At 47.0% G+C, this 72,089-nt stretch overlaps 2 protein-coding genes across 2 annotated transcripts; one reads left to right on the top strand and one right to left on the bottom strand.

Moving 5' to 3' along the window:
• Window positions 1-11,622: 11,622 nt before the first annotated feature.
• LOC123106695 (stress-induced protein SAM22) lies at window positions 11,623-12,652 on the top strand. The gene has a single exon (XM_044528785.1). It carries the CDS (start codon window positions 11,880-11,882, stop codon window positions 12,378-12,380), a length of 501 nt encoding a protein of 166 aa, XP_044384720.1. The 5' UTR covers window positions 11,623-11,879; the 3' UTR covers window positions 12,381-12,652.
• A 38,711-nt stretch (window positions 12,653-51,363) lies between these two features.
• LOC123102592 (cellulose synthase-like protein D4) lies at window positions 51,364-55,747 on the bottom strand. Its single transcript, XM_044523994.1, has 3 exons — window positions 54,467-55,747; window positions 53,541-54,369; window positions 51,364-53,425 (listed from the first exon to the last, which is right to left on the bottom strand). The coding sequence occupies exons 1-3, from the start codon at window positions 55,462-55,464 to the stop codon at window positions 51,629-51,631; spliced, it is 3,624 nt and encodes a 1,207-aa protein (XP_044379929.1). The 5' UTR covers window positions 55,465-55,747; the 3' UTR covers window positions 51,364-51,628.
• Window positions 55,748-72,089: the final 16,342 nt, after the last annotated feature.

The following is a 72,089-nucleotide window of genomic DNA, read 5'->3' as shown; positions in this document are numbered from 1 at the left end:
GATGGTCAACGGCCGGCAGACGGGCAGCAAAAAGGTTCTGGTGCTGCACACCAACAAGAACTTCGACCAGCAGAGGACCAACTGGGTGATGCACCAGTACCACCTCGGGGACCTGGAGCAAGAGAAGGAGCGGGAGCTGGTCCTCTGCAAGATTTTCTACCAGACGAACACTAGGGCCAGGACTAAAAAGATTATAAGTTAGTTTGGTATTGGTACTTGTACTACCTTGTCGTCCGCAAGTTGGTATTGTTGTTAACGATCTTTTGGTATGAACTTGGCATTTGCTTCCAACCATCATGCCGAGGGTCGACGTGGATATAAAGCTGAATCATTTGTTTCGAAACGAATTTTCAGGCACCTGATTTTTATTTGATGGGTAGCATAAGCACCTGCCGTTCGAATTCCCAGTTCTCCAAATTTTTCGAAACAAGTGCATGCTCTTATTATCACGATGAAAAAACAATATCCCTGCTGCATCCCAGTTATCAGTCTGTACTTGCAGAATTCTCTCGTTTATTGAGCACGTATATTGTTTTTTCAGGTCGAGCAAGTTTCAACTGGGCTGTAGACTGCCCAGGCTTGGTTTTGTTTTTAACAGGCCCAGCCCATGACGACAACGGGGCACAAAGATCCAGCAGGTATCTACTGGCCTCTGGCCCGCCAGCGTTAGTTATATTTTGTCTTACAACATCCGCAGGCACTTTTTTTACTGAATCAAACACACAGCCCAGTTCTATTTTCCTCTTGAAACGCATGTCCTACATCCGTTTTCTAATCTCTACCTATAGTTTTACTAGTTCATATACACGTATCATTATATTGAAAATACATAAAATTCACTTTTCATATTTACATCCTTATTTTTGTTGTTGTTTTCCCTCCCAGCGCTGATTTTTTTACCACTGGTTTTCCCTTAAACCAACTCAATTGTCCCATGTCTTATTTGCTTACAAAAACAAAATGATTTTTTTGGCAAATCAATAAGTTCTTAAAAAATGTTTATCATTTCGGGATTACAAAAGTTCGGACTCCACCGAAATATGCAAAATAAGGTTGAACTTTTTGACCGTGGTCCTGGGCAGAAAATGGGCTGTAATAAATTACTTAAGAATTAGCAAATGGGCTGCAAATTATTAAAAAAATAGCAAATGGGCTCTATGTTGTCTGCCACAGATTTGGAGGCTGACTTGTGGGCCTACTAAGTTCATGTGTACACAAGGTTTATCAAAAAAGAAACTTAGTCAACAATCGACTCTACTAGCGTCAGACCGTTAGATGTCAATCTAACGGCAATCGTGCTTCTTCAGTCTCTGATCTTCCTGCCCCAGCCACCCAAACTAGCGCCGTTGGAACCGCCTGCTCCCGCCTCCCGTGGCTGTCTGTGCTGCCTGGCAGGCCTCACGGCTCATCATATACTCGCATCTCTGGCATGTTTATCCCTCTACTCACCCACACCTCCTATTATTTTCCGGCGATAGCAGCCGAACCAGTCAACCCTCGTACTCTCCTCCGCATGGGCAGCCACTGTCATGTCTTCCCCGGCTCCGTGTCGTTCCCTTCGTAGGCCTCGCCGTCGTCCACTGCCCTGGTGCTCTCGGCGCGGCGTGTCAACGTGGTCAACGAACGACATCCATCAGAAATGGACTGTACATGGAGGCTGACAGCTGGGTCCACGGCCGCACACAAGGAAATGCCTCCTTATTACGCGCAAAATAATGATTCCTCCACCTGACATCTGGGACCAGCCGGAAGGGCCTCTGTATTTCGCGAAAAAATGTCCCCTCCGCTGACAGGTTGGACCCACCAACTATATCTTCGCACGCAAGGAAGTACCTCCTTATTGCCCACAAAAAATGAATACCCCCCTGCCAGCTGGGACCCACCACAGTGGGAGGCTGACTTGTGGTCCTACTAAGTTAACGGGGACGGAGGGCTTCGTCAAGTTAGTCAATATGAACGATTCTAGCTCCAGTGACCTTAGAATGTCCATCCAACGGCCTTAGTGCTTCTTCAACCTCTGGTCTTCTTGCTCCAGCCGCCCAAAGCAGCGCCGGTCGTGCCGCCTGCTCCTGCCTCCTGTGGCCGTCTATGCTGCCGCGGAGGCCTCACCGCCCCATACTACTCCCACCGCTGGCCAGACCATCCCTCCACTCACCCACACCCCCTGTTATTCTGCGGCGACGGCAGCCGCACACCGCAGCCGAACCAGTGAACCCTCATACTCCTCTCCGCGTGGGCATCCACTTCCGCGTCTTCCCCGGCTCCGCGTAGTCCCCTTTCTGGTCCTCATCGTCGTCCACCGTCTTGGTGCTCTCGGCGTGGCGTGTTCAATGCGGTCAACGACCGACTTCCATCGGAAGAGTACTGTACATGGAGAGGCTGACAGCTGGGTCCATGGTCACAACCCAGTTTTTTTGTGATTTGCCAAGTAAGTCGCTTTGTCAGGCCTGTTGGGCTGCAAATCTTTCAAGACGAGGAGAGCTTCATTCGGCTGGCCGAGAAAATGGCCTATCAGTAATGAGAAATGGGTGTACATTTTTAAAACACATCAAACCGGCAATTAGTTTCAAATTTCTTTTTTTTCATTTCGAGATTTTAAATTGCATTGATTTTTATGCGTGGACAATTTGTTGGATTTTCAATTGATATACATTCATTTTTAAAATCAATTTGAATGTGACTCGAAATTTCAGGATTAAAAACAGTTCGGACCGCACCGAAATATGCAAAATTTCGTATAATTTTTTAACTGTGGCCTCAATATGGGCTGTAATGCTAACAAAAAGAATATGGGCTCCAAAAAAACCTTCAGAATTAGCAAATGGGTTGTAAATTATTAGAAATAATGGCAGACGGGTTGTATGATGTTTTCCACAGATTTGAGGCTTTCCTAAAAAAAGGTTGACGCACAAGTAGTGACTGTTAGATGTCCATCCAATGGCCGTCGTGCTTCTTCAATCTCTGCTTTTCCTGCTCCAGCCGCTCAAACAAGCGTCGGCGGGACTGCCTGCTCCCTCCTCCCCGCGGCCGGCTGTGCTACTGCGCAGGCCTCACCGCCCCACTGTACTCCCATCGCTGGCCTAGCCATCCCTCTACTCACCCACACATGTTGTTATTCTCCGGCGATGGCAGACGAACCAGTAAATCCTCGTACATCGTACTCCCCTCCGCGTGGGAAACAACTGCTGAGTCTTCCCTACCTCTGTGTCGTTCCCTTCCTAGGCCTCGCCGTCGTCCACCGCCTTGGTGCTCTCGGGCGGCCTGGTCAACGTGGTCAACAACCGACATGCATCTGAAGTGGACTATACGTGGAGAGGCTGACAGCTGGGTCCACGGCCGCATGCAAGGAAATACCTCCTTATTACGCGCAAAATAATGATTCCTCCACCTGACATCTGGGACCCACCGAAAGGGCCTCTGTATTTCGCGAAAAAAATGTTACCGCCGCTGACAGCTTGGACCCACCAGCTATATCTTCGCACGCAAGGAAGTGCCTCCTTATTACGCACAAAAAAAATGAATAATCCTCCTGCTAGCTGGGACCCAGTAGTGGCAGGCTGACTTGTGGGCCTACTAAGTTGACGGGGACGGAGGGCTTTGTCAACTTAGTCAATATGCACATTCTAGCTCCACTAACTGTACGATGTCCATCCAACGGCCATAGTGCTTCTTCAACCTCTAGTCTTTTTGCTCCAACCGCCCAAACCAGCGTCGGTCATGCCTCGTGCTCCTGCCTCCCATGGCTGGCTGCGATGCAGCGGAGGCCTCATCGCCCCCTACTACTCCCACCGCTGGCCAGGCCATCCCTCTACTCACCCACACCCCTTGTTATTCTGCGGCGACGGCAGCCTCACACCGCAGCAAACCAGTGAACCCTCATACTCCTCTACGCGTGGGCATCCACTGCCGCGTCTTTCCTGGCTCCGCGTCATCCCCTTCCTAGGCCTCATTGTCGTCCACCGCCCTGGTGCTCTCGGCGCGGCATGGTCAACGTGGTCAAGGAACGGCTTCCATCGGACGTGGACTGTACGTGCAGAGGCTGACAGCTGGGTCCACGGCCGCAGCAAGGAAGTGCCTCCTTATTACGCGCAAAATAAATATTCCTCTACGTGACAGCGGGGACCCACCGGACGAGCCATCGTATTTCGCGAAAAAAAACGTTTCCCCCTGACTGCTGGGAGCCACCAGCTACATCTTCGCACGCAAGGAAGTGCGTCCGAAAAAAAACGATTCGCCCCCCTGACTGCTGGGACCCACCAGCTACATCTTTGCACGCAAGGAAGTGCATGACAGTCGGGACCCACCTGGTCGAAGTGTACGTAGCATTGTCATTCTGGTCGCAAACGTGTACGTACATATTGGTCGATGTAGAGGCGTGCACGTGTCGTAGCAGAGGCGCGCATGTAGCATGTACATGTATGTACAACGGCCAGGGTGCATGAAATTAAATACGTCCACATACGTACATACGGACGGGGTCTCGAACGCCTACTCGCGCGTACGTACGGCCAGGGCTCGTGTACATGGCTGGGTCGGAACGGAGAAACGGCGTCGTTGTCGTGTTCATGGGGAGCCAACCGGCTGGGTCGGAATGGCATGCGTCGTCGTGTTCATCGGGAGGGCTTGGACGGAACAGCCGATGGAAACAAGGCCTGGCGTACCGCAGAACGGAGGAAACGGCCTTGTGTTTGACCGGCCACGTTCGAAATGGGATCCTGTCCATCGAGAGGGGTCTGGCGTACCGCAAAACGGAGGAAATGGACCTCCTATGGTCGAAACGGGGGTCATGTTGATCGGGAGGGGTGTGGCGTACCGCAAAACGGAGGAAACGGACTTTTGTTGGAGCGCTACGGTCAAAACAGGGGTCCTGTACATCGGGAGGGGTGTGGCGTACCGCAAAATGGGACTCCACGGGATACTGTTCATCTCCACCGTCGACCCCCTCCAGCCTCCACGGGCTACTGTTCATCCACCGTCGACCTCCTCCAGCCTCCACCTGCGACTGTTCATCCATGGGCTCCAGTTCATCCAGCCTCCACCGCGCGCTACTCCACCGGCTACTGTTCAACCAGTCCTCTCCATGGGCTCCTGTTCAACCACCCCTCCACGGGCTACTGTTCATCCAGCCCTCCACCGTCTACTGTTCATCCTGCCCTCCATGGCGTGGTCCTATTCATCCTGCCCTCCACGGGGTCCTGTTCATCCAGCCCCAACTGGCTCGATCGATCGGGGTCCTGTTCATCCAGAGGCAACACCACGGGGTCCTGTTCATCCACCCCCATCAGGAACTGTTCATCCAACCCCCCCCCCATCACGCTCACTGTTCATCCAGAGGTAGCATCTATCGGCTTCGGTTGGCAGCAGTACCGAAGGAATTGCTCGATCGGGTTCAGTTAATAGCCATCGATCAATCGCTTGGGTTCAGTAATGCGTAGCCTGCAGTGCAATCGCTCGGGTTCAGTTAGAGCCCAACGCCTCACTCGGGTTCAGTTAGAGCCCAACGCCTCGCACCCACGCGCATGCGTGTATGAGAGAAACGCGCATCGCTCGGCCTCGACCACCCACCGTAACCGGGAACACCCCGATATTTTCCTCGCCCTCGCTTCTACCACGGTTTTTTCCGTCATGGACGGCCCAAAGAATGTCATGCAGCTGCGTCTCCGGCCGTCCCAGGACGAAAAGCCCATTTTTTGTCATGATTTTTTGTCATAGAATTAGTACCCCACCACATCTATGATGATACCGGGTTTTGTCACAATTATCGTCATAGAAGTGTCATAAGTATGACAGGAAAAAAAATCGTTCGGCCCAAAATGTCATGGATGTGTCTTTATTTTGTAGTGTCAACAAACATCATCAGAGACACCTGTAGAGCATCTTTATAATCACCCAATTATGTTGTGACGTTTGATAGCACACAAGGTGTTCCTCCCGTATTAGGGAGTTGCATAATCTCATAGTCAGAGGAACATGTATAAGTCATGAAGAAAGCAATAGAAATAAAACTAAATGATCATTATGCTAAGCTAACGGATGGGTCTTGTCCATCACATCATTCTCTAATGATGTGATCCCATTTATCAAATGACAACACATGTCTATGGTCTGGAAACTTTAACCATCTTTGATTAACGAGCTAGTCTTAGTAGAGGCATACTAGGGACAATCTGTTTGTCTATGTATTCACACATGTACTAAGTTTCCGGTTAATACAATTCTAGCATGAATAATAAACATTTATCATGATATAAGGAAATATAAATAACAACTTTATTATTGCCTCTAGGGAATATTTCCTTCAATGCCCCCCTTGCCACGAATTTGTAGTCTCCCTCCAAGAAGAAAGTAATAGCATAGAAATTCTTCCTGATCGGCTGAAACTCTACCCCTGTCCTGAGTTGTCAGATTTTTTTTCAAAGTGTTTTGACAGGGTTTTCGCACTAGGTCGTCGCTGTGATCTGTACAAGCTCATCAGTTTCCAGGTCTCCCGCACGCTCTCTTCCTCATCTTCCTCCTCAAAATCTACGGAGACAAAGGCCACATCATCCATATCCACCTCGCCATCGATTTGGGTCTATGCGTCCTCCGGGAGCCCAGCCTCAGATGTCGGTCCATCCCAGTCACCATCCTCTGAGACTTCGTCGTGCGGCTCAACCTTCTCTAATAGCTGCCTGACTGCAATGAGCCTACCTTCACCAAAGGGCTTCGGGTGGGCAGGAGTCTCATCGACTCCCCCATGATCACCCCCACCCTCAATGGCAGGCGCAACTCACTCCATCGGAGTTCGAGATCGAGGTCGTGGCAGGGTGGGATCGGGTCCTGGATCGATTGGGAGTGCTGGCGGCGGACTTGATGCAGATCGATCGGATCCCTTTATTTGAAGACAACCCCTTGGGGTTCAAGTTTCCTTGAGCCGCACATTGTACGTTCCCCGGATTGGGCAGAGACGCATAGACGCATATGACAATGGAGTCGTAGTCCAGGGGGAAACCTCCCGGCAGTCCGGATTGCTTCCGTCGTGGTAGAGTTCTGGCGGCGCCCTGCAGTCGCCCATCGCCATAGAAACCCTAACCCTAGACAGCTTGTGCTATATTGATGGCCATTGACTTTGAAGTTCACTGCCTCTCCAACAGAAACCTTGAAAACAAACGAGATCTTTGTAAAACATTCAGTCATTATGAGATCCTAGCAATCCAAAATATTAATGCCAACTCCAAAGATAATTGGTGCCACAAATTTTATAATTATCGTTGCATCTTTACCTTTTCCTTTGAATTGTCCATGCAATGTTGTAGGACAATTATTCTAGTTCCAATGCATGCAATTGATGCTTCCAAGCATACCGGGAAATCCCTTTCATGCACCCATATCAAGAAGTCTTGAAGTGTTCTCTTCATTTGGAGCTTTGAGATATTCTTCTCCAAATATCTGAATGATAGACTTCACAAATTTCTTCAAACTCTGTATGCAAGTGCTCTCGGCCATTCCAATGCAATCATCAATAGAATCAGCTGGCTAACCATATGCAAACATGCATACTGCCGCCACAACCTTCTTCAAAGCACAATGACCTTGTTAGCCAGCTATATTTCTTCTTTGCACAAAGTACGACAATGATCTTCCATGGTACACGTAATATGCAAGAACAAATCCCTCAACATTCGGAATGTTCCTCTAAGGTTCACATGACCGACTTGCTTGTTCCAAGGGACTAAAATGTGCCGAGGGGCTAAATTGACCGCCTCGGCTTCTTTTTTCCATCGTATCCACATATAAAGCAACCATAATTTCAGGTTTGTCATCCTCATCCAACATTGAGTCGTTGAAAAACAAATCAACGAGAGAGTTCATCTATAATGCAAGCACACACAATCTGAATGGGGATTATTTGAAACATTTAAAAGAATGGATGAGCAAATTCCTCCAATACCTTGGGGACGAAAGACGTGATGGTTGGTCTAGGAAGGTCCGGCGAGGCAGCACAGAGAAGGTTCGGCAACGAAGGTGTGCCGGTGTGAAGATGCAGGGGGGAACAAATAGGGGGGAGTGTGGCGGTCGACGGTGCTAGGCGGAAAGTGAAAATGCATACGCCTTGGAATTTCAGTGGTTGCCACCCGCCATGTTTAGGGGAAGGGTTACAGGAAGGGCCATCATCCCTTGGATGGACGGGAAGTTGGGATGATCATACGGGATCCCCTATAAAAATTGGCGTTTACAGGACCTGTTGGAGCTTTTTTTCCCTCCCCCTCAACCAGTTTTTTTACGGGAATGTGGATTTACTGGAGATGATCTTAGTAATAGTTAAAAAAGTGAGAAGATGGCTCCTCAACGATCCTCCCTCTACGCCCCCTCCAGATCCCATTCATGGGCTGCTCACCCAGAAGGCCCGCTACCACCAACCAGCCAGCCCCACCCATTGGATGCCCATTTCGGAACTGGACATCTAGATTGTTGGGAAATGTAGTAGAAAACAAAAAAAATCACCCTACGATCAACCAGGAACACTATGAAGATGCAATAACAATTTTGATCAGATCGTTACCAACTTCGATTTGCAGCGGAAGAACACGAGTTGTGTAGATCGTACCTCGAGTCCCTCGAACCTTCGATGAACGATCCCTCAAACGAAAGACCGAAAGCACGACCTCTCTACAAATTGCAAGCGTACAATCTTCACGATCCGGTAGCGCTTCTCCGTATAGAGCTAATTATCGCCAGAGAATTAGAGGGAGGAGATTAGAACCACACTGGGCTTCTAATTATGAGGATAAGAGGATCTAAGTCTAGCTCTAATTAGATCAACTAGGATCAACTAGAACTAAAACTAGAACTAGAGAACTAGATGAGGCTCCAAAACTTGTGTGTTCAAAAGGTGCCAATACCTCTAGTATATATAGGTTGGAGGGGGGAAGGGGCTCCACACAAGGGGAGGACTCCTCCCTCCTTGTGCCGGCCCTAGGGGAACAAGGAGTCCTCCCCTTTGTCTAATTCGGCCTCCAAGAAGGCAAAAGGGGGCGCCTCCCCTATTAGGCCCTTGTGGCCCAATTCCCCTTCCACCACTTGACCTTTTAAGGACTGTTGGTATTTAATTAAATATAAAAGCCTCCTAATTATTACTAAAGCCTTTATTATTAATTTAACATCTCTGGAAATATTTCTCACCTATATATTATTTATCGGTAATACCTGGTATTGCCCGATAAACTCTGAAACCCTTCCGGTGACCCCGAAATGCTTTTGGTTCCTCTCGAAACTATTTCAAATATTAGCGAAGCTATTTCACAAATATTTTCTCATTACTTCCATCCTAATAACACAGCAGATCATGATTACCTTAAGCTTGTCACCTTGTAGGTTCGGTAAAAGATAGACATGAACAAAACCCTTTCGTTCAATGACAGATAGAGGAACCGTGGACATCCATATCGATCCCAATGGGTACACAAATATCATTCGAGTGAACCTGTGATTATCATGTGCTATTCCCTTTGCTTCACGATACTTTACAAAACCCAAGATGAGATATATTGGTATCCTCTTGAGTCAAACACATGCTCACTATACCGGTCTCCTTGTTACCGGTTTTGTTCCTCTTTCTCATTGACATGTTCTGGCATCCCCGTGACATACTCACATGTATCTGGCTAGACGATGACGGACGTCGTCACACCTAGAGGGCCCTAATAATATCTCTCCATTATCGGAGGAGCAAATTCCACTCTTGAGATATCTAGTCCCTTGTCAAACTTTTCGATGAACCTGTAAGTTTTCCTTATGATCAATGTGTTACAGATGACATTTGAGCAACCCCAATGTTCATCGTACGGTAAGAAGTCATTATGATACTCTCATGGTCTAAGGAACTATATCACACATTAACACTCTGTGTTATAACAATTGACTTCAAACGTTATTGTCTCAAAGTATAACAAACAAGTTTGGGTCGATTCAGTATGATCACTCTTCTAACGTCATACTCTCAACAAGTTTGGTTATTCTATGCTATAATTGCTATGATCATAGAATACACTATTCAGCCACGCCATGGGGACCTGCCGACGAGCACACCGTGGAGTGGCCGAGGGAGGAAGAAACCACGATGCCCGACCATGCAGATGAGAGGAGGCCTCGCAACCCGACCCTCACGCCTGGAGAGGAGATCCCCGCCGCTGCCAGCACCATAAGGGCTTTGCCTAGGGGCTCTTGGCGGCGGCGACGAGGAAAGTGGCGGCGGGGGGAGGGGACCCTAACCGTCAGTAGCGGCGTGCTCCCGGGTCGCCCACAGGGAGGGCGACGTGGGAGGGGTTTTTTTTCTATATATTAGAGGTATTGGCACCTTTTTGACACACAATTTTTGGAGCCTCCTCTAGTCCTCTCGTTCTAGTTCTAGCCAATCCTAGTTAATCTAATTAGAGTTAGACCTAGATCCTCTAATCCTTATAATTAGAAGCCCGGTGTGGTTCTCCTCCCTCTAATCTCCGGCGATGATTAGTTCTGGATGGCAAAGCGCTGCCGGATCGTGAAGACCGTACGCTTGCAATCCATAGAGAGGACGTGCTCTCGGTCTTCCCTTCGAGGGATCGTCCATCAACGGTTCGAGGGACTCCAAGTATGATCTACACCGATTCGTCTTCTTCCGCCACAACTCGGAGTTGGTAACGATCCGATCCAAACCATTATTGCATCTTTATAGTGTTCTTGGTTGATGTAGAGCGGATTTTTTTTGTTTTCTACTACGTTTCCCAACATATAGCACGCGCCAAACTCACCATCGGGATCCTGTACTGAGAGAGGCTTACAACCAGCCGGGGGTCTCAACTACCCATCGGAGAGGTAACGTCCGATGGCTCACAACCGGCTGGGGGAAACTATATACCTATCATGCACGACCGCGCCTACATACGCAACATTGGGCTCGTGTGTATTGGCAGGCTACAGGCGTGCAGCCGGTGGAAGCATAACCGTGCCTTTTCATTTTTTTGAGATGTGCTTCTGGTGAATGCACATGTTGTACTTATGACGAAAGCAATCTGTGCTTCTAGGAGAAGCAAATATGTGCTTGTGCTTTCCGTGGAAACACGGGTTGTGCATCTCATAAGAAACACATGATGTGCTTCTCACGGAACCAAATATGTGACTTAACGGGAAGCAATGTGCTTTTCCTGGAAGCACACACAATGATTTTCCTTTTTTCAGGAAGCACAACTTTGCTTCCCACAGAAGCATATGACGTGCCCCTTTGTGAAAAAACACTGTTTACCTTTAGATTTTAGATGGTTTTCTTTATTACTCCCCCTGTTAAAACCATCTAAAACCAAGCAGAAATTGGAAGTGAGAAAAAACCATCTAAAATCTAAAAACACATACAGAAAAAAAAACTGAAATCCAGAAGAAGTTTCTAGCACACGACACGTGGCGCACCATTTGAGGCGCTCCACAGGAAGTGATCCTTACGGAAGACCCGCAAAAGGTAATCTTTTGTTAGTTGCTCCTAGCGTGCGCCGGTTGGTCTGGTAAGCTATGCAATGTTCGGCCTAATACTGGCCCAGCCCAGCCCCAGTTTACATCAACAACAAGAATAGTATGCTGGAGAATAGTCAGCAGCACAGGAACACATGGGAAGAAGATTGAACAGCTGTGGAAAGATAGCAGCCTGAGTGCTCCAAGAGTCCAACCATGTGATCTCCGGTCCAAGTTCATCAATTGCTATTTTATGAATCCCTTTGCTTGCTGTGAATTTTTCCTTTGCACCTACTCTATATAAATGAGCCCCTTGCTTGCTCTCACTCATCACCAGTCTTCACTCTTCAATAGTTTGAAACAACTTGCCAGCAGCGCCAGTGTGCAGCGATCCAGTGACCGACACGGACAAGAACAAGATGGTCGCCGGCTGTTTCATCACCGACGAGTGCGCCCTGGCGGTGTCGACGGAGCGGATGTGGAAGGCGGTCTTCTCCGGCGAGGACACGGCCGTCCTGCCCAAGGCCTGCGCGGGCTTCATCGACGCCGTGGACGTCGAGGGCGACGGCGGACCCGGCAGCGTCTCCACCATGACGCTCAGCCCGGCGGCAGCGGAGCTCGCCGGCTCGGGCGTGATGAGGAGCCGCCTGGTGGCGCGCGACAACGCGGCCCGGGTGATCAAGACGGAGCTGCTGGAGGGCAGCAAGGTGAGCGCCCAGCTCAAGTCGCAGGTGGCCGAGGTGAAGCTCGAGGCGGCCGGGGAGGGTGCTTGCGTGGCGAAGCTCAGGGTGGAGTACGAGAGGCTCGACGGCGGCGGCGCGCTGTCGGCGGAGGACCAGGCGACGCTCGCCGCGGGGTACCTCGACGTGCTCAAGATGGTCGAGGCTTACCTCGTCGCGCACCCCGCCGAGTACGCCTAATTAAACCAGCACGAGAAACATCAGAAATAAATCAATCTGCCTTTACAAGACAGAAAAATAAATCTACTATTGTGGCAAGTACATGCCTCTATTATGGTGAGTATATACCGGTGTTATTTGCTTCATGATCGACTTCGTGAGAATAATCGAGGGAGGATCTTTAGTACGTACAAAAAATTGTTTGAGGTGTATATGAGTGTTTAATCCCTGTTTTAAGCTCGTATTTTGTGTGTAAGTTGCTTCAAGCATTAATAAAGATAAATATTTTAGCAGTTTGGTTTATTTCTTGACAAAGGGTGTTCTTTATTACTCCCCTTGTTCATTTATATAAGACATTGGGACGGGTCTAGCTGGCGGCCGGGTACTAGCTAGCGTTCACTAGCGGCCGGCCAAATAAATTAAGTGCCTGTACCTTGGTCCCATGGACTAGACAACCGCGTATTAAAAAGGCAAAATTACTGTAATCCAAAAGTGTTAAAAAGGACATTGTTAATTAATTATCCTGTGTGGTCTCTTCTCACGTGATAGATGCTTGCATGCCACTGCATTAATTTTCCTCATGTTCATCCCTTGTGCATCAATTTTTGGTTTTCAAAATTATAAAAGACATATCTTCTAAACCGCGCGTCGAAATTCAGATACTTTTCACTGTTGAAACCCTCGCGACGTGTTCTTCAAAAGTAGATCCCGCATGGGGATGTTTCGACGAAGTAGTCTTCCTGCCAACTAAATATCAATGTATGTGTAACTAGACTATATTGTCGCGCCAACTGAGCATATGTGTGTGCCAAATAGTCCTGCTAACTAAATATCAATGTGTGTACAACTAGACTACATTGCCATGCCAACTGAGCATATGTGTGTGTCAATAGTCCTGCCAACTAAACACAATATGTGTGCAACTAAACTACATTGTCGCGCCAACTGAGCATGTGTGTGTGTAATTAGTCCTATCAACTAAATATCAATGTGTGCGCCACTAGACTACATTATCGCGCCAACTCTGAGCATATGTGTGTGCCAATAGTCCTGCCAACTAAATATCAAAGTGAAGGAAATATGCCCTAGAGGCAATAATAAAGTTATTATTTATTTCCTTATATCATGATAAATGTTTATTATTCATGCTAGAATTGTATTAACGGGAAACATAATACATGTGTGAATACATAGACAAACATAGTGTCACTAGTATGCCTCTACTTGACTAGCTCGATAATCAAAGATGGTTATGTTTCCTAACCATGAACAAAGTGTTGTTATTTGATTAACGAGGTCACATCATTAGTTGAATGATATGATTGACATGACCCATTCCATTAGCTTAGCACCCGATCGTTTAGTATGTTGCTATTGCTTTCTTCATGACTTATACATGTTCCTATGACTATGAGATTATGCAACTCCCGTTTGCCGGAGGAACACTTTGTGTGCTACCAAACGTCACAACGTAACTGGGTGATTATAAAGGAGTTCTACAGGTGTCTCCAATGGTAGATGTTGGGTTGGCGTATTTCGAGAATAGGATTTGTCACTCCGATTGTCGGAGAGGTATCTCTGGGCCCTCTCGGTAATGCACATCACATAAGCCTTGCAAGCATTGCAACTAATGAGTTAGTTGCGGGATGATGTATTACGGAACGAGTAAAGAGACTTGCCGATAACGAGATTGAACTAGGTATTGGATACCGACGATCGAATCTCGGGCAAGTAACATACCGATGACAAAAGGAACAACGTATGTTGTTATGCGGTCTGACCGATAAAGATCTTCGTTGAATATGTAGGAGCCAATATGGGCATCCAGGTCCCGCTATTGGTTATTGACCGGAGATGTGTCTCGGTCATGTCTACATTATTCTCGAACCGTAGGGTCCGCACGCTTAACGTTACGATGATAGTTATTATGAGTTTATGCATTTTGATGTACCGAAGTTAGTTCGGAGTCTCGGATGTGATCACGGACATGACGAGGAGTCTCGAAATGGTCGAGACATAAATATTGATATATTGGAAGCCTATATTTGGACATCGGAAGTGTTCCGGGTGAAATCGGGATTTTACCGGAGTACCGGGAGGTTACCGGAACCCCCCGGGAGCCATATGGGCCTTAATGGGCTTTAGTGGAAAGGAGAAAGGGGCAGCCCAAGGTGGCCGCGCGCCTCCCCCCCCTCCCCTAGTCCTATTAGGACTAGGAGAGGTGGCCGGCCCCCCTCTCTCTCTTTCCCCCTCGGGGAATCCTAGTCCAACTAGGATTGGGGGGGAGTCCTACTCCTACCGGAGTCCTACTCCCGGTAGGAGTAGGACTCCTCCTGCGCCCTCCTCCTGGCCGGCGGCCCCCTCCCCCTTGGCTCCTTTATATACGGAGGCAGGGGCACCTCTAGACACAGAAGTTGATCCACGTGATCGTTCCTTAGCCGTGTGCGGTGCCCCCTGCCACCATATTCCACCTCGGTCATATCGTTGTAGTGCTTAGGCGAAGCCCTGCATCGGTAGAACATCAAGATCGTCACCACGCCATCGTGCTGACGGAACTCCTCCCCGACGCTTTGCTGGATCGGAGCCCGGGGATCGTCATCGAGCTGTACGTGTGCTAAGAACTCGGAGGTGCCGGAGTAACGGTGCTTGGATCGGTCGGATCGGGAAGACGTACGACTACTTCCTCTACGTTGCGTCAACGCTTCCGCAATCGGTCTGCGTGGGTACGTAGACAACACTCTCCCATCTTGTTGCTATGCATCACCATGATCTTGCGTGTGCGTAGGAAATTTTTTGAAATTACTACGAAACCCAACAGTGGCATCCGAGCCTAGGTTTTATGGTTTGATGTTATATGCACGAGTAGAACACAAGTGAGTTGTGGGCGATATAAGTCATACTGCCTACCAGCATGTCATACTTCGGTTCAGCGGTATTGTTGGACGAGACGACCCGGACCAACATTACGCGTACGCTTACGCGAGACCGGTTCCCCCGACGTGCTTTGCACATAGGTGGCTTGCGGGCGACTGTCTCTCCAACTTTAGTTGAACCGAGTATGGCTACGCCCGGTCCTTGCGAAGGTTAAAACGGAGTCTATTTGACAAACTATCGTTGTGGTTTTGATGCGTAGGTGAGATTTGTTCTTGCTTAAGCCCGTAGCAGCCACGTAAAACTTGCAACAACAAAGTAGAGGACGTCTAACTTGTTTTTGCAGGGCATGTTGTGATGTGATATGGTCAAGGCATGATGATGAATTTTATTGTATGAGATGATCATGTTTTGTAACCGAGTTATCGGCAACTGGCAGGAGCCATATGGTTGTCGCTTTATTGTATGCAATGCAATCGCGATGTAATGCTTTACTTTATCACTAAGCGGTAGCGATAGTCGTGGAAGCATAAGATTGGCGAGACGACAACGATGCTACGATGGAGATCAAGGTGTCGCGCCGGTGACGATGGTGATCATGACGGTGCTTCGGAGATGGAGATCACAAGCACAAGATGATGATGGCCATATCATATCACTTATATTGATTGCATGTGATGTTTATCCTTTTATGCATCTTATCTTGCTTTGATTGACGGTAGCATTATAAGATGATCTCTCACTAAATTATCAAGAAGTGTTCTCCCTGAGTATGCACCGTTGCCAAAGTTCGTCGTGCCCAGACACCACGTGATGATCGGGTGTGATAAGCTCTACGTCCATCTACAACGGGTGCAAGCCAGTTTTGCACACGCAGAATACTCGGGTTATACTTGACGAGCCTAGCATATGCAGATATGGCCTCGGAACACGGAGACCGAAAGGTCGAGCGTGAATCATATAGTAGATATGATCAACATAGTGATGTTCACCAATGAAACTACTCCATCTCACGTGATGATCGGACATGGTTTAGTTGATTTGGTTCACGTGATCACTTAGAGGATTAGAGGGATGTCTATCTAAGTGGGAGTTCTTAAGTAATATGATTAATTGAACTTAAATTTATCATGAACTTAGTCCTGGTAGTATTTTGCAAATTATGTTGTAGATCAATAGCTCGCGTTGTAGCTTCCCTGTGTTTATTTTGATATGTTCCTAGAGAAAATTGTGTTGAAAGATGTTAGTAGCAATGATGCGGATTGGATCCGTGATCTGAGGTTTATCCTCATTGCCGCATAGAAGAATTATGTCCTTGATGCACCGCTAGGTGACAGACTTATTGCAGGAGCAGATGCAGACATTATGAACGTTTGGCTAGCTCAATATGATGACTACTTGATAGTTTAGTGCACCATGCTTAACGGCTTAGAATCAAGACTTCAAAGACGTTTTGAACGTCATGGAGCATATGAGATGTTCCAGGAGTTGAAGTTAATATTTCAAGCAAATACCCGAGTTGAGAGATATGAAGTCTCCAACAAGTTCTATAGCTAAAAGATGGAGGAGAATCGCTCAACTAGTGAGCATGTGCTCAGATTGTCTGAGTACTAGAATCGCTTGAATCAAGTGGGAGTTAATCTTCCAGATAAGATAGTGATTGACAGAATTCTCTAGTCACCATCACCAAGTTAGTAGAACTTGATGATGAACTATGATATGCAAGGGATAACGGAAACGATTCCCAAGCTCTTCTTAATGCGGAAATTGACGAAGGTAGAAATCGAGAAAAACATCAAGTGTTGATGGTAGACAAGACCACTAGTTTCAAGAAAAGGGCAGAGGGAAGAAGGGGAACTTCAAGAAGAACAGCAAGCAAGTTGCTGCTCAAGTGAAGAAGCCCAAGTCTGGTCCTAAGCCTGAGACTAAGTGTTTCTACTGCAAAGGGACTGGTCACTGGAAGCGGAACTACCCCAAGTGATTGGGAGATAAGAAGGATGGCAAAGTGAACATAAGTATATTTGATATACATGCTATTGATGTGTACTTTACTAGTGTTTATAGCAACCCCTCAGTATTTGATACTAGTTCAGTTGCTAAGATTAGTAACTCGAAACGGGAGTTGCAGAATAAACAGAGACTAGTTAAGGGTGAAGTGACGATGTGTGTTGGAAGTGGTTCCAAGATTGATATGATCATCATCGCACACTCCCTATACTTTCGGGGTTAGTGTTGAACCTAAATAAGTGTTATTTGGTTTTTGCGTTGAGCATGAATATGATTTGATCATGTTTATTGTAATACGGTTATTCATTAAAGTCAGAGAATAATTGTTGTTCTATTTACATGAATAAAACCTTCGATGGTCATACACCCAATGAAACAAGTTCATTGGATCTCGATCGTAGTGATACACATATTCATAATATTGAAACCAAAAGATGCAAAGTTAATAATGATAGTGCAACTTATTTGTGGCACTGCTGTTTAGGTCATATTGGTGTAAAGCGCATGAAGAAACTCCATGCTGATGGGCTTTTGGAATCACTTGATTATGAATCACTTGGTGCTTGCGAACCATGCCTTATGGGCAAGATGACTAAAGACTCCGTTCTCCGGAACAATGGAATGAGCAACTGACTTATTGGAAATAATACATACTGATGTATGCGATCCGATGAGTGTTGAAGCTCGCGGCGGGTATCGTTATTTTCTGACCTTCACATATGATTTGAGCAGATATGGGTATATCTGCTTGATGAAACATAAGTCTGAAACATTTGAAAAGTTCAAAGAATTTCAGAGTGAAGTGGAAAATCATCGTGACAAGAAAATAAAAGTTTCTACGATATGATCACAGAGGTAAAATATTTGAGTTACGAGTTTGGCCTTCAATTAAAACAATGTGAAATAGTTTCACTACTCACGCCACCTGGAACACCATAGTGTAATGGTGTGTCCGAACGTCATAAATGTACTTTATTAGATATAGTGCGATCTATGATGTCTCTTACCGATCTACCACTATCGTTTTGGGGTTATGCATTAAAGACAGCTGCATTCACGTTTAAAAGGGCACCATCTAAGTCCGTTGAGACGACACAATCTGAACTATGGTTTGGCAAGAAACCAAAGTTGTCGTTTCTTAAAGTTTGGGACTGCGATGCTTATGTGAAAAAGTTTCAACATGATAAGCTCGAACCCAAATCGGAGAAGTAAATCTTCATAGGATATCCAAAGGAAACTATTGGATACACCTTCTATCACAGATCCGAAGGCAAGACTTTTGTTGCTAAATTCGGAGTTTTTCTAGAGAAGGAGTTTCTCTCGAAAGAAGTGAGTGGGAGGAAAGTAGAACTTGATGAGGTAACTGTACCTGCTCCCTTATTGGAAAGTAGTTCATCACAGAAATCTGTTCCTGTGACTACTACACCAATTAGTGAGGAAGCTAATGATGATGATCATGTAACTTCAGATCAAGTTACTACCAAATCTCGTAGGTAAACCAGAGTGAGATCCACACCAGAGTGGCACGGTAATCCTATTCTGGAAGTCATGTTACTAGACCATGATGAACTTGTGAACTATGAGGAAGCAATGATGAGCCCAGATTCCGCGAAATGGTTTGAGGCCATGAAATCTGAGATATGATCCATGTATGAGAACAAAGTATGGACTTTGATGGATTTGCCCGATGATCGGTAAGCCATAGAAAATAAATGGATCTTCAAGAGGAAGACGGATGCTGATAGTAGTGTTACTATCTACAAAGCTAGAATTGTCGCAAAAGGTTTTCGACAAGTTCAAGGTGTTGACTACGATGAGATTTTCTCACTCGTATCTATACTTAAGTCTGTCCGAATCATGTTAGCAATTGCCGCATTTTATGAAACCTGGCAAATGGATAAACAAAACTGCATTCCTTAATAGATTTATTAAAGAAGAGTTGTATATGATACAACCAGAAGGTTTTGTCAATCCTAAAGATGCTAACAAAATATGCAAGCTCCAGCGATCCATCTATGGACTGGTGCAAGCATCTCGGAGTTGGAATATACGCTTTGATAAGTTGATCAAAGCATATAAGTTTTATACAGACTTGCGGTGAAGCATGTATTTACAAGAAAGTGAGTGGGAGCACTACATCATTTCTGATAAGTATATGTGTATGACATATTGTAGATCGGAAATAATGTAGAATTATTCTGCAAAGCATAAAGGAGTGTTTGAAAGGAGTTTTTCAAAGAAAGACCTCGGTGAAGCTGCTTACATATTGAGCATCAAGATCTATAGAGATAGATCAAGACGCTTGATAAGTTTTTTTCAATAAGTACAAACCTTTACATATGGAGCAGTCAAAGAAAGAGTTCTTGCCTGTGTTACAAGGTGTGAAGTTGAGTAAGACTCAAAGCCCGACCACGGCAGAAGATAGAAAGAGAATGAATGTCCTTCCCTATGCCTTGGTCATAGGTTCTATAAAGTATGCCATGCTATGTACCAGATCTATTGTATTCCCTACCACTGAGTTTGGCAAGGGAGTACAATAGTGATCTAGGAATAGATCAATGGACAGCGGTCAAAATTATCCTTACTGGAATAAGGACATGTTTCTCGATTACGGAGGTGACAAAAGGTTCGTCGTAAAGGGTTACATCGATGCAAGTTTTGACACTGATCCAGATGATTCTAAGTCTCAATCTAGATACATATTGAAAGTGGGAGCAATTAGCTAGAGTAGCTCCATGCAGAGCATTGTTGACATAGAAATTTGCAAAATACATGCGGATCTGAATGTGACAGACCCGTTGACTAAACTTCTCTCACAAGCAAAACATGATCACTTTTTGGGTCTTAATCACATAGCGATGTGAACTAGATTATTGAATCTAGTAAACCCTTTGGGTGTTAGTCACATGGAGATGTGAACCAATCACATAAAAATGTGAACTATTGATGTTAAATCACATGGCGATGTGATCTAGATTATTGACTCTAGTGCAAGTGGGAGACTGAAGGAAATATGCCCTAGAGGCAATAATAAAGTTATTATTTATTTCCTTATATCATGATAAATGTTTATTATTCATGCTAGAATTGTATTAACCGGAAACATAATACATGTGTGAATATATAGACAAACATAGTGTCACTAGTATGCCTCTACTTGACTAGCTCGATAATCAAAGATGGTTATGTTTCCTAACCATGAACAAAGTGTTGTTATTTGATTAACGAGGTCACATCATTAGTTGAATGATCTGATTGACATGACCCATTCCATTAGCTTAGCACCTGATCGTTTAGTATGTTGCTATTGCTTTCTTCATGACATATACATGTTCCTATGACTATGAGATTATGCAACTCCCGTTTGCCGGAGGAACACTTTGTGTGCTACCAAATGTCACAACGTAACTGGGTGATTATAAAGGAGCTCTACAGGTGTCTCCAATGGTAGATGTTGGGTTGGCGTATTTCGAGAATAGGATTTGTCACTCCGATTGTCGGAGAGGTATCTCTGGGCCCTCTCGGTAATGCACATCACATAAGCCTTGCAAGCATTGCAACTAATGAGTTAGTTGCGGGATGATGTATTACGAAATGAGTAAAGAGACTTGCCGGTAACGAGATTGAACTAGGTATTGGATACCGACGATCAAATCTCGGGCAAGTAACATACCGATGACAAAGGGAACAACGTATGTTGTTATGCGGTCTGACCGATAAAGATCTTCGTTGAATATGTAGGAGCCAATATGGGCATCCAGGTCCCGCTATTGGTTATTGACCGGAGATGTGTCTCAGTCATGTCTACATTATTCTCGAACCATAGGGTCCGCACGCTTAACGTTACGATGACAGTTATTATGAGTTTATGCATTTTGATGTACTGAAGTTAGTTCGGAGTCCCGGATGTGATCACGGACATGACGAGGAGTCTCGAAATGGTCGAGACATAAAGATTGATATATTGGAAGCCTATATTTGGACATCGGAAGTGTTCCGGGTGAAATCGGGGTTTTACCGGAGTACCGGGAGGTTACCGGAACCCCCGGGAGCCATATGGGCCTTAATGGGCTTTAGTGGAAAGGAGAAAGGGGCAGCCCAAGGTGGCCGCGCGCCTCCCCCCCCCCCTCCCCTAGTCCTATTAGGACTAGGAGAGGTGGCCGGCCCCCCTCTCTCTCTTTCCCCCTCGGGGAATCCTAGTCCAACTAGGATTGGGGGGGGAGTCCTACTCCCGGTAGGAGTAGGACTCCTCCTGCGCCCTCCTCCTGGCCGGCGGCCCCCTCCCCCTTGGCTCCTTTATATACGGAGGCAGGGGGCACCTCTAGACACAGAAGTTGATCCACGTGATCATTCCTTAGCCGTGTGCGGTGCCCCCTGCCACCATATTCCACCTCGGTCATATCGTTGTAGTGCTTAGGCGAAGCCCTGCGTCGGTAGAACATCAAGATCGTCACCACGCCGTCGTGCTGACGGAACTCCTCCCCGACGCTTTGCTGGATCAGAGCCCGGGGATCATCATCGAGCTGTACGTGTGCTAAGAACTCGGAGGTGCCGGAGTAATGGTGCTTGGATCGGTCGGATCGGGAAGACGTACGACTACTTCCTCTACGTTGCGTCAACGCTTCCGCAGTCGGTCTGCGTGGGTACGTAGACAACACTCTCCCATCTCGTTGCTATGCATCACCATGATCTTGCGTGTGCGTAGGAAATTTTTTGAAATTACTACGAAACCCAACACAAAGTTGTCATGATTGCTAGACTGCAATCTCATAGGAAGTTGAATCATGCAGGTCCGAAAATTCATTTTGCAAAAACTTGCACGAAGTAGTACTAAAGTTGCACACTACGGTATTAAAGTTGCACCATATAGCACCAAAGTTGGCATCAAAAAAATTTCGTCGAAACATACTCATGTGGGATTTAGTTTCAAAGATCTCGTCGCAAGAGTTCGAGCAGTGAAAACGGATTTGAATTCCGACGCGCGGTTTGAAAGATGTGACTTTTTAAAATTTAAAACTCCGAAATGAATATGCATGGATCTGTTCTGTTCGGAATGGAGTAATCAGTGTGAACGCATTTAATGCTAACAGCCACATGCACTAGAAGACAAAAAAATTAACAGCCACATGCATGCGAGACGCGGCCGCTCCATTCAACCAAATAGTGCGTATGCACTTTTTATATTTTAGGAAAACATTGAAGACATTTTAGACAATATGCAAAGCAGTCCATTTTCAGTTAACTAAAACGACTTATAAAAGTGAACGGAGGGAGTAACTCTTTTTTTTGAAAGATCTGGGATGCACCGGCTTCATTGATTTAGAAGAGAGCAGGCGGAAAACATTGTGATCAAGTAATCGGTGTAGCGAGTTAGAGAAAAACATAAAGAGAAAGTGGAAAAACCCTCTCCTAGGCAGCTATCTCATGATTGAATCCCCGAACAGGGCCTCTAGACAAACGGCTCCTGCCAGCCTCCATTATTCTCGGCCACTATGAATGGTGTGAATAACATCATTGCTTGATGGCAACTTGGCACGGAAGAAAGACGGTGCGAGTGAGCCAGGTAATTACAAACCGATCAGCCTAATTCACTCTGTGGCGAAATCATCTCCAAGGTCCACACAGAACAAACTTTGGGCGATCTATCACGACTAGATGTTGACAAGATTCCTTCGTTGGATTTAATCCTTGTCCCCAAATAGTGCAAATATTATTGTCTGCGTAGCACTGCTAATTGTTGTGTGTGCAGTTCTACGCATGAGTTACACCTGGAGCAACGAGAGAGAGGACCCAACTCTTTGTAACATCGACAAATTCTTCTGCAATGCTCAGTGAGAGGATAGCCACCCAGATTTCATTCTTGCAGCCGCCTCCACCTCCTTCTCTGATCACTGTCCTCTGCTACTTACCAAGGCAACAGTTCCTTTCAGACCGACTCTTTTCAGATTCGAAAACTCCTGGCCTAAATTTCCTCACTTCTTTGAAACTATTCAGCACGTGTGGCAATGGCCAGTGAATCATGATTGCCCGTTCATTAGAATCAAGAGGAGATTGGCTCGGGTGGCGGATGATCTAAAGATATGGAGTAGATCCACATTTGGCAAGATAAAGCTTCAGTTCCACGTCGCCAACAAAGTGATCCTCAAGCTCGACTCAGCGCAAGAATTCAGGCAAATCTCTGATGCTGAATTTCACCTCAGAAAATAGCTCAAGCTTAAGGTGCTGGGTGTCTCTGCAATTGAAAGAACCAAGAAGAAACAGGCTTCATGGATTGGCTGGCTGTGTGCTGGTGACGCCAACACAAAATTGTTTCATGCAAAGGTGAGAGCTGATACGTCCATTTTGCATCATGCTTTTATATCGATATTTATTTCATTATGGGCTATTATTACACAATATGTCACAATACTTATGCCTATTCTCTCTTATTTACAAGGTTTACATGAAGAGGAAGAATGCCGGCAGCTGGGATTCTGGGCTAGAAAAGAAGCAAATATTAGAGACCTATTCTGCACAGCTCCAAAAGTCCTAAAACTTCACGGAAGACGTTTCCAGAATATATAAAAAATACTCAACGGAAGAGATTCACCAGGGGGGCCACACCCTGCCCACGAGGGTGGGGGGCGCGCCCTACCCCCCTGGGCGCGCCCCCCTACCTCGTGGGCCCCCTGGAGGCCCTCCGGTGGCCATCTTATGCTATATGAAGTCTTTCGATGGGAAAAAAATCATAAGCCATCTTCTCGGATGAAACTCCGCCGCCACGAGGCGGAACCTTGGCGGAACCAATCTAGGGCTCTGACGGAGCTGTTCTGTAGGGGAAACTTCCCTCCCGGAGGGGGAAATCATCGCCATCGTCATCACCAACGCTCCTCTCATCGGGAGAGGGCAATCTCCATCAATATCTTCATCAGCACCATCTCCTCTCAAAACCTAGTTCATCTCTTGTATCCAATTCTTGTCTCCAAGTCCGGGATTGGTGCTAGTAGGTTGCTAGTAGTGTTAATTACTCCTTGTAGTTGATGCTAGTTGGTTTAATTGGTGGAAGATCATATGTTCAGATCCTATATGTATATTAATACCCCTCTAATTATGAACATGTTTATGCTTTGTGAGTAGTTACTTTTGTTCCTGAGGACATGGGAGAAGTCTTGCTATTAGTAGTCATGTGAATTTGGTATTCGTTTGATATTTTGATGAGATGTGTGTTGTCTCTCCTCTAGTGGTGTTATGTGAACGTCGACTACATGAAACTTCACCATTGTTTGGGCATAGAGGAAGGCATTGGGGAGTAATAAGTAGATGATGGGTTGCTAGAGTGACAGAAGCTTAAACCCTAGTTTATGCGTTGCTTCGTAAGGGGCTGATTTGGATCCATATGTTTCATGCTATGGTTAGGTTTACCTTAATACTTTTGTTGTAGTTGCGGATGCTTGCAATAGAGGTTAATCATAAGTGGGATGCTTGTCCAAGTAAGGGAAGTACCCAAGCACCGGTCCACCCACATACCAAATTATCAAAGTACCGAACGCGAAACATATGAGCGTGATGAAAACTAGCTTGACGATATTCCCATGTGTCCTCGGGAGCGCTTTTCTCTATATAAGAGTTTGTCCATGCTTGTCCTTTGCTACAAAAAGGATTGGGCCACCTTGCTGCACTTTATTTACTTTTGTTACTTGTTGCTCGTTACAAATTATCCTATCACAAAACTATCTGTTACCACTTATTTCAGTACTTGCAGAGAATACCTTGCTGGAAACCGCTTATCATTTCCTTCTACTCCTTGTTGGGTTCGACACTCTTACTTATCAAAAGGACTACGATAGATCCCCTATACTTGTGGGTCATCAAGACTCTTTTCTGGCGCCGTTGCCAGGGAGTGAAGCACCTTTGATAGGTGGAATTTGGTAAGGAAAAATTATATAGTATGCTGAAATTTACTGTCACTTGTTACTATGGAAAGTAATCCTCTGAGGGGCTTGTTCGGGGTATCTTCACCCCAACCAGTAGAGCAAAGAGTTGCTCCTCAACCTACTGAACCTACTGAAAATGAAAATGTCTGCTTTGAAATTCCTCCGGGTATGATAGAAAAACTGCTAGCTAATCCCTTTTTACGAGATGGAACAAAACATCATGATGAGCATCTAATATATGTAGATGAAGTTTGTGGATTATTTAAGCTTGCAGGTGTACCCAGAGATGTTGTTAAGAAGAAGATATTCCCTTTATATTTGAAGGGAGATGCATCGACATGGTATAGGCTATGTGATGATATGGGGTCTTGGAATTACAAACGATTGAAATTGGAATTTCATCAGAAGTTTTATCCTATGCATCTTGTTCATCATGATCGCAATTATATATATAATTTTTGGCCTCGTGAAGGAGAAAGCATCGCTCAAGCTTGGGGGAGTCTTAAATCAATGTTATATTCATGCCCCAATCATGAGCTCTCAACAGAAATGATTATTCCAAAAATTTATGCTTGGCTTTCTGATAGCAATCGCACCATTCTTGATAATTCTTGTGCTGGCTCTTTTATGATGAAGACTATTGAATTCAAATGGGATTTATTGGAAAGAATTAAACACAACTCTAAAGATTGGGACCTCGACAAAGGTAGGGAGTCAGGTATGACACCTAGTTTTGATTGTGTTAAATCTTTTATGGATACCGATGTTTTCCATAAATTTAGCACTAAATATGGACTTGACTCAGAGATGGTAGCTTCTTTCTGTGAATCTTTTGCTACTTATGTTGATCTCCCCAAGGAGAAGTGGTTTAAATATTGTCCTCCCATAGAAGTAAAAGTAGCTGCACCTATTAAAGTTGAAGAAAATATTGTCACTTATAATGATCTTATTGTTCCTACTGCATATGTTCAGAAACCACCTTTTCCTTTTAGGATAAAGGATCATGCTAAAGCTTCAACTGTGGTTCGTAAAAGCAATATTAAAACTTATACACCTCATGAGCAAATTAAAGTTGAACCTGATATTGCTATTGTTAAAGATCTCTTGTCTGGTAATATTGATGGGCATGTTATTCATTTCCTTGATGAGACTGCTAGAATTGCTAAACCTTGTGCTAAAGATAAAAACAGACCGGTGGTAGGCATGCCTGTTATTTCTAGTAAAATAGGAGATCATTGTTATCATGGCTTATGTGATATGGGTGCTAGTGCTAGCGCAATACCTTATTCCTTATACAAAGAAATTATGCATGATATTGCACCTGCTGAGATAGAAGATATTGATGTCACAATTAAACTTGCCAATAGAGATACTATTTCACCAATGGGAATTGTTAGAGATGTTGAATTCTTGTGTGGGAAAACTAAAAATCCTGCTGATTTTCTTGTTCTTGGTTCCCCACAAGATAGCTTTTGTCCCATTATATTTGGTAGACCCCTCTTAAATACTGTTAATGCTACCATAGATTGCAAAAGGGATGTTGTTACTATCGGTTTAGATGATATGACTCGTGAATTTAATTTCTCTAAATTTAGTAGACAACACCGTGAAGAAGAATTACCTAGTAAGGATGAAATTATTGGTCTTGCTTCTATTGCCGTACCTCCTAGTGATCCTTTAGAACAATATTTGCTATACCATGAAAATGACATGTTTATGAATGAAAGAAGGGAAATAGATGAAGTATTCTTTAAACAGGAACCTATTCTAAAACACAATTTGCCTATTGAAATCCTAGGGGATCCTCCTCCACCCAAGGGTGATCCCGTGTTTGAGCTTAAACCGTTACCTGATACTCTTAAATATGCTTATCTTGATGAGAAAAAGATATATCCTGTTATTATTAGTGCTAACCTTTCAGAGCATGAGGAAGAGAGATTATTGAAAACTCTGAAGAAGCACCATGCTGCTATTGGGTATACTCTTGATGATCTTAAGGGCATTAGTCCCACTCTATGTCAACATAAAATAAATTTGGAAGAAGATGCTAAACCAGATCGTGATCATCAACGACGGCTGAATCCTAAAATGAAAGAAGTGGTAAGAAAGGAAATACTAAAGCTCCTTGAGGCAGGTATAATCTATCCCGTTGCTGATAGTCAGTGGGTAAGTCATGTCCATTATGTCCCTAAGAAGGGAGGTATTACTGCCGTTCCTAATGATAAAGATGAATTGATTCCTCAAAGAATTATTACAGGTTATAGGATAGTAATTGATTTCCGCAAATTAAATAAGGCTACTAAAAAGGATCATTACCCCTTACCTTTTACCCATCAAATGCTAGAAAGATTATCCAAACATACACATTTTTGCTTTCTAGATGGTTATTCTGGATTCTCTCAAATACCTGTGTCAGCCAAAGATCAATCAAAGACTACTTTTACTTGCCCTTTTGGTACTTTTTCTTATAGACGTATGCCTTTTGGTTTATGTAATGCACCTGCTACCTTTCAAAGATGCATGATGGCTATATTCTCTGACTTTTGTGAAAATATTTGTGAGGTTTTCATGGACGATTTCTCTGTCTATGGATCTTCTTTTGATGATTGCTTGAGCAACCTTGATCGAGTTTTGCAGAGATGTGAAGAAACTAATCTTGTCTTGAATTGGGAAAAGTGCCACTTTATGGTTAATGAAGGTATTGTCCTGGGGCATAAAGTTTTTGAAAGAGGTATTGAGGTTGATAAAGCCAAGGTTGATGCTATTCAAAAGATGCCATGTCCCAAGGACATCAAAGGTATAAGAAGTTTCCTTGGTCACGCCGGATTTTATAGGAGGTTCATTAAGGACTTCTCAAAAATTTCTCGGCCTCTGACTAATTTATTACAAAAAGATATACCATTTGTCTTTGATGATGATTATGTAGAAGCATTTGAAATACTTAAGAAAGCATTGATCTCTGCACCTATTGTTCAGCCACCTGATTGGAATTTACCCTTTGAAATTATGTGTGATGCTAGTGATTATGCTGTAGGTGTTGTTCTAGGGCAGAGTTGATAAGAAATTAAATGTTATTCAATATGCTAGTAAAACCCTAGATAATGCTCAAAGAAATTATGCTACCACTGAAAAAGAATTCTTAGCAGTTGTATTTGCTTGTGATAAGTTCAGACCTTATATTGTTGATTCTAAAGTAACTATTCACACTGATCATGCTGCTATTAAATATCTTATGGAAAAGAAAGATGCTAAACCTAGACTTATTAGATGGGTTCTCTTGCTACAAGAACTTGATTTGCATATTGTTGATAGAAAGGGAGCTGAGAACCCCCTTGCAGACAACTTGTCTAGGTTAGAAAATGTGCTTGATGAACCACTTCCTATTGATGATAGCTTTCCTGATGAGCAATTAAATGTCATAAATGCTTCTCGTACAGCTCCATGGTATGTTGATTATGCTAATTACATTGTTGCTAAGTTTATACCACCTAGTTTCACATACCAGCAAAAGAAAAAGTTCTTCTATGATTTGAGGCATTACTTTTGGGATGACCCACATCTTTATAAAGAAGGAGTAGATGGTGTTATTAGACATTGTGTACCTGAGCATGAACAGGAATAGATCCTACGCAAGTGTCACTCCGAAGCTTATGGAGGACACCATGCTGGAGATAGACACTAGTAGAAAAAGGGTCAAACGTGAAGCACATTAGTGTCGGTTTGAATTTGAGCCGGCACTAATGGTACCATTAGTGCCGGTTCGAACGACTATGCATTAATGTCGGTTCGTGTTGAACCTTTAGTACCGGTTTGTGCCACGAACCGGTACTAAAGGGGTGATGGCAGGCTAGCTCAGGCTGGGGCCCCACGATCACCTTTAGTACCGGTTCGTGGCACAAACCGGTACTAAAGGGCTAACCTTTAGTACCGGTTTGTGCCACGAACCGGTACTAAAGGAGTCTGACCTATAGTACCGGTTTGTGACACAAGCCGGCACTATAGGGAAATTTTCAAACTCTACCCCCCCCCCCCCCGTGTGTCGCCATTTCAGTTCTGAAAAAATCAAAAGAAAATGATAAAAACTTCAAAAAATAAAATCCTTCGAGAGGTAGTTATATTACTACATCTACTTGTTAGGAAAATTTGAAAACTTAAATTTGGACATGTTTTGCAAAAAGTGTAGGGAAAATGTAAAACGGCTATAACTTTTGCATACGATGTCGGAAAAAAACGTATAATATATCAAAAAATTCAGCATGAAAATCCGCATCCGATGGAGACCGCCTACGGCTTGTTTGCAATTTTTTAGAATCCTCAAATTCCAAAAGGAAAAAAAGATATGGTCAAATTTCAGTTTTTTTAAAAAAAATTGTTAAATCTGGTCAAACTACTTATTCAAGAAGTATTAATGTTACTACATAATTATTCAAGAATATTAGTGTTACTAAATAATTATTTCAATTTTTTTGAATTTTGGTCAAATCTGGTCGAACTATGGTCAAACTGTGGTCAAACTATGGTCAAACTTATTCAAGAAATATTAGTGTTACTAAATAATTACTGTTTTTTTTAGAATAATAGTTTCAAACTCAAACAGTGAAATGTGTGACTTCATGCTCAAGCTAAACTCCTGAGGGTTAATAGCATTGGCATCTTACTATTGTCAGGAAAACAACAAGTGCAGACTTGGAAACGAAGGAGAATAGAACCCAAAAGTTAAGCGTGCTCGGGCTGGAGTAGTGAGAGGAATGGGTGACCGGTCGGGAAGTTAGATGATTTGGAATGAGTGATCCACACTTAAGCAGTTAAGAGAGGTGATTAGAGACTAAATCACCAAATAATTCAGAAAAAATAAAAATAAAAAAAATCAAAAAAAAATTCCAAAATTTTCAAAAAAAAAATTCAAAAAAAACCTTTAGTACCGGTTGGTAACACCAACCGGTACTAAAGGTCCCCCATACCAGGGCACGAGCTCATGCCACATGGTGGCACTTTAGCGCCGGTTCGTGCCGAACCGGTACTAAAGGGGGGGCCTTTAGTGCCCACCAATTAGTGCCGGTTATGGAACCGGCACTAAAGGCACTTACGAACCGGTTTTAAAGCTCCGTTTTCTACTAGTGAGAACTGCACATAAGGTATTGCAATCTGGTTTTTATTGGCCTACTCTCTTCAAGGATGCCCGTAAGTTTGTCTTATCTTGTGATGAATGTCAAATAATTGGTAATATTAGTAGACGTCGAGAAATGCCTATGAACTATTCACTCGTTATTGAACCATTTGATGTTTGGGGCTTTGACTATATGGGACCCTTTCCTTCCTCTAATGGATATACACATATTTTAGTTGATGTTGATTACGTTACTAAGTGGGTAGAAGTTATTCCAACTAGTAGTGCTGATCATAACACTTCTATTAAAATGCTTAAAGAAGTTATTTTTCCAAGATTTGGAGTCCCTAGATATTTAATGACTGATGGTGGTTCACATTTTATTCATGGTGCTTTCTGTAAAATGCTTGCTAAATATGATGTTAATCATAGAATTGCATCTCCTTATCATCCTTAGTCTAGTGGTCAAGTAGAATTGAGTAATAGAGAGCTCAAATTAATTTTGCAAAAGACTGCTAATAGATCTAGAAAAAATTAGTCCAAGAAACTTGATGATGCATTATGGGCCTATAGAACTGCATATAAAAATCATATGGGTATGTCTCTGTATAAAATGGTTTATGGAAAAGCATTTCACTTACCTCTCGAACTAGAACACAAGGCATATTGGGCTATTAAAGAACTCAATTATGATTTCAAACTTGCCGGTGAGAAGAGGTTATTTGATATTAGCTCACTTGATAAATGGAGAACCCAAGCCTATGAAAATGCCAAGTTGTTTAAAGAAAAAGTTAAAAGATGGCATGACAAAAGGATACAAAAGCGTGAGTTTAATGTAGGTGATTATGAAGGTCCTTACGTTATCAAGGATGTCTATCGTTCCGGTGCCATAAAAATTAACAACTTCAAAGGCACAAATCCGAAGGTGGTGAACGGTCAAAGAATCAAACATTATATCTCAGGTAATCCCATAAATGTTGAAACCAATGTTATTGAAACCGTAACCCCGGAGGAATACATAAGGGACACTTTCCGGAACGTTTCAAACTCCGAAAAGGAATAGGTATGTGGTATGGTAAGTAAACCGACTCCAAAATAGTTTTTAAGGCAATATTTCTCTGTTTTCGAATATTTAGAAAAATAGAAAAATAAGTAGCAGTCCGCGAAGGACACGAGGGCTCCATGAGGGTGGAGGGCGCGCCCTACCCTACTGGGCACGCCCCCCTACCTCGTGGGCACCTCGTGTGCTCTCCGGACTCCATTTTCATACACGACACGTATTTTGGTCGGTAAAAATTCATTATATAATCTCCCGGAGGTTTTGACTCCCGTATCACGCAAAAATCTCTTGTTTTTGTTTCGAGTTGTTTTTCTGACAGATCCATGTCGTCATGTCGTCTTCAAGCGCCCCCAAGGACCAGCTCTTCGAGAAGGTCATCAACCCCTACCTCGCAGAAGTGTTGCAACACACTCAAACCATTGAGATGCGTGAGGGGTTGTTGCATATCCGCGATGCTGAGGGACCGAGGAAGACCGGAAGCACAGAGGCAAGGCTCGAGGCATTAGAGGAAGAAGTTTTCAAGTGTCAGGAGATGGTGGAGCGTGGACTCGATTCCAATCACATCATGATCACGGAGTTCACCAACAACCACAAGCTGGACGTCAAGGACATTGGGGAGGCAATCTTCAAGCTTCATGAGAAAAACGAGCACCTCCAAGCCCAGATCTATGACCTGCAAAATCAAAACTATGAGTATGAATATAGATTCAAGAGGATGAGTTTGGCTGCAGATTTGAGGTTCCAGGAGACTCGGTCATCCTTCTATGATGGTGAGCCTATGCCTTGGAAGAAGGATGACAAGCCTACGCCATCAACAAAATCACCACCGTCTCCACCAACAAAGAAGAATTGAGTATCTGGTATGGGCACTCCCCTTGGCAACTGCCAAGCTTGGGGGAGTGCCCCGGTATCGTACCACCATCACTTTTATCTTTACCGTTTTTCTTAGTTCGATCCTTTTTGGTAATATCTTGATCTAGTAGAATAAAAGTTCTTAGTATGATCTAGTTCTGAGTTTTGCTTTATAATTCTTCTATGTAATCGAGTCCGTGAGCTATATAATAAAGATTAGTGTTGAGTCAAGGGCTTGATTATTTTTCCATGATCTTAAGTGAATAAAAGAAAAGAGAAAGAAATAAAAAGAAACAAAGAGATCATGTGAGTCTTATGGAGAGTAATGAGCTCACATAGAAAAAGTATGATGAATAAAAGTTGTTGAGGGTTGACAAACATAGTTTTGGTCATCGTTGTAATTGATAGGAAGTAATAAAGAAAGAGAGGTCTTCACATATAGATATACTATCTTGGACATCTTCTATGATTGTGAGCACTCATTAAAATATGACATGCTAAAAGAGTTGACGTTGGACAACAAAGACAACGTAATGGGTTATGTTTTCTTACATCTGAGATAAATTATATTGTCATGGATCATCCAACATGATTGAGCTTGCCTTTCCCCCTCGTGCTAGCCAAATTCATCGCACCAAGTAGAGATACTACTTGTGCTTCTAAATACCCTTAAACCAGTTTTTCCATCAGAGTCCACCATACCTACCTATGGATTGAGTAAGATCCTCTAAGTAAGTTGTCATCGGTGCAAGCAATAAAAATTGTTCTCTAAATATGTATGACTTATTAGTGTGGGAAAAAATAAACTTTATAAGATCGTGTGATATGGAATAAATAAAAGCGACAAACTGCATAATAAAGGTCCATATCACAAGTGGCAATATAAAGTGACGTTCTTTCACATTAATATTTTGTGCATCCAACCATAAAAGCGCATGGCAACCTCTGCTTCCCTCTGCAAAGGGCTTATCTTTTACTTTTATCTCCTACATTGCATAAGAGTCATGGTGATCTTCACCCTTCCTTTTTACATTTTATCCTTTGGCAAGCACAGTATGTTGGAAAGATCTTGATATATATGGCTAATTGGATGTGAGTTTTCATAAACTATTACTGTTGACATTACCCTTGAGGTAAAACGTTGGGAGGCAAAACTATAAGCCCCTATCTTTCTCTGTGTTCGATTAAAACTCCATACCCAGAAGTATTGCATGAGTGTCAGCAATTGTGAAAGACTATATGATAGTTGAGTATGTGGACTTGCTGAAAAGCTCTTATACATTGACTCTTTCCTATATTATGATAAATTGCAATTGCTCCAATGACTGAGATCATAGTTTGTTAGTTTTCATTGAAGTTTACTATTCATACTTGAAATTGTGATTGAATTATTACTCTAGCATAAGAAATCATATGACAAGAATTATATAAGTTGTTGTTCTAAGAATGATCATGATGCCCTCATGTCCGTATTTTATTTTCATCGACACCTCTATCTCTAAACATGTGGACATATTTTTTTGATTTTGGCTTTTCGCTTGAGGACAAGCGACGTCTAAGCTTGGGGGAGTTGATACGTCCATTTTGCATCATGCTTTTATATCGATATTTACTGCATTATGGGATGTTATTACACACTATGTCACAATACTTATGCCTATTCTCTCTTATTTTACAAGGTTTACATGAAGAGGGAGAATGCCGGCAGCTGGAATTCTGGGCTGGAAAAGGAGCAAATATTAGAGACCTATTCTACATAGCTCCAAAAGTCCTGAAACTTCACAGAAGACGTTTTCAGAATATATAAAAAATACTCAGCGGAAGAGATTCACCAGGGGGGCCACACCCTGCCCACGAGGGTGGGGCGCGCCCTACCCCCCTGGGCGCGCGCCCTACCTCATGGGCCCCTTGGTGGCCCTCTGGTGGCCATCTTCTGCTATATGAAGTCTTTCGATGGGAAAAAATCATAAGCCATCTTCTCGGACGAAACTCCGCCGCCACAAGGCGGAACCTTGGCGGAGCCAATCTAGGGCTCTGGCGGAGCTGTTCTGCCGGGGAAACTTCCCTCTCGGAGGGGGAAATCATCGCCATCGTCATCACCAACGCTCCTCTCATCAGGAGAGGGCAATCTCCATCAACATCTTCATCAGCACCATCTCCTCTCAAAACCCTAGTTCATCTCTTGTATCCAATTCTTGTCTCCAAGTCCGGGATTGCTGCTAGTAGGTTGCTAGTAGTGTTAATTACTCCTTGTAGTTGATGCTAGTTGGTTTAATTGGTGGAAGATCATATGTTCAGATCCTATATGCATATTAATACCCCTCTGATTATGAACATGTTTATGCTTTGTGAGTAGTTACTTTTGTTCCTGAGGACATGGGAGAAGTCTTGCTATTAGTAGTCATGTGAATTTGGTATTCGTTCGATATTTTGATGAGATGTATGTTATCTCTCCTCTAGTGGTGTTATGTAACGTCGACTACATGACACTTCACCATTGTTTGGGCCTAGAGGAAGGCATTGGGGAGTAATAAGTAGATGATGGGTTGCTAGAGTGACAGAAGCTTAAGCCCTAGTTTATGCGTTGCTTCGTAAGGGGCTGATTTGGATCCATATGTTTCATGCTATGTGTTGGGGATATAATTATTTACGTAAGCCGCCCAGGAGGGGCCGGGTTACACAAAGAGAAGCCCATCTGAAGCCCAAGACCAAGATGTGAGGATGGCGGTTCAGTAAAGGGTCTAAAGGCCCACAGACGATTTAGGGCCCATGGTGATAAACCGCCATGAGGGCGCGACTTGTATTGTAAGGTAGAAATAACTAGTCACCGAGCCGGGCACTGTTTATGAGCCGGTCGGGACTCTGTAAGCCGTAGGGCGTCGACCTGTGTATATAAGGGGACGACCCGCTGGCGGCTTAGGGACAAAAGAAACAAGAGATCGAGAATCAGGCATAGCGTATCTCGCTCCCTGGTCATCGAAACCTCAAGCAATTCCAACCCAACTAGACGTAGGCCTTCCTTCCCCGTAAGGGGCTGAACTAGTATAAACCTCGCGTGTCCTTTGTCCTGATTAACCCCTTTAAGCTTCCTAGTTGCGATGGCTCCATGATCAAGTCCTTGCAAGAGGACATCTGCCGTGACAATTCCACGACAGTTGGCGCCCACCGTGGGGCCAGCGCACAGTGGATTTGAGTTCTTGAAGGGAAGCTTCGAAGGGCTCAAGGGATACGCAGTTGGCCGGATGACCAAGAGTCGTCGCGGCAAGATCTACATCGACGATGAAGGCTGGGGCCCCAACGCCGGCTCAATTGAGTACGGCTACCGGGTCCCCTTTGGCGGAATTCACGTCTTCATCGGCCGGATTGGTGAGCCGGGCCCTGAGCCGGACAGCTGCACCGACCTCGTCGAGACGGCTCAGCGTGCGAAACCCGCCCGAGCTCAACCCGTCGTGAAGCGTGCCTTTGTGGGTTGCATCCATGGAGGTGAACTTCCTGAAGGATCTGAAGGTGATGGTGAGCCGGCCGTCCTCTCTGACGGTGATTCATCCGCCGGCTCAACAGATTCGCTGTATCAAGTTCAAGATGGTGTGCTTGGGGGCTGTTCCGATGGCAGCACTATTCCGGACCTCTCAGAGTCGCCAAACTGGGCAGGAGTCTTCATGGCTGGTACTCAACCCGGCCAAAATTCTACGGCCTCAGCGGCGATAACGTCCGGGTTAGGAGCAGCCGGGGCAAGAGGCCCCGTGCGCTCACCGGCTCAGGTGCTGATGGATCTCATGGATAAGCTTACGGCTTTGTTAACTGTTACAGTCATCCCTGCGAACCAATCTGAGCATGAGGCAGAGGTGGCACAGGTTCGCGACGAGATCGCCCGGGTCAAGGAAACCTTAGCAGCTGAGGACGCTAGATTAGCAGCAGAGCGGGCGGCTTTGGACGTACGAGCGCAGCAACTTCAGGCAGAGGCCTTGCAGCTCTTGTTGAGCTTAAACGCATCTAATGAGGTAATGAGGAGGAGACATCAGAAAACTCAGTCCCGTTTACCTCGGAATTATGATCCTCGGAATCTCTTTGCTACACCCGGGGCCGGCCCAAGTAACCCGCCAGGTGCGAATCAGCTTCAGGGGATGGCACCTCCTCACGGCAATATGGCACCGCCCAATTATGTACCAATACCACAGGGTCACTTCTCCAACCCCATGGAGAACTTAATCGCAGCATCAACACGTTTGGCAGCTCTCCCAGTAGATGGGGATGATCCGACAGCGGTGGAAACCCGGAAGATCAGAGAACTTGTCCAAACAGCCCTGGCTCAGCAAGAAACCTACTCCCACAGCCGGGATAGGATTCACTCGACTCTGCCCTGGTTAGCACTGCCTCGTCAAAATCGGAGCCCGAGTTACAGTAAACACATGGAGTCAGAGGCCTTGTCAAGTAACGCTCAGCGCCGGAACCAGCCCGGCGGGTATAACCCGGTTCAGGATCGGATACGTCAGGAGGACGAGCAGGCGGCTCAGCTAGCGGCTCGGCTAGCAGCCCAACAGAACTCACCGGCTTACCAAACGACTTCCGTTGAGGCGGGAGTTGCTACTAGAACCGGAGGAGTTCCTTGTCTGGTACCGGCTCTACGTAATGTACGTCTGCCCAAGGATTTCAAGGGACCTCGGAAGGTGCCGAATTATACGGCCGATTTACAGCCTGGGGCGTGGATTGAAAGTGACGAGATGGCTATGGAGCTGCTGGAGGTTAGTGATGAAGCGATGGCTAAATATTTCACCATGATGTTGGACGGAACGGCCCGTTCTTGGTTAAAGGGTTTGCCACCCAACTCCATTAGTTCATGGGCGGAGCTAAAGGCCCGTTTCATCCAGAACTTCAAGGATACTTGCAAGCAGTCTATGTCAATTGTGGATCTGACAAATTGTAAGCAGGAAGAAGGTGAATCTACGACTCATTGGGTGCGCCGGGTCAAAGATATAATACATTCGTCTGATAAGATGGATGCCGGCTCAGCAGTTCTCATGCTGGAGAAGAATTGCCGCTTTGAGCCTCTGAGACAGAAGCTGGGGCGCCTTAAGCGTGATTGCAACGATATGGGGACGCTGATGGCGGCTTTAGTCAAGTATGCCGATTCTGATAGTACCAAGGATCCCGCGTCTGATGATGAAAAGACGGGGAAGGGAAAGAAGAACGGTAATGGAAAGGGTCAGCAGCATAACCCGGCAAGTCAAGGAGGCAATAAGCGTAAGGCGGACGGTAACCCGGAATTTGTGGCCAATGCACAGGGTAACAATCAGAAGCGCAAAGGGAAGCCACCCCGGTTTGGTGGGTCAGGACCGTCTCTTGAGCAACTACTCAATGAGCCCTGCCCGAAACACGGCACCCGGGAACGACCAGCGACTCATTTATGGAAGGATTGCGCAATCATGAAAGCTTTCAAGAATTCTAATACGTTTGATGGCAATCAAGGCCCAAGCGGCGGCTCAGGAGCCGGCGGCTTTCATGGCCCGGGCGGTGGTTCAGGATCCGGTTTTCAGGGAAACCAGGGTGGTTATAATCAACAGCAGTCTGGTCAAGGAGGTCAGCAGCAGCAGCAGTCGGGTTATCAGAGCCATCCAAAACAGTTAAACAGTGGGCAGTATCACGTATTCACCACAAGTTTGTGTAAACGTGATCAGAAAGTTCATAAGAGGGCTGTGAATTCTGTTGAACCGGCTGTCCCTCGTTACTTGAGGTGGTCGGAACAGCCTATTGTCTGGAGCAGGGAGGATCACCCTCCCCGGGTTGATAATCCGGGTCAACTGGCCCTAGTGGTGGCACCGCAGGTTGGTGGGTATAAATTTACTAAGGTGCTCATGGATGGAGGTAGCAGCATCAACATCCTCTATTACGAGACCTTTCGGCGCATGGGCTTAACTGACAAGAATTTAAAGACTTCCAACACCGTCTTCCATGGAGTGGTGCCCGGTAAGTCGGCGTATCCTGTGGGCAAGATTGAGCTAGAGGTGGCCTTCGGAGACGAGCATGATTCTAGGGCGGAAAAGTTAACTTTTGAAGTGGTCAAAATCAAGAGTCCATATCACGCTTTGTTCGGGCGGCCGGCCTATGCCAAGTTCATGGCACGGCCGTGTTATGTTTATCTACAGCTCAAGATGCCGGGTTACAAGGGTACCATCACTGTGCATGGAAGCCGAAAGGTGGCCCTGGAGTGTGAAGAAGGCGATGCGGCTTACGCCGAGTCTGTCTGTGCAGCAGAGGAGCTCAAATTTTATCAAGATAACGTTGACCCGGCGGATATGACTTCTCTCAAGAAGCCGACTACGGAGCATGACCCGGCCATGAAGTTTAAATCGGCTGCAGAGACTAAGCTTGTTGATTTTACTCCGGGCGATTCATCTAAGCAATTCAGCATCAGTGCCAACTTGGATCCTAAATAGGAAAGCGCGCTCATCGAGTTCATCCGTGAGAACCGGGACATCTTTGCATGGAAACCTTCTGACATGCCAGGTGTACCGAGAGGACTCGCTGAGCACACTCTTAATATTGATCCGAAGTATAAGCCGGTCAGGCAGTTTCTGCGGCGATTCAATGAAGAGCGACGAAAAGCTATAGGAGAAGAGGTCGCCCGGCTCTTGGCGGCTGGGTTTATTGTCGAAGTTTTTCACCCGGAGTGGTTGGCTAACCCGGTGCTCGTACTCAAGAAAAATGGCACCTGGCGGATGTGTGTGGATTACACGGACTTAAATAAGGCTTGTCCGGCTGATCCTTTTGCTCTCCCCCGTATTGATCAAATCATTGATGCTACGGCAGGTTGTGCACGTTTGAGCTTTTTGGATGCTTATTCTGGTTATCATCAGATCAAGATGGCAGTTAAGGACCAGGAGAAGACGACTTTCATCACCCCGTTTGGAGCCTTCTGCTATGTGTCTATGCCTTTTGGGCTCAAGAGTGCCCAGGCAACTTATCAACGGTGTGTACAGAATTGTCTCCACAATCAGATTGGGCGCAATGTTCATGCCTATGTGGATGACATAGTGGTGAAATCCAGAGAGGCGGAAACCTTGATATCTGATCTCAGAGAAACCTTTGACAATCTCTGGGTTTACAAAATGATGCTTAACCCGGAGAAGTGTGTATTTGGTGTGCCTGCAGGCAAGCTTTTGGGATTCTTGGTCTCAAACAGGGGCATCGAGGCTAATCCGGAGAAGATTAAGGCAATCACTTCTTTGGCTAAACCGGCATGCATCAATGATGTTCAGCGATTGGCGGGTCGTGTTGCCGCTTTAAGCTGGTTAGGTCAGAAGGCCCTACCGCTGTACCAATTGATGAAGAAGGCAGACACCTTTGTCTGGAGTGATGCTGCTAATGCTTCTTTTGAGGATTTGAAGAGGCAGTTATCTGAGCCGCCAGTTCTTGCGGCTCCCATTGACAAAGAGCCTTTGCTGTTATATGTGGCTGCTAATTCACGAGCCGTCGGTGTGGCAATTGTGGTAGAGCGCAAGGAGGCTGGTAAGGAACATCCGGTTCAACGGTCGGTTTATTATGTTAGTGAGGTACTCATCGAGTCAAAACAAAGATATCCTCATTGGCAGAAACTTGTTTACGGGGTGTTCATGGCAAGCCGGAAGCTGAAGCAGTACTTCCAAGGTCACCCTATCACTGTGGTAAGTTCTGCCCCCTTGGGAGACATTATTCAGAACAGAGAGGCTATAGGACGAGACGCCAAATGGGCCATCGAGCTCGGGCCTCATGGTCTGAAGTACGTACCGCGTACTGCCATTAAGTCTCAAGCTTTGGTGGATTTCATCAACGACTGGACAGAGCTACATGCACCTGAGGAGAAGCCCGATAACACTTATTGGATTATTCACTTTGATGGGTGCAGACAGTTGGAAGGCTCGGGGGCTGGAGTTGTATTAACTTCCCCTCGAGGTGACAAATTTTGTTATGTGCTCCGGCTTATGTTTCCTTGCACTAACAATGCAGCTAAGTATGAGGCCCTGCTCCATGGTCTCCGGATGGCCAAAGAGATGAACTTGAGTCAGGTAAGATGCTTAGGAGACTCAGACCTTGTGGCTCAACAGGTGTCAGGCAAGTGCGACTCTAAAGATCCCCTCATGGCGGCTTACCGTCGTGAAGTCGATGCTGTGGCTGGATATTTCAAGGGTTATGTAGTGGAACACATTGATCGAAGAAAGAATGAGGTGGCTGATGCATTAAGCCGGCTGGGGTCTCAGCGTAAGCCGGTGCCGCCTAACACCTTTCTTGATGTTTTGCATAATCCTTCTGTTAAGTTACCTACAGAAGAAGATCTGGCAATACCAGACCCGGAGGCACAGCTGGTGGCGGCTATCCACGTTATCCCGGATTGGACAGTGCCTTATTTGGCTTACATGACCCGGGGAGAGTTGCCTGAAGACGAGACCTTGGCAAGACAGATCGTCCGGCGGTCTAAGTCCATGACAATTGTCAATGGCGAGTTACATCATTACAGCGTCACTGGCGCGATTCAACGTTGCGTGTCACCTGCAGAGGGTCAGGAGATCCTTCGTGAGATTCATGAAGGCGATTGTGGTCATCACGCCGGCTCAAAATCTCTTGTGGCCAAAGCTTTCCGTCATGGGTTTTATTGGCTGACAGCTCATGCTGATGCAGAAGACCTGGTCAGTAAATGTGACGGATGTCAGAAATTCTCACGACGAGCCCATGTGCCGGCTCAAGAATTGAGGATGATTCCAATTACCTGGCCATTTGCAGTCTGGGGGCTTGATATGGTCGGGCCTTTCAAAAGATCTAAGGATAAAAAGACTCACCTCTTGGTGGCGGTTGACAAGTTCACAAAGTGGGTGGAGGCGGAGCCAGTGAGTAAGTGTGATGCAGCCACAGCAGTCCAGTTTATGAAAAAGGTGATTTTTCGCTTTGGTTTTCCACACAGCATCATAACTGATAATGGTACTAACCTTTCCAAAGGAGCTATGGAAGAGTTCTGTCAACGAGAGCATATTCGGCTTGACGTTTCAGCTGTAGCTCACCCTCAATCAAATGGTCAAGCAGAACGAGCCAATCAAGAAATCTTGAAGGGTATCAAGCCCCGGCTCTTGGTCCCCTTACAGCGGACGCCGGGTTGTTGGGTGGAGGAGTTACCTTCTGTACTCTGGAGCATCAATACTACACCTAATAGATCTACGGGTTACACGCCTTTCTTTATGGTGTATGGAGCAGAGGCGGTCCTGCCAAGTGACATCCGTCACGATTCACCCCGTGTGGCGGCTTATGTTGAGGAAGACAATGAAAAAGCTCGGCAAGATGCACTTGACCTGTTGGATGAAGAGCGAGACTTGGCAATAGCCCGTTCGGCGATTTACCAGCAAGACCTGCGCCGCTACCACAGCCGCCGGGTTAAGTCCAGAACCTTTCAGGAAGGCGACTTAGTGCTCCGATTCATCCAGGATCAATCTAACATGCACAAGCTATCCCCTCCTTGGGAAGGACCCTTTGTGGTCAGCAAGAATCTGAACAATGGATCATACTACCTTATCGACGTTCGGGAACACAAAGACTCACGTAAGTCGGAGGAGGAGACCCGTCGGCCGTGGAATATCGCTCATCTTCGGCCTTATTATACTTGAGCCGTCGGCTCTAATGTGTATATACTTATACTATGTATATTATATAAAGCAATAAAGCAGGACCTCTGTCCTTTTTTCCACTCCCAAAAAGGTTTATGTGTTTTCCTTGTCAGGTGGTGGAGATGACCAAGGAGAAGCGGATCATATCTGAATCCGGCTTTCCTTTGGTCCGGCTTATGATCATATCTGAATCTAGCCGTGATCACTTGGGGGCTTCCTGTTCAAACATAGGTCGTATTCGAACCAAAGAGAACATAGCTGTCGATACCCACTTGATCGGCATACTGCCAAACCCACTTGGGGGCTTCTTGATCATATCTGAATCATAGCTTAACTCCTTTTGGGTCTGACGTGGATCGTATTCGAATCAGCGTCATTAAACAACTCTTATGGTCACTTGGGGGCTTCCTGTTCAAACATAGGTCGTATTCGAACCAAAGAGAACATAGCTGTCGATACCCACTTGATCGGCATCGCCACAGCCACTGGGGGCTAACAGATCGTATCCGAATCTTAGCTCAACCCCTTTGGAACGGGTCACTGATCGTATTCGAATCAGAAACCCTTGAATTTTGTTCATCATATTTTACAAGTGCCAACATTAGATATCTTGTGACCCTCTTGAAGGTACAATGGAATACATTACAATCTTCCAGAATTAATATTAGTTACATCAGGTTGTTAAGAACCAGGTGAACTTGTATGTGCCAATTTTCAGGAGTTAAGTTTACCCTCAGGGGTTGGTTTATATAAGCCGGAAAAACAGCTGTAAGCACTACAGGGCAATGCAAGGTATTTCTGCAAAGGGCATAACAGATTCATATAAAGTATATAGTGACGGCAGCTTATGCAAGTACTAAAGGCCATAAGCATACGCAAAGGCATAGCAAAACTCAAGGTATTTTTTACTCTATTACAAGACTCTCCGAGTCTGAATGATGCGGCATTGTTTTTCTACAACTACATAAGCAGGTGGCGCCTGATAATCTACTCTTGGGGTTGATTTGAAGCCTCCGGGTTATCCTTCTCCGCCTCTCCGCCGGCTGCTTTGTCCTGGAAGGATGATGAGGCCCAGTCAATGCCACTCAAGGCCTCAAACTCAGCTTCATCATCTATTAAACCGGTTGGGTCGACTTCAGGAGCAAAGGTGTGCTTACGGGTTGGAGGGATCAAGCTGACGTCGTCATAATGCGGCGTGGGGATTCTCCGATTCTCCTTGTCATAACCCGGCTGACACTTGGAGAGGTCAGTGTCGTTCCCAATAAGAGTAGCCACCGGACGTATATCTTTCACACAGGCGGTGAAATCTTTATCATTAAACACGGTGCCATCTTCCTTTAAACTTGGATACCCAAGAGCAATATCAGCAGGGTCTAGTTCTGGAAGCCACGCCTTGGCCCGGCTCAATGCGGCTATAGCTCCGGCTCTTGCAGATGCTCGTCTTAACTCTTGGATCCGCTGAGGTAGCACAGCAAGCCGCTTCAGCACATCTTGCAGGAGATAGGGAACATCATTTGATAAAGACACAACGGCCAGGGCACGTTGTGACCCGGTGTAGAGCTGTTCCACCAGAGTATAAACCGCCTTCAGCTTGATCACCATGTTCTGCTTGAGATTTGTGCTCCTGGGGCCTGCGTTATTAAGCATAAGGTGAGTCAGAGGAAACAACCGAAATGGTCATTCAAGGAGTTTTGCAGTGTTTAAGATTTGAGTAAGTCACTCACCAAAGATTGCTGAGACCATTCGAGATATCTGGCGCTTTAAGTCGGACAGTTCGGCCGTTGCTTCCGCCAGCGATGCCTCTGCTGTCTCGGCCCGGGTCACCAGTGCGGCCTTTTCATCAGCCCAAATTTTCTTCTCCGATTCAAAATTTTGCTTCAGCTTCTCTTGTTCAGAGACGCTGAATTCAAATTTGGAGTTAGCCTTTTGAGTTTCAGTCTCCTGGGCTGCCACGCGGTTCTTCAGGTCAACAATTTCCGATTCAAATTGACTTATCATGACCTGCATTGCACCAGATAACACTCAAGATTACGGTAAATAGTGTTAAGTCCCAAGCACTTTGCAAGCAAAGGTATTTGGCACTTGGGGGCTAATGTATCCTGAAGAATTTTCAATTACTACTCCGGTTCATGGAAATTAAAGTCCCAAACACTTTGCAAGCAAAGATGTTTAGCACTTGGGGGCTAATGTGTATCGCAAGTGTTACCGGGTTAAAAGTCTTTTTCCTAAGCCGGATAAGCAGTGCTAGGCAATTTTCAAAAGTCTACAGCATATTTACTTATAAGCAATAGACTTGGGGGCTGGTACAGTAAGTATGGTTAAAGAAAGCTAGCATAAGTCATACCTCAGATTTCTGCTGTATCTGCTTCACCATGTCAATTTCCAGGTCACGGCTGCTATGTACTTGATTGATATAGCCGGAGACGATCTCTCCGATACTCAAATGAGTATAGTCAGTGACGTCCAGCTTGGCCTTTCGGCGTTCTACCAACTCCTCTTTAGAACACTTGGCAAGTACAGATGGCTGTGCCGGTTCAACAAACTGAGTTTTGAGGATCTCAACTTCCGGATCACTTGCTTTGGCGGGGCTAGGAGCCTCCGGGTTACCAGACTTGTTGAAGATTTGCTCAGTAGGCGGGTCAGAGGAAGATATAGGAGCGTCATGAGATGGTTGAGGCGGCGGCTCGTGAGCAGGGGCATCAGGAGCAGCTGTGCCCAGCTCTGGTTCAGTCACAACCGGCTCTTGGGGCGGCTTATTCTTTTTTGCCCTTTTGCTGGGCTTTACTTGCACACTGCGGAAAAAGTAGACAGGTTAAATACGAAAAGTATGAGTAAAATAAAGGCATAAGGTACAACAAGTTTATATTACCCGGGAGCAGTTTTGAAGGCTGGCATGTTGGACTGCATAGACTCACCGGAGGAAGGTGAAATATCCTGATAATTGGAGTCAGAAGAATTGAGAGGATAATGAATGAAACCCGCCAAAGGAAAAAGAAGGTGTGAATCGGAGGTAACCTCAGCCTGGCGTTTCCTGGTCACATCAGGTAAGCCGGAGGAGAGTTCCGCGTCTTTGCTGGTCCGGGTCTGCCTCCGGCTCTCATAAATCTGTCGCTTCAAAAGAAAGTCAGGATCTTGGTAAGCCAAAGGATGTGAAAATCTTACTTTCCGGGTTACTCTTCGAATTTTCTGACGCGGCTGAAGCTCGGAGTCGGAGGAGATTATAATTACCTCTTCCTCGACGGGTTGGCTGTTGCCCGTGTCTTCCTGAAAGAAGGTTAGTATCAGTAAGGTAGTGATAAAGGAGAAAGGGAAATTCAAAGGTTACCTCTTCCTCATTATCATCAGTATCATCAAGCTGAAACAGCTCAGAGGCGCTTGGCTTCCTCTTCCTTGAGGTGGTGGGCTTGGTGGTTTTCTTTTCGGCTCTCTTGGCCGCCCTGGCTTTCTTGGCTGCCTCATGATCATATTGGGTTTTCCAGAAGTTATCATTTGCCTGTAAAAGGTTATAACGGGTTATGCGTAAGAATACAGCCTAACATGATAAAAAAAGAGATAATAATAACCCGACGGCTGGAAACTTACTGCAGGGGCCGGGTTCTTCTGGCAAAAAGGTAGTAAGCCGAAGGCGTTACTATTCACTGTGCCCTCCTTCAACAAGGACTGAGTTGTGGCTTCCACTACGTCATATGGTAAGTTGTCAGGGCTATGACGCTGAGGGTCATCTTTCTCGCCTGAATAATTATACATTAAGCCGGGGCGGCGGCTTAACGGAATTATTCTCCAAGCAACCCAAACTCGGACCAGGTCAATGCCATCTAAGTCGTTCCCTAAAAGAGCTTTTATCTTCTTGATTTTGGGGGTGAGTGGCAGACGTTCAGTAGCTGTCAACTTATCCGGCAGCGGGTGAGTAGGTTCAAGACGCAATGCACGGAAGCCGGGCAGCGGGTTTTCACCAGCCGGAGAAGTGTCCTGGCAGTAGAACCACGTTTGGTTCCAGTCCTTTGGATGACTCGGTAGTTCAGCATAAGGGAAAAGGCAGTCTCTTCGTCGCTGAATCGAGATGCCACCAAGTTCTAGACTGGGTCCGTTGGCACGTTCATTCTGCCGGTTCAAATAGAACAACTCCCTAAACTAAAGTAGGCTGGGTTCTTCTCCAAGGTAGACCTCACAGAAAACTTGAAAGTTGCAGATATTTGACACCGAATTGGGCCCGATGTCTTGAGGTCTTAAGTCAAAGAAGTGCAAAACGTCTCTAAAGAATTTTGAACCGGGAGGAGCAAATCCCCGACTCATGTGATCGGTGAAAATGATCACCTCCCCTTCCTTGGGTTGAGGTTTCTCTTCAGACGGGTCAGGAGCGCGATAAGACATGACATCCTTCTTGGGCAGATGGCCAGACTTTACAAACTCGGACAGTTTGCTCTCTGTAACAATGGATGGGGCCCAGTTACAGGTAATCGGAGGCTTAACAGCTTTGGGTGCCATTGGGTAAATTGAAGCCTACAACAAGATAAAGGAAATTTTCCGGTTCATTATAACCCGGAGAATAAGCATTATTGGGTTATCTGAGATGGCAGCTTAAGAAGGGGCCTAATGACATACAGGTAACTATGTGATAATGATTAGCATCTGTAGGTACTAAAGATGATTAAGGTTTTCTTAAGTCGCCATAAGCAAGCGGTGCTGACAACCGGTATTATTTTAAACCGGTCACATGAATTATTATGGCTAAAGCAGAGTCAACAGATGCGGTTTTTTGGTTAAGTGTGGAACAAACAGGTTTCACAAGTTGCAATCATTATTTTGGATCAAACGAGGTTCTGAGAAAGAAAATATTTCTAGACCTAAAAACAGTACAGAGAAGTTCATATACTCGCGGAGGGTTTCCAAAACAAGGGAAATGAGATCTGTTCTTATACATGATAAGCATGAATATTTTCCGCAGCAGTTCTATGTTGTTTCTATAATCTAAACAAAGGCATTGGAGGTGAAATTAATGGAGGTCTGCGTCGGGCGGTGATGAACACCGACGAACTCAAGACGATTTCAAGACAGATCTAAGAAAGGGGAAAAGAGGAACTCACAGATGCGGAAGAGCTGCGGAGGGTCGCCGTCGTTTTCTGGTCGGAATCAGGGTGATGCAGCGGCCTGAGTCGGTGAAGACGAGGAGTTCGACGGCGGCGGCTGCGGAGCTTGAGCAGCAAAGGAAGAAGTGTGAGGAGGAAGACGACTGAAGGAAATGGAGAAGGCCTAGGTCGCATCTATTTATAAGGAGGGGCCGACCAAGACGGTGCAAGAAACGAGGAGACCAAAGCATCATTATCCAGCGGCCCCGACACCTCGATTCTCGGGATGGTTAGTAAAGGCAAAGATTCGTTGGAGGATATGACAGATTAAAATATGAATTTTATTGAAGATGATGTCACAGAGATTTGACCCGGATCTGGATGATGACGTCACGGCGGGTTAGAATTTCCGCGCAAAACAGAAGACTAAGGGCTAGTTTATAAGGTTTTTAAAGATTGACATGAACCGGTTCAAATCAATCTGGGGCCTAATGTTGGGGATATAATTATTTACGTAAGCTGCCCAGGAGGGGCCGGGTTACGCAAAGAAAAGCCCATCTGAAGCCCAAGATCAAGATGTGAGGATGGCGGTTCAATAAAGGGTCTAAAGGCCCACAGACGATTTAGGGCCCATGGTGATAAACCGCCATGAGGGCGCGACTTGTATTGTAAGGTAGAAATAACTAGTCACCGAGCCGGACACTGTTTATGAGCCGACCGGGACTCTGTAAGCCGTAGGGCGTCGACCCGTGTATATAAGGGGATGACCCGCTGGCGGCTTAGGGACAGAAGAAACAAGAGATCGAGAACCGGGCATAGCGTATCTCGCTCCCTGGTCATCGAAACCTCAAGCAATTCCAACCCAACTAGACGTAGGCCTTCCTTCACCGTAAGGGGCTGAACTAGTATAAACCTCGCGTGTCCTTTGTCCCGATTAACCCCTTTAAGCTTCCTAGTTGCGATGGCTCCACGATCAAGTCCTTGCAAGAGGACATCTGCCGTGACAATTCCACGACACTATGGTTAGATTTACCTTAATACTTTTGTTGTAGTTGTGGATGCTTGCAATAGAGGTTAATCATAAGTGGGATGCTTGTCCAAGTAAGGGCAGTACCCAAGCACCGGTCCACGCATATACCAAATTATCAAAGTACCGAACGCGAATCATATGAGCGTGATGAAAACTAGCTTGACGATATTCCCATGTGTCCTCGGGAGCGCTTTTCTCTATATAAGAGTTTTTCCAGGCTTGTCCTTTGCTACAAAAATGATTGGGCCACCTTGCTGCACTTTATTTACTTTTGTTACTTGTTGCTCGTTACAAATTATCCTATCACAAAACTATTTGATACCACTTATTTCAGTACTTGCAAAGAATACCTTGCTGGAAACCGCTTATCATTTCCTTCTGCTCCTCGTTGGGTTCGACACTCTTACTTATCGAAATGACTACGATAGATCCCCTATACTTGTGGGTCATCAAGAGCCCAACGGAGGAAAAACTTCATCCACTCGTTGAGAGTGGACAACAGAGAGGTCTCCGATCATGCAGAGAAAGAAAAGGCCATGTATGAGCACTTTGCCACTGGGATTGGTCAGCAGGAACGCAGGGAGAAATCACTCAACTGGGACGCTCTCAATATCCCAGTGATTGATGATCAGGGCCTTTTGTCACCCTTCTACATAGTTGAAGTTTGGGCTACGATCGTCGCCTCCCCTCCGAAAAAGCACTGGGCCGAGATGGTTTCACAGGACAAATCTACAAATCCTGCTGGCCAATCATCCAAGAGGAGATCATGGCTGTGTTTCATAAATTCTATCAGCTTGCAGGGCAGAATTTCTGTGAGATCAACAAGGCGCTCATCACCCTTCTACCTAAGAAAGATGGTGCGAGCGAGCCGGGTCATTACAAACCGATCAACCTAATTCACTCTATGGCGAAATCATCTCCAAGGTCCTCTCGACCAGACTGGATGCTGCTCTGAACAACATCATCTCTCTAGCGCAGAATGCATTTCAGAAGGGTAAATGCATTCACGATAGCTATCTATACGTGCAAAGCTGTGTCAAAATGTTGCATCGTCAGAAGAAAAGTGCCTTGTTTTTCAAGCTGGACACTGCCAAAGCATTCGACTCCGTCTCCTGGGAATATATGCTCGATCTCATGCAGCATATGGGCTTTCCTTCGAAATGGAGGGATTGGATGGCATTGTTATTTTACTCTGCTTCTTCGTCATGCCTATTGAATGGAATCTCTGGGCCCTCCTTCGAGCATGGCAAAGGGTTGAGACAAGGCGACTCCCTCCCCCCCTTGCTCTTCACCATGGCGATTGACCTGCTTCATCGCCTGTTGGAGGTTGCTAGTGCTCGTGGTGTGCTTGCCCCCCTACCAGGGTGCGGAATGAGCTTGAGGATTAGTCTTTATGCTGATGATGTAGTTATCTTTGCAAATCCAGTCAAGGAGGAGGTGGACAACTTGCTCAACTTACTCATCTCCTTCGGGCAAGCAACATGATTGAAGCTAAATCAAGACAAATCAACGGTCGTCCCAATAAATTGCGAGAATGTGCCATTGTCGGATGTGTTGTAGGAGTTCAAGGGGTAGATGACTGCTTTTCCGACAACGTATCTGGGTCTGCCCATCTCCCCAAGAAGACTGTGTTTAGTTCAATTCCAACTCATCATTGATCATATCCGAGCTCGCCTTGCTGGATGGAAGGGCAAATTGATGAATCTAGCAGGCGCGCATGTATGGGCGCTGGTGCATGCAGTTCTCTCTGCGCTACCCACCTTCGCCCTCACGGTGCTCTGGGTGCCGAAGATGATTCTAAAAGAGATCAATAAGACATGTCGCCATTTCCTTTGGGCACAGGAGGACTCGCTGGCCGGTGGTAAATGCAAATTGGCATGGAATTCAGTCTGTTCGCCGATAGACAAGGGGGGCTGGTCATCCCAGACTTGTAGCGCTTCAGCACTGCTCTTAGTCTCCACTGGTTTTGGCTGTCCTGGCAGCTGCCGCAGCTGCCACAACGGCCGTGGATGGCATTCCCTCTCTCTACTAATCCTAGAGATCAAGAGTTGTTTGCTGAGGCCATCGAGATCACCATCGGCAACGGTCAGTCAACGAGTTTTTGGAAGTGCTCCTGGCTTGGACCGGCCCCCCTCTGCTCTGTTTTCCCGGCCCTCTTCAACCACACCAGAAGAAAGAACAGAATGGTGGTATCGGTCCTAGTTAATGACGAATGGATTTGAGACATACAACACGACAACACCTTCGAGATCGCCAACGACTTTCTGCAGCTTCGGCAAAAAATTCAGACTTCAGATGTTGTGATTTCAGCTCAAACTCCGGATCAAATCAGATGGATGGCCGGAGGCAGCAACTCCTATACTGCCCGCTCTGCATAGCACTACCAATTCAACCAAGCCCCGCTTGCAGTTGGGTTCAAATCAATCATCTGGAAAGCTTGGGCTCCTGGTAATGTAATTTTTTTTGCTTGGTTGCTGCACCGCAACAGACCATGGCCTAAAGATCATGTTAAAACAAGCTCCAAACAACGCCTTGAACAAGGTAACGATGAAGAGAACGTCGTCATTGTCTGATATGACCAACTAGGGCCAGGCCTAGGGTTTCTCCTCGGAGCTCGAGACCAGATACTTCAAAAGCACCATCAAATCAAGTACGCATGTGTTGTCACCTCCACTTTTCGTGAACCAAGCATATGCACGGTCATAACATGAGATTCCATGCAAGTTGACGACCATGCTCGCAAAAGCAGGCAAAATCGAGTTGCGACAAGAGTTGTACGCCATTCACGGGGAGAAAGGTCACCGATACGACCAAAATCCCACATTCAGGACACTCTGGCAGTCTCGCACCATCCTCCTAGGTCCTAGGTGGCGGATCCGGCTTGCCTGCTCCCTTTTCATGCTCCTATCCGTGCTCCCACTTCATCCTACGGTTGTCTTTTTTCTTCTTTCCTTTCGAATCTAATCATCTCCCTCCCCCTCCCCCCTGATTTTAAGGGGGTGGGACCGGGTCTTATTTTATTCCAATTAAATCAAGCCACGTACGTGGGAGCACAGATGGGCACACGCCGGGGGAGCAGGCAAGTCTCGTCCCTAGGTGGCAGCTCTGTATTAGACAACAACATCACAGCATGGCAGTAAATTACTGACTGGTCAACATAGTAAATTGTTCGTGTGAAAGTTGCTTCAAGCATTAATAAAGATAAATATTCGAGCAATTTGGTTTTGTGACACCTTCTGAGTTTTTTAGTTGTATACACCGCATTGTGCCAAATTCAGGCAAGACATTGTTTGTATACACCGCAGGGTGTCAAATTCATAAGTGAACAAAGTTGCTCACATCCGCTCTGCGTGAATATGGTCATATCCGCTTGGCCAAAGTTGTTCACAATGGCTCTGAATCACTCTGAGAATTCACAAGTGACCAAAGTTGTTCACAATGGCTCTGAATCACCGGAAATGTGACAAGAGTATTATGGTTCAACAATACCTGAACTCCAAGTATTTCTAGCTCACTGACACAGATGAATAACAATGTCATGACACTGACAGTACACCCCCAATCACAGTATACAGTTACAATAGTTAGAACAACATGTCTTAATATCTTGATAAATCAGCAGTTGAGCTCAGCTACCTAGGAATCCACCATCAAACAGCTACTAACAATAACTGAACTCCATGAAGCAAGCGCTCCTTCATGCGAGCTTCTTCAGATGAACTTGGTAACTGCCACCACTACGGGAAGCTGAAGCCGCCGATGCCCGGCCTGGCACCGGCAGGCGGGCTGATGTAGACCCAGAGCAGCGACACGATCATGCAGATGAGGCCGGACCAGACGAAGACGATGGTGGGCACGCGGCCGCGGCGCCCCAGGAGCCCCTTGGCGAAGGGGTAGAGGTGGCACAGCACCCAGAAGCTGAAGAAGGCGCCGCCCAGCAGCTTGCTCCACTGCGGGAACTCGCTGTACAGCGTCCTCGCCGTCCCCACCGCCAGCGCCACCGCGTTCAGCATCATGATGGTCACGGGGGGCACCATCAGGAAGCTCCACCGCACCTCGTACAGCTCCGCGAACGTGTCCTCCTCGCCGTCGTCCGCGCCGCCGGGCTTAGACGTGAGCGTGAAGGAGATGTCCACGCCGGCGATCACCTTGAGGAGGCCCTGCAGCACTGCCGCCGGGTGCGCGCTGGTGCCCCCGATCACCCAGAACTGCTCGTTGCGCCACCACTCGTGCAGCGTGATCCCGGACCACTTGATCTCCAGCAGCGCCAGCAGGCACAGCGTGATGGTGATGATGAGCAGGAAGACGAGGAACGTGGCGCTCAGGTGCTGCACGATGAACTTGCCGGTGAAGAGGGAGACGGCGGGGAGCACGCAGTAGACGATGAGGAACATGGAGGTGAACGGGTACATGCCCACGTTGAAGTAGGCCACGCGCTGCAGCAGCTTCATCCGCCGGGTGGCGAACAATGCGTTGTTGCGGGAGAAGAAGATCTCCACGGACCCCGTCGCCCACCGGAGCACCTGGTGGAGCCGGTCGGTGAGGTTGATGGGCGCGGTACCTCGGAACGCGTCGCGGCGGGTCACGCAGTACACCGACCGCCAGCCGCGGTTGTGCATCCGGTACCCGGTCACCACGTCCTCCGTCACCGACCCGTAGATCCACCCGATGCGCCGCCCCCACTCCGTCTTCTCCTCGTAGAAGCACGAGATCACGCTGATGGCCTCGCCGACGGTGGCCGCGTCGAGCGGCTCGCGGGGCACGGCGAGAGCACCGGCTGGACGGCCCTGGTGCACCCCCGGCATGTCCTGCAGGAGCCTCCCCTGGTACTCTGCCACGGGGATCGACGACACGAACGTGGCCGAGCTGCCGAACCGCTTCGGCATCAGCGCCGATGACTCGATGTCGCCGAGCTGGTTGTGGTCGTCGTCCTCGATCGGCGGCAGCATAGACTCGTGCTCGCTCTCCCTGTCCGTCTTCTTCCCCATGGTGGGCTTCCTCAGGAACAGCTTGATCTTCTTCCTCCCGAGCCAGCCGTGGTGCTCGGTGGCGCGCGGCGGGCTGAACCCATACAGAGCGGTGCGGCGGAAGATGCAGCCCGTGCCGACGTACATGGGGCCCTGCAGCCCGTCCATGGCGCGCATGGCGACGTCGAAGAAGACGAGGTTGTGGTTGGCGTACCGGTCGTTGGGGTCGATGCCCTCGAACCGCTGCGGGAACTGCACGTAGCAGACGCGGTCGCCGCCGCGGTCGAGCATGTAGCACATCCCTTCGCGGAGCGCCGCCGAGTTGTGCACGTAGTGGTCGCAGTCCAGGTTGAGGATGAAGGGCCCGTTCGACATGATGGCGCTCGTCCTGACCAGCGTGTTCATGGCGCCGGCCTTCTTGTTGTGGTCGTACCCGGGCCTCTTCTCGCGCGAAACGTACACCAGCATCGGCAGCCGGATGTCCACGCCCGTCGTGTCGATCAGCGCACCGGACTCTGCCGGCTCACCGCCAAGGACTGGCTCCGACGTCGGTGGCGCAAGCATTGCCTGCGCGTTCATCAATTAATTGGAGAAGATACATGAGCATTTCGAATCGATTGAACAAGCATTTTGAAAGGATTTGTGTCAGCTGCAACAAGTATGGATTTGATCGATAAATCACCTGAATGATGCCAGCGTGGTCGCCGCGCGCGTGATCCGTCGCACCGGTGAGCCAAGTGCCGGGCCACTGGGAGCCGTCAGACATCCATGTCGCCTTCACTGCCCCAGTCTCTGCCAACGGAGCTGCTCCCAGCGCACCACCGGCAGCCACGGCCTCCTCTTGCAGGCGCCTTCTTGCTCGCAGCTCCTCGCCGGCATTGTACGCGTCGGAGCGCCGGCGGATGGCCTCCGTCAGCGAGTTGACCCGCACCTTGAACTCGTCGTACTCCCGCTTCACCTTCCTCCTCTCGCGGACGAAGTCCAGCCGCACCTTGTTCTTGAGGAAATCCCGCTTCTGGCCGAAGTATGACTCCGGGCAGCGCGGCTCGACGCCGTGCTTCCGGCAGAACGGCACCCACGTGCGCGCGAAGCTGGCGGTCTCGGCGAGCGCTTCGAAGGTGAGGAGCGCGCCGCCGTCGTCGGAGAGGTAGCAGGCGAGCTTCTCGACCGGGTAGTCGGCGGCGAGGATGGAGAGGATGGTGTTTGCGGTGACAAGCGGCGGCTCCTTCTCCGGGTCAGCGGTGGAGACGAAAACGTCGATGCCGGGGAGGTCGGAGCGGCCCTTGGGGTTGCGGGCGGTGGGCAACTCGAAGCGGTCGGCGAGGACGTCGAGGTCGCAGGAGCGGTTGACGGGGCAGAGCTTGGGGAGGCTGTCGAGCAGCCATGAGAAGGCGAACCACACCTCGCACGTCACCGACAGCACCCACAGCCACATGGCGTCCGGATTGGGGTGCCGGATGCGCCACGCCAGGAAGAACCCCAGCGCCACCAGCCGGATCGCGATCAGCATCCTGCACAGAGCAGAGGAAGAAGCGACAAGTTAAGCAGCTGCAAGCGTGCGAGTGCGAGGGAGCCAAAATCAATTGTTTTTACAGGAAGAATTGGTACCTGTATGGGCTGAGGATGGCCTGAGAGACGCTGGTCTTCCTCGTCAGTGGCCGGCGGCAGCGGGCACCGAAGTTGGGCGGCTCCTCGATGCCGACGAATCCGGTGGTGGCTCCAGCGGTGCTGCCGCCGCCGTGCTCGTTCTTGGGCCATAGGGCGTTGCCGTACCCGTAGGTGCCCTTGGTCTCGAAGAGCCACCGGGCGTGGTCGAAGTCGGCCGGCTTGCCGCCGCCGTTGCCGTTGCAGCTGGGCATGGGCATCTTGATGGAGTGAACCATGGAGAAGCGCTTGGACACGGATGTCATGGGCATCTGGTCCCTCTCCTCCGACGAGGAGATGGCGTCGTCGTCGTCCTCGTCGACGGAGTCGTCGGTGTCGCTGCCCGCGGAGTACGCCTCCTTGCAGCCCGGGCAGTTGCCGGTGGCCGCGACGCAGTCCATGTAGCACTCCTCGCAGATCATGAAGCCGCAGTCACAGGGCGGGTGGCCGCCGCGGCCGGCGTTGAGGAACGCCGGCATATCGCAGCCGCGCATCTTGCAGGACATGTTGACGGAGGCGGCCGGCCGGGCGCCGTCGGCGGAGTTGCTGAGCACGTGGGCGCGCGTGGCGCAGTTGAGGCCGCCGGTGAAGATGGTGCCGGAGACGTAGCTCCTCTGCGGCAGCACCTCCCCCTCCTCCTCGGCCGCGGGCGCGTCCGTGGACGCGGACGCCGTGTTCCTGTCCGGCGTGGGCGGGATGTGCACGGTGTAGTGCACGAACTCGGCGCTCGCGTCGGCGCCGTCCCTCGACGCGTACCGGCTCCCCCCGCTCCGGCGCACCGGCGAGACCTGCAGCGTGGCGGTGGAGGAGCCGATGGAGTGCCTGGGCACGGGGCTGGTGAGCCCGGACCCCCTCCGCACGACCCCATCCCCGGGGCTCCCGCCGCCAGCACCATTCCCTCTCGTCGGCGACACGGTCACCGTCACCGGCGAGCTCGCCGGCAACGACAGCCGCCGCGACATCCCTCCACCGAATCACCTCCGCCTCCTCCAAATCAGCTCAAAATGCCAAACGATCAAAGAAGCAGGAAGCCCAGCTCAAGAACCAGCAGCAAGCAGGGCGCTGAGCAGCTCAAGCCGATTCCTCGCGCTCAAAGAAAGGGGAAAGAAGGGTGGTCGAAATTATAGCGAGATCTCAGAATCTGAAGGTGGGGCGGTGGAGAGGAAGGATTGAGCAATCGATTGGGGCCTCGGGGACCGGGAGGAGGATCTGAGCGATGGCAGAGGTGGTCGCCGGCGGGGCGTTATTTATTCCCCTCGATTCCGTCTCCGGTTTCGAAAACGGCGAGCCCAACGGTCGGGTCGGGGTGTGAGTCGGCTCTGACGTGCGAGCGCTTCGAGTGGGGCAACGGTCGGTGGGAGCCAGCCGTGGGATGCCGGATCGGACGGCTGAGGTTTGATTCGGCTGGGCGGGGCGAGAGCATGAGGAGGGGACGGAAAGGGAGGTAGCCGTTTGGCCGGGAGTGAACCACGTGGGCCATGGGAGAGGGACCTGCCACCGGCTTCCTGGGGTTGATCTCGTGATTGGGTTTTCCATTTCTTTCCTTCGACGGTGGTAAAGATTTTGGAATTTTTTTCTTTGTCTTATCCAGCTTAGTAACTTTTTTTATTACCTGAGATGAGATGGGGTCCATTGGTGCAAGTTTCACTCTCGTTTTCTTCAATGTACCATCATTGATCTGCCGGGGTAGTACATGTCACATGTGCATGCTGCCCATAATTTACGATCGTTGTGTGTTAGAGGGTGCTTACACAGACTGAGACGAACTACAACCCCGCGCCCCAAACTGACCGAGCCGACGACACCACCCACTCAAAGCCCGGTCACAAAATCATGATACAGTTTGATCTCTTCAAATCGATCGCAGTCGTCTAAATTGACCGGCACCCCTCAAACCAAGCCTAAATTCAAAATGGGTATGTGGAGGCACGCACATACTCAGACACGTCTATCATGTCGGACCGGTTCACCCTAACCAATCTCGACCTCGCATTTATCCCAATCCAGACGAACCCTAGACCGGAGTCAAAGCTCATTGTCCACTTCATTTCTCTTCGTCTCCTCCTCTCTCCATCTCGTTCCCTTACAATCCATGGTGGGCGGCAGCGGCAGCACAACGTCCGGTGATGGATCCGGCACCAACGACGATTGGGAGTCGCTGATGCAAAACATGGAGCCGGACCAGGTGGAGGAGCTCGCCCTCCACCTTGTGTTGTGCCAATCACGGCTGGACCAGAGTGCCATCGGAAGCTCTTACGCCGTGACATCTCCCGTTGTCTGACACTGTAGTACAGAGGACGGTGCTGGAGCGTCGTGTCCGCACAGCTCCGCACCCCTCTCTGCCTTCTCTACCTTCTTCGGACAAAGTCTTCGGACATCGCTGGGTCCTCGTGTCGGCGCTGGCGTCAGCGAGGACGCGGATTCCCGAATCCGAGGCGCGAGCGACGGGCGATGGCTGCCGCCGGGCTTGCGGGCACGCCTGCGGATCCGGAGGACCAGCTCCTCGCGACAGTCCTCCGTTGCTCCCCCACATCTCCGTAGACCAACGTGCGGCGGCTCCGCTGCAAAAATGCCAAAGCCGTCTGGCTCGCCGTCGAATAGTTGGAGCGCGAGGATATGGCAGATGCGACAGCCAAAGCGACAGTCGCCCGACTGGCGAAGGCACATGAATAATGTTCCACCGTTCAAAATTTTGCGTTGATAATCGTTCTGATGGTTTACTAGTGATTAGTCTTCCAACCTACGTGGTGGCTACTGTAATGGACAATTGAAAAAAATTATTATTAATTATTATGTTAGGTGTTTAAAAAAGAGTAAGTGAAAAAATTGTTATCTAACCACTTTAGAATTTGTTTAATCATAGAATCCATAAATTCTAGCCGATGGATTGAGACATTGAGGGTTTCAGTAAGAACATCTTCAACATATCGCCCAAATACTTCCCCTACAACTGGCTACAGGCGCTCTACCAACAAATTTATTGGCAATCACAGGTGTACTACCATAGCAGGTCATTAATAAACTCACCTCAGATATACTCTCAAGGTGTCGGGTCAACATGCCGGTGAGCCAAATTATTATTATTATTTTCTTTTCTCTCTCCGCTCCACATTCTCTCTCATGGCAGGGTGGTGGCGTTAGAGTGGCGATGCAGGCAATTGGGCCGTAGGGAGGCACGTTAGTGATACCGATGATCCAACCGACGAGCGTGCCAGCGGTGACCGTGGTAGGCAGGCGCTAGCGGCAACGACAGTTGGCATGGGGCTGCGGAGGGGAGGCATGGGCTGACAGTCGGGGCGGCGACAAAGGCGACGGCGGGATGGACGATGGTGGCAGTGCGGCAGGTGATGGTGGCAGCATGGTGGGATTCGACAGTGGCTCGATGCCATGGCGATTATAGGGTGGGTAGCGACTCTTCCATAGGGTGACTTGAGGTGTTTTTTTCGAGCAACCGGCAGGAGATCTGCCTTTTCATTAAAAAGAATAGAATTGACCAATTTATAAGAAAACCTGGCCGAAAATCGATACATCTGCGATACACGCACACGCCAGCCCCGAGGCTGCGCACCACTCGAGTCGATGACACTGTCACCCAAGTGACCAGAGACGACACCCTACAACAGAACACTAGGCTCCGGAGCCGCCGCTCCAACATCCACACCGGCCCCGAGGCCGCGCACCAGTCTAGTAGATGGCTCCGCCGCCCTAGAGGTCAAAGCCAACACCCTACGCACACGAGATCTCCGGCGCCGCCGCACCGACTGCCACTCCGGCCCCGAGGCCGTGAACCACCTAGTCGATGACCATGTCGCCTTGGCGACCAAAGCCAACCACCACACGTAGGAGATACCCGGAGCCGCCGCTCCGACTTCCACGCCGGCCCCGAGGCCGCACACTCGCCTAGCCGACGACGAAGTTGCAAAGCCACAGAGCCACCGTCAACAGATGAATGACCGGACCTCCAAAGGCGTCATCCCCCAAGAGGGAAGCGACGAGGAACGCCGCCGACACCCACTTCGGCTTTTGGGTTTTCACCCGAAGAGCCCGTGGCTGAGATGACGAGGGAGGTGAAGGGGCTCCACGACGCCGCCTCCAACAAGGGAACGACGTCCTAGGACGCCGTTGACGCCGGCATCGACCGAGGTCGAGCTAGGCTTTCACCCGGAGCTCAGCAAACCCACCTTCACCACAGCCAATCACCACCGACGGCGGCCAAGCACTCTACACCGCTCGTCACCGCCAACCACCTCTTACACGGCTAGCAAAACCACCACGGCACCATGCGCCGTCATGGCAGCCCCGCACCCACCGCCAAGAGCGCCGCCGCCGTGCCGCCATCCTCCCTCCTCGCTGCCGCAGCCAACGCGCCACAGCACCGCCCGCAGCCCGCCGAACTCGAGGCTAACCACCACGCACCAGATCTGGGGCAGCCTCGCCCGGATCCGCAGCCCGGACGCCGTCAGGTTTTCTTGTGATCAACAAATTTTTTTTTGTGAAAAAGGGGATATGCGGGACCACATATTTTGGTTCAACTCAACCTATACAATTTTCTTAACCAAATATTGGAGAAATAAGATTTACTGGAGCACATTTCTTTTTCAACTCGTCATATACCACATTCTTTTTTTTTTTTGCAAAAGGAGACGTGCTGGAGATGCTCCGAGGCACCGGAAGTGCTGTGTAGTTTTAAAGAAAAAACAAGAGATATGCTTCTCTACCTCAAAAAAAAAGGATACACTTCTCTCTCTAAAAAGAAAAAAAAATGAGCAAGCAATCATTTACTTTAGCCGCCGATTGGTAGTGCCGGAACTGAATCGCTATTTTCAGAAGCTGGGCCCTGCCGTCGGTATCCCTTGCGAATATGCTCCGAGTGTCAACTTCGTTGGCAGGCCGAGTTGACTGTCATTCCAGCCGTTGGAGCGTGTACGCAGAACTCAGCATTTGAAAACAAAATTGAATTTTTTTTTCCGCCAACGGTTCGTATTCGTACGCTTGAGATGGATTTGACAGAGTTTTCCTACACGGCCATCCATGTACTGATGTTTTTATTAGTACCTATGTAAAGCAATATAAGAGTAGTGACCTAAACACTCTTATAAATTTCTTCTCGGAGGGAGCATGTAATATTAATATGTCAACCCTTCGTTGTGTTACATTTGGATCCGGCAACTATTGGACACCTCAAAAATCTTTCAGGCGAAGCAACCTGTGGTTGGATAGTTAGAGGGACTGTGGTATCTCGGCCCACCACGGATTCAAATCCTAGTGCTCGCATTTATTTCTGAAATTATTTCAGGATTTCCGGCGATGCGTATTCAGTGGAAAGAGACGTTTCCGTCGACGACGAGGTGCCTATGGTGACTTCGTAAATTTCAACATGATATACTGGCTCAGTCTTTCGAAGGTGCTCATAGGGGTAGGGTGTGCGTGTGCGCGTTCATAGGAATTGTTAAAATGGAGAGATGGATTTGGTGAAATAGTTGTTCGTTGTATTGCTTCAGCCTCGTGGGCATATATATAAAAGTACATGATCATCTTGGAGTACTTGGTAGAATAATATCCTACGCTATCCTAGTTTTCCTAATAATCACGATACTCAACACCCCCCGCAGTCATAACGGTAGCGACGCAGATGGTGAGACTGGAGAAGAATCCGAAAATAAGCCGATGGACAACCCTCCCCTCCCCTCCCACAGTCGTGACTGTCTAGCATCGCGGAAGTCGTGGCTGGAGTGGAAACCGATGAGGTTGCTCAAACAAGGCGGTAGCCCTTTGTGCCGTTTGTCGATGTAGCCGAGAGCGTAGGTGGTGTAGCTGTAGTCGAGGTAGCTGTGCGAAGAACGCCGTGGTAGGTGTCGAGTCGGGTGGCCGGTGTTGAGGAGGATGCCATGGACCGGAAAGAAGAGCGGTGGCGGCGGCTAGGTCAGAAGCGCAGCGGCGGTGCTCGAAGTAGGCGAGGAAGAACCCGACAGCATGACGAAGACTGGCACGAACGGTGGCGTTCCCGCACCAGGAGGCGGCGCGGCGCATACCAGTTGAAGTCGACGTGCGTGGATGGCGGTGGACCGCGGGCCGCAGCATTACGACCCGAAAGAGGGGGGGGCGCAACAGCGGCGGGCAGGTCGGGGCGACGACGGGAAAGACCTCAGGGCGGTTGTAGAGATCGCGTGCCACGCTCGCTACGGCCCGACGGGGCGACGCAGCGGCAACACGAGGGTCGGTGCAGACTCAGGGACGGCCTGAAGCGGACAGCCTCAGTGCGGCGGTTGACCGCGGGTCGCGGCACTACAGCCCAAAAGGGTGACGCAACGGCAGCACGTGATGTGGTGCAACCACGGGAGCAGCCTCAGGGCGACGACGAGGACCACGTGCCGCGGTGCTACGACCCGAAGGGGCAATGCAGCAGCGGCACGGATGGTGGCGCCATAGGGAAAACCACGAGGCGGCGGTGCTGCGGCCCGATAAGACGACGCAGCGACACGCCGTTGCTCGATCAAAAAAGCACGCGTACTTAACAATCTTAAGAAAATATTTATATACGGCGGCTACGCAGATCGGATCGGCCTATGACGTGCAGATGGTCACATGTGCATGCACAGAAGCATTGCATGGATCATCGTGGTGCGGTGAGCCAGAGTAAACGGCTGGCAACACCAACACATGCCACGTGTAGGCACAACCACACAATACGCCCACGCGGGGAGCGTTAGGCTGGTCATAGTGGGGAGTAACTTAGATTGGTGTCATGTATATGACACTAGTCTAAGTTACTACCTTCATAATGCAAAGTAACATAATAATAGTATCATAAATGACTTCATTTATTAGCTTGTAGACTCATCTTGTCTTAGAAAGCGCTATGTTACAGTAACATATTATGTTACCACCTCTCAATAATTACTCGCCACATAAGCAGAATTTTCTCAAAGTGTGCTATGTTACTAGCTAAGTTACTCCCACTATGGCTAGCCTTAGTGCCCGCGGGCCATGCAGCGCGGGACGGCTGGCGTCGGCCAGCAGTGGACACGCGACGAGACACCGATGCGTGAAGCTGGGGCGTCACTGTGCAGGAACTGATCTGGATGTCAAAGTACAAGCGTACAATGGTCGACGGACGGCGGCGGGCGACGCAAACCGATCTTACTTCAGAAAACCAAAAAAAACCGCCGATCAATACGACCGGCGAGAGAGAAAGAGAGAAAATCCGGATCAAAGGATCGGGAAAAAGACTCTCTAGGGCAGCCGGTCACCACGACCGGCGGATGAACCCTAGGTACATGCGACGCGGCCCCCGGTGGTGATCATGGAGATCGACCGCCCCGGGGGCGGCGCGATGCGGAAGCGTCGGCGGCTAGGGTTAGGATCGAGGTAAGACTGATACCATGTTAGAAGGGAAAGACGAATTTGATGATATATATATATATAAGGAGTACATGATCATCTTGGAGTACAAGACAAGGTAGAATAATATCCTACGCTATCTTAGCTTTTCTAATAATCACAATACTCAATAAGGATGAGTATATGCGCGTATATATGAGCGCTTGCGTGTGTACTGTGTTGAAAAAAACCTTTCAGAAACTTCCTTGTCCTCCGTGAATCAAATCGATCAAAATACGTTAAATCATAGTGTATTGCCAGCCACCTGCACCCTCCAGACGTGCACACACACACACCGCGCATCCATCGTAACTACGATACATGTTAAATTATCCCGCGGTGAACATATGTTACCAAAAGAGGGACATTTTAGTTTTAGAAAAAAAACAGAGATCATTAATGTTTTAGTACATTGATTGATTTTGTAGGGATATAATGTGTAAAAATCAAATTTGAGCTACATGCACACGTGACAGTGCACCTAAATGGATTCACTGGGTGCATGTTTACTCCTCGTGCAAGAAATTTCAAACATTGAGAATCTTGATTTTTAGATTCTAGTACATCCAAAACTTATTTAAAATTCAAAAAACTTATCATGTTGTCATATGGACACCAATACAAAATGGCATTGTACTATTTTTTTATCAAATTTGAGACCAGTTTTGATGTAATCTTTATCTTCTTACGAACATGAGATTATTAATAATTGGGAACCAATATCACGAACAAATTATTTATTCGAATCTTGAGCATTAGACCAAGAATGGATACGTGTCATGCTTCGGTTAAGTAATGAAGCGGCAGCATTAATCATCAAAATAGAAAAAAATATGTGCCGCCACGCGACCCGTGTGCCATGCGAGCATGGGTGAGTTGATGGGACGCATGCCAGCAGTCCACCGCGTAGGCAGACCAGGAGGCGTGCTCGCTGCGCAGTGTCATCAGGAGGCGTGCGACTAGCTGTGTGAAATGACGGTAGGCATGCCAGCAGTCCGGTGCGTAGGTTCACTGGGAGGCGAGCCAGCGGTTTGATCGTCGCCCGCCTCTCTCCCACTACTCCATATTAATGGCGTGCCCAAGCGGCCGCACCCCCCATCCTCACCACACACATAATCCTATTTTTCCATTGCATCCTCGATGCCACTCTCAGTCCTCAAAGCCGTCAGTGTATAAGGATGCCACCGAAGCACCCCATCGGAGGGAGTGGCGACGCTGGGCTGCTGAAGCATCAGAGCACGTGTGGAGATGGAGACAGAGGTTGCCGTCACTGCCGGCGAGGTATCGCTGCACCCTAACATCATCGACGGCGTCGTGCTTCCACAGCTGGAGCCGCATGTCCTCACCGACTTGGGTGACGACTCGGGCGATGACTCCGGCGATGACTCCGATGACGACGAACAACCGGTTAGTCATCTATACCTATTTATGTGTCAAATACATCCTAGGGTTTCTCTAGTTACTCCTGTCTCCCCTTTTTGGGAATACAAATCCTATGGTTATGTGCTCCCAATCCATGAAATCTGAGTAAGTTTCGTTAGATCCGTGTAGTGTATTGATTGTTTGAATGGTACAAGTGATAAGTGATTAGTTGTTTCATATGTGCAAATGATTTCTGCTAGTAATCCGACTAGGGTTAGTGTTCGTGCTAATAATTCCTAGCCAGGACTTGATAATTGATTTTGAATGACCTACATATATGTTTGTGCCATTATTTTCTTCAAGATTGGTCTGTATATAGACGATTGTGCTTAAAATTGAACCATAATCTCTGGATATGTATAAAAAAATAGCCATAAATTCCTAATCCTACTTCACGGCATGTAAACATTGATTTGATGCCAAAATTTGGCAACTGCCAAATGTTCGCTAGAGATTAGTTTGTAAATATTAATTTGATGCCACATTTTCTTAACTATTTGTATAGGTTCTATCTGACGATGTCGACAGAGAGGATGAAGATGGCCAGAGGAGGTACAAGAGGCAAATCCTCAGGGAACTTTATGCGGGAATGCATAACAGGCGTATTAGGACCTGGGACGGTGACTATCGATGCCCATTTTGCAACCAAAAGCTTCATGGTGCGTATCAAAGTGTTCTGCCGCATGCAAGAGGACGAGCCGTTGGCTCCTTCAAGCAGAAGTATTCTCGCAGGGTGGCGCACGTCGCGTACGCCGAGTACTTGGAGAAGCTTCATGATCGTGCCGACAAATGAGATGAGATGTGGGATCAAACTATGTATGCTTGTGTATGCTTAATGACGGTAGAACTATGTACTTATGGTTTAACTATGCTTGTTCACGCTTATTATCTATGTCTGAGTATGTTTTATCTATATTTACTTATGTCTAAATATGGGATATGAATGCAATTAGTTCGGTTGATGGAATCTATCTTTGTCCTGGTTTATTGGTCCCCCTTTGTAATTTGTATTAAATTTTGACCAAAGATTTAAGGGTTTTCTTTCATTCATAGAGTGTACAGTCCACAGACAAATCAGGACTTTGCGGCCTCGGCCAGACATCCATTGAGTTCCATCTCACCGTACCAGATGACTTGAAAATGCGCGCGGTATGTTCAATCTCACCCTAAATTGGTTCACATGGCCTACTTTCCTGAAGATATACTATATATTGCTGCATTTGGATAAAAGGTGCCACATGCAGCATATAAGTTAAAGGGGATTGTTTCCTCTTCTTTCTATATTAGAAAAATTAATGGTATATTGTTCTTTCGATTACTCTCATATTTCCATGACATCATGGTTACCCTACTTGTTTAATTATAGATTTTTGTCCTTTAATTTCAACTGTTGTACAGTTCTTTCACTTCCGCCCATATTTGCATGTTACCACTTTCTTTAACATTTCCTACCATTTTCTGCAGTGCGTCCCTTGCTATGCAACAGAATCTGCAGTACACAATCTTTTCCTTTACATAAATCAAGACTGCAGGGATGTCATACTGAACACAAACCATGGATTTACAATCGTTGCTTCTATAAGACTTGATGAATGTGGTCACTCCTATTTTGTCAAGGGCCTTTAGATAAGAATTTCTAAGTTTTATGTACTGAAAGCTGGCACTAAAATTGCACTGCACATAAAAGACCCTGGTCATGAGATATATACTAACTTCCCCGACGATATCATTCGTTCAGACTTTGTTTGAAGTGAGTGTTCTTTTCAAGTATCTGCATGTTGACTTACCCAGCAATATCAAATGAATTATCTAGTATTTAAGCAAAGAATTGTTATTCCACTATCTTACTCTATTCCTACCTACTAACTTCTAGTTATCAATACACTTTTCTATTGCCCTGTTTTAACTAAATATTCCTTATACTCCCACTTCTATCAGAAAGCGCCGCTGATGAGGAGACTTCGGAGGTGGAGAATGGGGCTTCCAACAAGCGGAGGCGGGTCGAGCAAGAACTGCAAGCGACTCCAGCAGGCCTAGACTTCATCAGCAGCCTCCCCAATGATATGTTGATAGTCATCATCTCCCTCCTCCCAATCAAATATGGGGCGCGAACAACTGTCCTTTCCTGGTGGTGGCACCCCCTATGGAAATCCACCCCTCTCGACCTCATCGACACCCACGAGCTCTGCCATGGTGATACGTCTCCAACATATCTATACCTTTTAATTGCTCCATGCTATTGTATTATCTATTTTGGATGTTAATGGGCTTTATTTTACACTTTTATATCATTTTTGGGACTAACCTACTAATCGGAGGCCTAGTCCAAATTGCTGTTTTTTGCCTATTTTAGGGTTTCAAAGACAAGGAATATCAAACGGAGTCCAAATGGAATGAAACCTTCGGGAAAGTGATTTTTCTCAACAAACATGATCCAGGAGACTTGGAGTGGGCGTCAAGAAACAACGGAGGAAGCCACGAGGTAGGGGGCGCGCCTACCCCCTGGGCGCGCCCTCCACCCTCGTGGGCCCCCCGTTGCTCCACCGACGTACTTCTTCCTCCTATATAAGTCCACGTACCCCCAAACATCCAGGAGCACCACGAAAACCTAATTCCACCGCCGCAACCTTTTGTACCCGAGAGATCCCATCTTGGGGCCTTTTCCGGAGCTCCACCGGAGGGGGCATTGATCACGGAGGGCCTCTACATCAACTCCATGGCCTCTCCGGTGATGTGTGAGTAGTTTAGTTCAGATCTACGGGTCCATAGTTATTAGCTAGATGGCTTCTTCTCTCTCTTTGGATCTCAATACAAAGTTCTCCTCGATCTTCTTGGAGATCTATTCGATGTAATCTTCTTTTGCGGTGTGTTTGTCGAGATCCGATGAATTGTGGGTTTATGATCCAGATTATCTATGAACAATATTTGATTCTCCTCTGAATTGTTTTATGTATGATTGGTTTATCTTTGCAAGTCTCTTCGAATTATCAGTTTGGTTTGGCCTACTAGATTGATCTTTCTTGCAATGGGAGAAGTGCTTAGCTTTGGGTTCAATCTTGCGGTGTTCGATCCCAGTGACAGAAAGGGAACCGACACGTATTGTATTGTTGCCATTGAGGATAAAAAGATGGGGTTTATATCATATTGCATGAGTTTATCCCTCTACATCATGTCATCTTCCTTAAAGCATTACTCTGTTCTTATGAACTTAATACTCTAGATGCATGCTGGATAGCGGTCGATGTGTGGAGTAATAGTAGTAGATGAAGAATCATTTCGGTTTGCTTGTCTCGGACATGATGCCTATATATATGATCATGCCTAGATATTCTCATAACTATGCTCAATTCTATCAATTGCCCAACAGTAATTCGTTTACCCACCGTAATACTTATGCTCTTGAGAGAAGCCACTAGTGAAACCTATGGCCCCTGGGTCTATCTTCCATCATATTAATCTTCCAATACTTAGTTATTTCCTTTGCCGTTTATTTTACTTTGCATCTTTATTTTTCTTTATCATAAAAATACCAAAAATATTATCTTATCATATCTATCAGATCTCACTCTCGTAAGTGACCATGAAGGGATTGGCAACCCCTTTATCGCGTTGGTTGCGAGGTTCTTATTTGTTTGTGTAGGTGCGTGGGACTCGAGCGTGATCTCCTACTGGATTGATACCTTGGTTCTCAAAAACTGAAGTAAATACTTAAGCTACTTTACTGCATCACCCTTTCCTCTTCAAGGGAAAACCAACGCAGTGCTCAAGAGGTAGCAAGAAGGATTTCTGGCGCTGTTGCCGGGGAGATTCGCGCCAAGTCAAGTCAAGCACAAGTCAAGACATACCAAGTACCCATCACAAACTCTTATCCCTCGCATTACATTATTTGCCATTTGCCTCTCGTTTTCCTCTCCCCCACTTCACCCTTGCCGTTTTATTCGCCCTCTTTTCCTCTCTCCCTCTCTTTCTGTTCCCCTTCTCTTTTTCTATTTGCCTTTTTGCCCGTTTCCTGTTTGCTTGTGTGTTGGATCGCTTGCTTTGTGATTATGGCTAGTCCTTTATCTACTCCTTTGTCTCCCGAGAATGAAGTTCTTAATTTTAAACAAAGGGAGGGAGAAAATCTAAAAGATGCTTGGTACAGAATTTGCAATGCGCAAAATAGATCTACTAGGAAGCAATCTACTTCCTTTCTTCTTCGCAATTTTTATGTTGGCATCCTTGGAATAGATATATTCTTTATACCACAACCGGAGGGAATTTCTCGGGTAGCCATACTTTTGATTCTTATAATGCTATGATAGATCTGTTTGGCCCACCACCTGTTTTGGTTAATGGAACTATTTTAACTTTGGAACATGTGATGCAACGGCTTGAAATTATTGAAAATAAAGTTGCCACCGTAGAGTTAATTGAAAATTTGGATAGAAAGATCCATAACCAAATTACCCAATGTGGATCTAAGGTAGGAGTTGCTCTTAAAAGTTTTAAAGAAAAGGGACCTATGGTTAATGAAAAGATAGATCAAGATTCCACTAGGATTGATAAAATTGAGGATATTATTACCAATCTTGGGTCTGCCTTTTCTTCCGTGAAAAACACTCCTCCTAATGCTAAGATTGCCAAATTGATGTATGTTCCTAAAAATAAGGGTGAAACTTCTAGTAAGGAAAATGCGGACCTCAAATCCATAAGTGTTCACCACAACTTTCTCACTATCCTTAAGGAACCTTTTGCTACAGATGATTTTCTTGATTTCGTACCTAGGAGTTTGATAATTAATAAAAAGAAAGAAACTCCTAAGGGTTATGGGTGTATTATTGAAGAATTCCCTACCACAGATGGCAATACCTAGATCTATCTTCGCTTTTATGCCTAGCTAGGGGCGTTAAACGATAGCGCTTGTTGGGAGGCAACCCAATTTTATTTTTATTCCTTGCTTTTTGCTCCTGTTTAGTAATAAATAATTTATCTAGCCTCTGTTTTGGTTGTGTTTTTGTGTTTAATTAGTGTTTGTGCCAAGTAGAACCATTGGGAAGACTTGGGGAAAGTCTTTCTGATCTTGCTATAAAAAACAGAAACTTTAGCGCTCACGAGAATTGCTGACATTTTTATTTGGATAGTGATATTTAGTTAATTATTTTTGCATATGATTAATAAATAAATTAATCACGTTCAGAAATTTATTTTAGAATTTTTGGGGTTCCAGAAGTTAACTTTAGCTACAGATTACTACAGACTGTTCTGGTTTTGACAGATTCTGTTTTTCGTGTGTTGTTTGCTTATTTTGATGAAGCAATGGCTAGTAAAAGAGTTTATAAACCATAGAGAAGTTGGAATACAGTAGGTTTAACACCAATATAAATCAATAATGAGTTCATTACAGTACCTTGAAGCGGTGTTTTGTTTTCTTTCGCTAACGGAGCTCACGAGATTTTCTATTTTGAGTTTCGTGTTGTGAAGTTTTTAAGTTTTGGGTAAAGATTTGATGGATTATGGAACAAGGAGTGGCAAGAGAGTAAGCTTGGGGATGCCCATGGCACCCCAAGGTAAACTTCAAGGACACCAAAAAGCCTAAGCTTGGGGATGCCCCGGAAGGCATCCCCTCTTTCGTCTTCGTCTATCGGTAAGTTTACTTGGAGCTATATTTTTATTCACCACATGATATGTGTTTTGCTTGGAGCGTCTTGTATGATTTGAGTCTTTGCTTTTTAGTTTACCACAATCATCCTTGTTGTACACACCTTTTGAGAGAGACTCACATGATTGGGAATTTATTAGAATACTCTATGTGCTTCACTTATATCTTTTGAGCTATATAGTTTTTGCTCTAGTGCTTCACTTATATCTTTTAGAGCACGGCGGTGGTTTTATTTTATAGAAATAATTGTTCTCTCATGCTTCACTTATATTATTTTGAGAGTCCTTTAGAACAACATGGCAATAATAAAAACTTCCATACAAGTGCCTTGAATACTATGAGAAGTTTGATACTTGATAATTGTTTTGAGATACGGAGATGGTGATATTAGAGTCATGCTAGTTGAGTAATTGTGAATCTGCGAAATACTTGTGTTAAAGTTTGTGATTCCCGTAGCATGCATGTGTGGTGAACCATTATGTGATGAAGTCGGAGCATGATTTATTTATTGATTGTCTTCCTTATGAGTGGCGGTCGGGGACGAGCGATGGTCTTTCCCTACCAATCTACCCCCCTAGGAGCATGCGCGTAATACTTTGCTTTGATAACTTGTAGATTTTTGCAATAAGTATGTGAGTTCTTTATGACTAATGTTGAGTCCATGGATTATACGCACTCTCACCCTTCCACCATTGCTAGCCTCTCTAGTATCGTGCAACTTTCGCTGGTACCATAAACCCACCATATACCTTCCTCAAAACAGCCACCATACCTACCTATTATGGCATTTCCGTAGCCATTCTGAGATATATTGCCATGCAACTTTCCATCGTTCCGTTATTATGACACGCTTCATCATTGTCATATTGCATGCATGATCATGTAGTTGACATCGTATTTGTGGCAAAGCCACCATTCATAATTTTCATACATGTCACTCATGCATCATTGCACATCCCAGTACATCGCCGGAGGCATTCACATAGAGTCATATCTTGTTCTAAGTATCGAGTTGTAATTTTTGAGTTGTAAGTAAATAAAGTGTGATGACCATCATTATTAGAGCATTGTCCCAGTGAGGAAAGGATGATGGAGACTATGATTCCCCCACAAGTCGGGATGAGACTCCGAACAAAAAAGAAAAGAAAAGAAAAGAGGCCAAAAAAAAGAAGGCCCAAAGAAAAAAAAGAAAAGAGAGAAGGGACAATGTTACTATCCTTTTCCACACTTGTGCTTCAAAGTAGCACCATGATCTTCATGATAGAGAGTCTCCTATGATATCACTTTCATATACTAGTGGGAATTCTTCATTATAGAACTTGGATTGTATATTCCAATGATGGGCTTGTTGGAAATATGCCCTAGAGGCAATAATAAATAGTTATTATTATATTTCCTTGTTCATGATAATCGTTTATTATCCATGCTAGAATTGTATTGATAGGAAACTCAGATACATGTGTGGATACATAGACAACACCATGTCCCTAGTAAGCCTCTAGTTGACTAGCTCGTTGATCAATAGATGGTTACGGTTTCCTGACCATGGACATTGGATGTCATTGATAACGGGATCACATCATTAGGAGAATGATGTGATGGACAAGACCCAATCCTAAGCATAGCACTAGATCGTGTAGTTCGTATGCTAAAGCTTTTCTAATGTCAAGTATCATTTCCTTAGACCATGAGATTGTGCAACTCCCGGATACCGTAGGAGTGCTTTGGGTGTGCCAAACATCACAACATAACTGGGTGGCTATAAAGGTACACTACGGGTATCTCTGAAAGTGTCTGTTGGGTTGGCACGAATCGAGACTGGGATTTGTCACTCCGTGTGACGGAGAGGTGTCTCTGGGCCCACTTGGTAGGACATCATCATAATGTGCACAATGTGATCAAGGAGTTGATCACGGGATGATGTGTTACGGAACGAGTAAAGAGACTTGCCGGTAACGAGATTGAACAAGGTATCGGTATACCGACGATCGAATCTCGGGCAAGTATCGTACCGATAGACAAAGGGAATTGTATACGGGATTGATTAAGTCCTTGACATCGTGGTTCATCCGATGAGATCATCGTGGAACATGTGGGAGCCAACATGGGTATCCAGATCCCGCTGTTGGTTATTGACCGAAGAGTCATCTCGGTCATGTCTGCATGTCTCCCGAACCCGTAGGGTCTACACACTTAAGGTTCGGTGACGCTAGGGTTATAGAGATATTAGTATGCAGTAACCTGAAAGTTGTTCGGAGTCCCGGATGAGATCCCGGACGTCACGAGGAGTTCCGGAATGGTCCGGAGGTAAAGAATTATATATAGGAAGTGCTATTTCGGCCATCGGGACAAGTTTCGGGGTCACCGGTATTGTACCGGGACCACCGGAAGGGTCCCGGGGGTCCACCGGGTGGGGCCACCTACCCCGGGGGCCACATGGGCTGTAGGGGGTGCGCCTTGGCCTACATGGGCCAAGGGAACCAGCCCCTAGAGGCCCATGCGCCAAAGGGACAAGAGGAGGGGAGAGTCCTAAAGGGGGAAGGCACCTCCGAGGTGCCTTGGGGAGGATGGACTCCTCCCCCCCTTGGCCGCACCCTTCCTTGGAGGAAGGGGCAAGGCTGCGCCCTCCCCCTCTCCCTTGGCCCTATATATAGTGGGGGGAAGGGAGGGCAACCATACCTAAGCCCTGGCGCCTCCCTCTCCCTCCCATGACACATCTCCCTCCTCCCGCAGCGCTTGGCGAAGCCCTGTTGGAATCCCGCTGCTTCCACCACCACGCCGTCGTGCTGCTGGATCTCCATCAACCTCTCCTCTCCCCTTGCTGGATCAAGAAGGAGGAGACGTCGCTGCTCCGTACGTGTGTTGAACGCGGAGGTGCCGTCTGTTCGGCGCTAGGATCATCGGTGATTTGGATCACGACGAGTACGACTCCATCAACCCCGTTCTCTTGAATGCTTCCGCGCGCGATCTACAAGGGTATGTAGATCCACTCCTTCCTCATTGCTAGATGACTCCATAGATTGATCTTGGTGACACGTAGGAAAATTTTGAATTTATGCTACGTTCCCCAACAGTGGCATCATGAGCTAGGTTTATGCGTAGTTTCTATGCACGAGTAGAACACAAAGTAGTTGTGGGCGTTGATTT

This window comes from Triticum aestivum, chromosome 5A (assembly GCF_018294505.1).
Source record: "Triticum aestivum cultivar Chinese Spring chromosome 5A, IWGSC CS RefSeq v2.1, whole genome shotgun sequence".
Taxonomy (NCBI): Eukaryota; Viridiplantae; Streptophyta; class Magnoliopsida; order Poales; family Poaceae; genus Triticum; species Triticum aestivum.
The sequence above is the reverse complement of the archived record's forward strand: the minus strand, read 5'-3'. Positions and strand labels throughout refer to the sequence as shown.

Bases quoted from the DNA above. Each gene is read 5' to 3' on its own strand.
- LOC123106695 (XM_044528785.1), top strand. From the start codon at position 11,880: ATGGTCGCCGGCTGTTTCATCACCGACGAGTGCGCCCTGGCGGTGTCG.
- LOC123102592 (XM_044523994.1), bottom strand. From the start codon at position 55,464: ATGTCGCGGCGGCTGTCGTTGCCGGCGAGCTCGCCGGTGACGGTGACC. The intron at 54,370-54,466 runs GTACCAATTCTT...TGCTCTGTGCAG, and splicing joins GCCATCCTCAGCCCATACAG to GATGCTGATCGCGATCCGGC. The intron at 53,426-53,540 runs GTGATTTATCGA...ATGAACGCGCAG, and splicing joins ACCACGCTGGCATCATTCAG to GCAATGCTTGCGCCACCGAC.